This window comes from Archocentrus centrarchus, chromosome 22, assembly GCF_007364275.1.
Source record: "Archocentrus centrarchus isolate MPI-CPG fArcCen1 chromosome 22, fArcCen1, whole genome shotgun sequence".
Lineage (NCBI taxonomy): Eukaryota > Metazoa > Chordata > Actinopteri > Cichliformes > Cichlidae > Archocentrus > Archocentrus centrarchus.
Genome location: NC_044367.1, coordinates 742,344 through 812,678, shown reverse-complemented (window position 1 = coordinate 812,678; position 70,335 = coordinate 742,344). Strand labels below are relative to the sequence as shown.

General features: G+C 42.9%; 5 protein-coding genes across 6 annotated transcripts; 2 read left to right on the top strand and 3 right to left on the bottom strand.

Annotated features, from left to right (window-relative positions):
- Nucleotides 1–29: 29 nt before the first annotated feature.
- Nucleotides 30–4,676, top strand: LOC115772672 (CST complex subunit CTC1-like). The gene is made up of 5 exons (XM_030719059.1): nt 30–207; nt 1,773–1,862; nt 3,061–3,129; nt 3,216–3,375; nt 4,605–4,676. The coding sequence occupies exons 1-5, from the start codon at nt 146–148 to the stop codon at nt 4,674–4,676; spliced, it is 453 nt and encodes a 150-aa protein (XP_030574919.1). The 5' UTR covers nt 30–145.
- Nucleotides 4,677–11,655: 6,979 nt separating this feature from the next.
- Nucleotides 11,656–20,568, bottom strand: LOC115773099 (uncharacterized). 2 transcript variants are annotated; one of them, XM_030719608.1, is made up of 6 exons: nt 20,472–20,568; nt 20,125–20,272; nt 13,768–14,175; nt 13,172–13,324; nt 12,707–12,799; nt 11,656–12,404 (listed from the first exon to the last, which is right to left on the bottom strand). In XM_030719608.1, exons 3-6 carry the CDS (start codon nt 14,119–14,121, stop codon nt 12,081–12,083), a joined length of 924 nt encoding a protein of 307 aa, XP_030575468.1. In that variant the 5' UTR covers nt 14,122–14,175; nt 20,125–20,272; nt 20,472–20,568; the 3' UTR covers nt 11,656–12,080. The 2 variants fall into 2 exon arrangements, with proteins under 2 accessions (XP_030575468.1, XP_030575467.1); XM_030719607.1 differs by lacking the exon at nt 20,125–20,272 and having other exon boundaries at nt 20,472–20,558.
- A 2,820-nt stretch (nt 20,569–23,388) lies between these two features.
- LOC115773072 (uncharacterized) lies at nt 23,389–35,942 on the top strand. Its single transcript, XM_030719581.1, has 5 exons — nt 23,389–23,468; nt 32,903–33,031; nt 33,114–33,134; nt 33,289–33,389; nt 35,000–35,942. The coding sequence occupies exons 4-5, from the start codon at nt 33,289–33,291 to the stop codon at nt 35,583–35,585; spliced, it is 687 nt and encodes a 228-aa protein (XP_030575441.1). The 5' UTR covers nt 23,389–23,468; nt 32,903–33,031; nt 33,114–33,134; the 3' UTR covers nt 35,586–35,942.
- A 4,109-nt stretch (nt 35,943–40,051) lies between these two features.
- LOC115773077 (MAGUK p55 subfamily member 5-A-like) lies at nt 40,052–64,589 on the bottom strand. The gene is made up of 17 exons (XM_030719586.1): nt 64,392–64,589; nt 55,038–55,342; nt 52,872–53,043; nt 52,330–52,430; nt 49,464–49,571; nt 47,945–48,022; nt 47,186–47,326; nt 46,458–46,619; nt 46,176–46,253; nt 45,884–46,067; nt 44,336–44,404; nt 44,088–44,159; nt 43,749–43,916; nt 43,568–43,657; nt 43,034–43,146; nt 40,924–41,034; nt 40,052–40,817 (listed from the first exon to the last, which is right to left on the bottom strand). The coding sequence occupies exons 2-17, from the start codon at nt 55,206–55,208 to the stop codon at nt 40,641–40,643; spliced, it is 1,995 nt and encodes a 664-aa protein (XP_030575446.1). The 5' UTR covers nt 55,209–55,342; nt 64,392–64,589; the 3' UTR covers nt 40,052–40,640.
- A 616-nt stretch (nt 64,590–65,205) lies between these two features.
- LOC115772628 (mitochondrial import inner membrane translocase subunit Tim9) lies at nt 65,206–67,503 on the bottom strand. Its single transcript, XM_030718989.1, has 4 exons — nt 67,274–67,503; nt 67,006–67,054; nt 65,810–65,905; nt 65,206–65,646 (listed from the first exon to the last, which is right to left on the bottom strand). Exons 2-4 carry the CDS (start codon nt 67,042–67,044, stop codon nt 65,512–65,514), a joined length of 270 nt encoding a protein of 89 aa, XP_030574849.1. The 5' UTR covers nt 67,045–67,054; nt 67,274–67,503; the 3' UTR covers nt 65,206–65,511.
- Between the last annotated feature and the right edge of the window lie 2,832 nt (nt 67,504–70,335).

The following is a 70,335-nucleotide window of genomic DNA, read 5'->3' as shown; positions in this document are numbered from 1 at the left end:
AAAAACTCCCCCAGAGGCCAGACCGATGAGGAAGAAACCTCGGGAAAGGCAATTCAAAGAGAGATCCCCCTTTCCAGGGACGGCCGGTGGGATCACAGGAGCTACATGTCAGCCAACAGTTCAGTTTACATAGATATACATTTGTATGAATAAATACTACATTTTCTTTACAGCCACGCTGCTAAGAAGATCGTCTTCTTATAGGAGGTAAAACCCGTAAAGGCTGATAGCGTTTGACAGTGCCTGGACCAGTTTTCGGCACTACAGTTTCAGGTTGAGGCGCAGATGTTCTCTGTGTCTCACGTTGACGTTGCCTCTCCCTTTCTTTTTTCAGTTCTAACTCAAGCTCCTTTACTTGACCTTTCAGACGACCGATCTCTTGCTTTTGTTCTTCTTCAAGCAAAGAATGTCGCCATTCACAAGTGCAAGTTTTTGCTGCGGTTAGAGACACTATATACTTCCTGCGATCTGCAGCGATGTTCCTTTTCAGCTTTTCAACCTCCTTTAATAATCCCTCAATTCTTTGCTCGCGTTGTTTTAATTTTGATGCTAAATATTCTCCTCGAATTTCAAATGCCTCCTTTTCAGATTGGCTCAAGGGTACACCTTGTACATATTTCTTTTTCATGGCCATTAACCTGGCCCGGAACTGTCTGAAGGCCGGGTCTCTGTTGTGAGATCCGTGAGGGAAAGCCTTTTCAAAGTCTTCCATGCAGAGAGCCAGATCCTCTTGTACCGCTCTGACTCCACTTTGGACAGACGGAGTCTTTCTTTCAGCATTGTGTTGTTTCGCTGTTGGTGCTTGATTGTCTCATTTAGTGAAGTATGCTCATTATTTAAATCAAGCAATTCATAAACACGTATCTGGTAGTCATCGGATAGCACGTTATTTTTTCCTTCTCGGCTTCCAATTGAATATGAAGCTTTTCGTTTGTTGCTTTGCTCTTCTTGTTTTCCTGGACTTCGCTTTTTAACAAATACCTGAGCTCTGCTTCTCTCTCAGCGGCTTGGTTCCTAATTTGTTTAAGCTCGGAGACCCGAGCAGCTTCTTGGTTTTTAATGATGTCTTCCTTCTCTTGTAGTTTGTTTTTAAGACTTTCAATCATATCGTCTTTTTCGCTGATTATTTTAGCTGAATCCTGGCATTGTTTCGTCAGTTTTTGGACCTGCATTTGATATCTTTTTTCAACATCTTCAAGTTTTTTCTTGAGGTTGTTGATGGTCTCATAACAATTGTCTGTGACCTGTTTGATTTCACTCTGAGCAGCACGAGTCTCAGATCTCACTGTTTCCAGTTCCCGTTCGTGAGATTGTTGTAATTCGGCCTTTTCTTGAGCTGCTGCACTGCTGATTGCAGCTAATTGCTTCTCATATTCTTTTTGCTGTTTCTCGTAATTATCTTTTTCATTATTAAGCTCTTCTTTTCTTTTCTTTGCTTCCAGTTCTTTAGTTGTTTTTTCAGCTTTGGGTTTGGTTTTGGGTTTGGACGCCATTTCTGTGCTCTCTGGTTTCGAGAAATGTTCTCCAGTGTATGAAAATCCTGGGGCGTACTTCGAGGTTTTTAACATTCAAAGGCGGAAATGCTGCTTTGATCTCCAAAGCACACAAGTCTAGAATGCTGCTGACGTCAGACAGAACTTGTGGCACGTTGGTTGTCATGGTGACGTGTATAGGCGTACGGCTCGCGGGGGAGGAGAAGGTGAGAGGCACAGCTGTGTGGGTTCTATGATTTACCTGAACTCACCTGGATACATGGTTACGTGTGTGTGTAGGTGGTGCTGGTGTTCTCAGGTGTCTGCGCTCGATGGTTTCCTGTCCTCCAGCCTGGATCTTTCTACAGACTCATCGCCGCTAACACCCAGGTATGAACCCACCTGTGATGATGTAACTGAGGGGCGTGGTTAGAGGCTCACCTGTAGCTGTGGTGGTTCAGAGGTTGTGATTCAGAGTTGATTCAAATCTTTATTAACAGCTGGATGTGACAGAGCTGCAGCCTTTAGGGGGGTCTGCTGCTGCTAACATGAATCTGACCTGAGGTCTGTGACTGTGAAGGAGGTTCAACAAAGCCAGGCTTTCTTTGCATTAGCTGGATCAGTCATAGCAGAGTAAAAGTTAAAGCTGTCACCAAGTACACAAGCATCTTTGTACTTTCTTACTTCCACCTCAGTCTGTGTGCAGATCAAAGTGACTAACAGGTATTTGTGGTGTGTGTCTGTTTCCAGCAGAGTAAAGTAGACTCCAGTAGAATCGAGTAGAACAACATTTATACATTTTCACACCTACAGTTCATTTCCTCTGCTCTCAATAGGCTGATGAGTTTGTGACCTTGTAGCTTTTTACTGTAGTTTCTTTCAGACAGAGAAAAATCCAGGTGAGCACCAAATAAATGTGTCATTACAGATCAGGTGAGCATGTTCAGTCTGCCTATTGGTCAGGTCAGCAAGGAGGGGGGGCAGCAAAAGTAACTACAGGAAGAGGGTGCTGTGTTCAGGAATACTGGAGAACATGAAGGATTTACGCCCGTTTCACGGCTGGTTACTCGCCCGTACTGACCTTCACTCATCTCCATGGTTACAGGAAGCTCAGGTGTTGTAGCGTACACCTGGTAGTTGGGTCGGATCAAGGTGGGATCACCTTCATTCCATAAACAAACTGCTCTGGAGTTTATTTGGAACTGGACTAAGACCGCCTCCTCCAGAGGGTCTCGGTGCATTTGATTGGTCCACACCTGAGTGTGATTACCGTGTTCACACCTGCACAAACAAACCAAACCAAACCAGTTCAGACGGCTTAAACGCTGCAGGCTGCACACATCAAACACACTGAGAGCATCCTGGAAATAAATCGGTGAGAACTTCCAGCTGATTTTAAACTGAAACCCTGAACATAACCTGCTCTCAACCAGGTGAGGTGCTCAGCATCAGTTACCATGGTGATTTAGCAGGTGTAAAACCCTGACTTTAAGCTCCAGACGGCTCAGTGAGCCTTTAGAACTCCATGATTGGTTTGGGCTCAGTGTATCATACCTGTACAGATTACCTGTGTGTGTGTGTGTTTCAGGACAGGAAGTGTGTACTTCACGTACTTACCTGTCAGCTCCATAACTGTCGTCTCCCTGGGAGATACGAGGTGAGTTCACAGGTCAGCTCAAGTCTGATTCATGTGTTTGTGTTGTTGTTTGTTTATTTATTTGTTTGTTTTTTTGTTTGTACCAGCTCAGCCTGCCCTCCTCCTGCTCCCATCATGCACCTGGGCCAGTGGGCTCTCAGCAGCGAGCAGAGGTGCACTGTGGGACAGGTCAAAGGTCATGTGGTGTGTTGCTTGTTCCTGCAGCTTCAGTGGAGCTGTTCGCTGTGTGGCAGTGTGTACAGACAGGTACTGCATAAAATACACTGTACACACAGATACTCTCTAAAATACACACTGTACACATGTTCTTTACACTTGTTTCTATGAGTTCTGTATATTTTCTGTTTTTCTGTGCGCGAGCAGAGTTTAAATAAAGCTGTTTTAATTCTTGAATGTATGTAGCTGTAGTTCTTTATGCTCTTCCTCTCTCTCAGGTGTATTTACCTTTTAGTTTTAGTGTAAAGTGCTGTGAAAAAGTATTTGCCCCCTTCCAAACCTACCTGCGCTGTGTGAACAGGTAACTGCCTCCTAACCAGCATGAACGGCCTGTTTAAGGTCAAAGCCTCTCAGTCTGATTTAAGTCCACACTTTAACTTGGCCGCCTCAAAACCTTCATTTTGTTTATTTGAGCCAATCAGAGGTGGGCTTGCTGCTGTGTTTCTGATCACTGCTGCATAGCCTGAGTGCCCTTGAGCCGATGGCTGGACGTTCTCCTTCAGGATTTTCTGTTGGAGAGCAGAATTCATGGTTCCATCAGTGACAGCAAAGCAGGCCCAGACCATCACACTACCACCACCATGTTTTTATGGAACCCTCTGTTAGTTTCTGCAGACGTAACGGGACTCAGAGCTTCCAGAAGTTCAGTTTCTGTCTCGTCAGTCCACAGAATATTTCCCAGAAGTCTCGGGGATCATCCAGATGTTTGTTGGCAGATGTGAGACGAGCCTTTGTGTTCTTGTTGGTCAGCAGTAGTTTTCTCCTTGGAGCTCTCCCATGGAGGCCTTTTTTGCCCACTTCTTGGTATCCTTTAACCTGCTTCACTTTGTCAGACAGCATCTGCTTCAGCAGGTCTGCAGTGATCAGGTCTGGCTGTGGCAGTGAGACTGAACTCTGGTTAATCACAGTTCATTCATGATTTAACAGGGGGGCAGTTACTTTTTCACACAGGCTCAGGTAGGTTAGGAAAGCTGTTTTTTTTCTTAATAAATGAAATCATTTAAAAACTGCATTCTGTATTTACTCAGACATGAAGATGATGAGATGTGTAACAAATATGGAAAAAAGGGGTCAGGAAGGGGGTAAATCCTGTTTGACAGCACTGCATATATTTACCTGTAGGTTAGCGTGTGTGTGCGTGTGTGTGTGTGTGTGTGTGTGTGTAGGTGAGTATAGTTACCTGTTGGTAGGTGTAGGTTATCTCTGACGTGCTCTCTCAGGTGAGTGCATTTACCTGTTGGCCTCTCTCTCTCTGTCAGGCCTGCAGCAGCTCTCAGTGTCGTTCGCTCCCATCCTTTGCAGGTATTGGCTCTCAGACTGATCATGTGTAGCAGCATTCACCTGTTTTCACTGAGGGCTGCTCACATCCCAGGACCTCCTAACCTGGAACCTGCTGTCCAAGGGGACCCTGCACCCACAGGTGGTTAGGGTGGTGTTTCCTAGCCTGTACAGGTCTGTGTGTCTCTCCATGGATATACTTTCCAAGACCATCACTAACGTTCTCCACGGCTTCTCCAGACCCATCTGTCACATGTGCTCAGGGTGAACCTGCTCCTATCTGTGTAAACCACAGAGCACCAGTGGTGCCAGTTCTGGTATTCTATGGTAAATGCCAATCAGGCTCCACAGTGAGCACAGTGCCCACTAGAGGGCGTTGGGTCCTCAGGCTCCCCTCAGGAAGTCTGTGTCTGATTGTTGGTCAGAGACATTCACACCAGCTGTTGCTGGAGGCCATTTTGTAGCTCATCCTGTTCCTCCTGCTCAAAGGAGCAGATCCTGGTCCTGCTGATGGGTTAAGGACCTTCTACGGTGCTGTCCAGCTCTCCTAGAGTAACTGCCTGTCTCCTGGAATCTCCTCCATGCTCTGAGACACCCCCCCCCCCCCCCCCCCCCCCCCCCCGATACTCACCTGACCTCATCAGTATCACAGAGGTTTACTGACTGATGCTGATCACAGTGACTGAACAGGTGTGAACAGGTGTGTGTCTGTGACTGAGACTCAGCAGCAGGTTAGAACGAAGCAGAACAACATTATAGGCTAGTGACAATGCCCCCAAATTTTTTGACATACCCCTACCAGAGGTAGAACTAAACCCAACCACATTTTTCCTCATCTCTGAGGTCTCCACTATATGAAATGGATTCTTGGCCAAAAATATTTTACTGCCAAGATGGTTAAATTGATAGATATTGTTATATACCCCAAAACTAAAAAAGAGCCCAAATACAGTCTGTCCGTATGGGGGTTAACCCACAAAAACTGATGTATATTAATAACACAAGGCCTGAGAGCTTTCAAAATAGGCATGTATGTAGTCAGGATTTTGCTTTACCCACTAGAAAAAACTGGATGTGAATATCTTAAAGTATGGGGTAGACAGAGACCTTGGAACACATACCTAAAATAGGCGAACATGGAAAAAAAATATTTTTGCAAAATATTTTCATTTACTTTGCAATTGCTTTGCCGAGGATTGTCATAGAAACACATATGATGGCTTGTTGGAAAGGTGAGGTTGTGCTGAATCCATCAATACCAAATATGTAAATGTGACCTGCATAATCAGGGTGTTAAGTCACTTAATGTATGAAGTGCCCCAACTGAAAAGTATTGAGAAAATTGAGTCTGCAGTCCCAAGCTTTATTATGCTGCATGTATTGTCATATAACACAGTAGGCTTGTTGAATTAATGTGCTTGTTTTCTAAATCCAGCCATACCACATATGCATAGTCATTTAAAAATGTGTGATATGTCCCAATTAAAAGAGATGAGTGAGTAGGACAGGAAACAACAAGAGAGTATAACAGTTTGGCCTTGATGGGCCCTTTTAATTCAATTTTATTCAATTCAATTTTATTTATTTAGCGCCAAATCACAACAAACAGTCGCCTCAAGGCGCTTTGTATTGTGGGTAAAGACCCTACAATAATACAGAGAAAACCCAACAGTCAAAACGACCCCCTATGAGCAGCACTTGGTGACAGTGGGAAGGAAAAACTCCCTTTAACAGGAAGAAACCTCCAGCAGAACCAGGCTCAGGGAGGGGGGGTCATCTGCTGAGGGGGGGCTGAGGGGAAAGAGACAGAGATTAATATCAATTAATGATTAAATGCAGAGTGGAGTATAAACAAAGTAAATAAGGTGATTGAAAAGAAACAGTTCATTATGGGAACCCCCCCCCCCCCCCCCAGCAGTCTAGGCCTATAGCAGCATAACTAAGGGATGGTTCAGGGTCACCTGATCCAGCCCTAACTATAAGCTTTATCATAAAGGAAAGTTTTAAGCCTAATCTTAAAAATAGAGAGGGTGTCTGTCTGCTGAATCCAAGCTGGAAGCTGGTTCCACAGAAGAGGCGCCTGAAAGCTGAAGGCTCTGCCTCCCATTCTACTCTTAAGTATCCTAGGAACCACAAGTAAGCCAGCAGTCTGAGAGTGAAGTGCTCTGTTGGGGTGATATAGGACTATGAGGTCTTTGAGATAAGATGGGGCCTGATTATTCAAGACCTTGTAGGTGAGGAGAAGAATTTTAAATTCTATTCTAGATTTAACAGGGAGCCAATGAAGAGAAGCCAATATGGGAGAAATCTGCTCTCTCTTTCTAGTCCCTGTCAGTACTCTAGCTGCAGCATTTTGGATCAGCTGAAGGCTTTTCAGGGAGCTTTTAGGACAGCCTGATAATAATGAATTACAATAGTCCAGCCTAGAAGTAATAAATGCATGAATGAGCTTTTCAGCATCCGTCTGAGAAAGGATGTTTCTAATTTTAGAAATATTGCGCAAATGCAAAAAAGCGGTCCTACGTATTTGTTTAATATGTGCATTGAAGGACAAATCCTGGTCAAAAATGACTCCAAGATTCCTCACATAGAGGCCAAAGTAATGCCATCCAGAGTAAGTATCTGGTTTGACACCATGTTTCTAAGATTTGTGGGGCTGAGTACAAGAACTTCAGTTTTATCTGAATTTAGAAGCAGGAAATTAGAGGTCATCCAGGCCTTTCCTTTCTGAAAACAGTTAAACCCTTCTGCCTACATGGTGATGTGAGCCTCTGAAATTTACCCAGAATGCATTTTTGGAGTTTTCTCTAATGACATATTCATCCTCAGTCTCCTGTCAAAAGACTGCAGCAATCCAGGAAATCAGTCAGCACTATAAAACAATGTGGACATTACATTTTGTTACATTTTGTTTCCAGTATTTATCCAGTCCGAAGCTGTGTGAAATTAAATTATTAACATAACCTAAACTATCGTGACCAGACTTCCTGAGGGCGGATCAGAGCGTGGAAATTTACACACTCAGACTTCCAGCTCTTTTCTAGTCTTGCGGCAGTGACCTGCTTGTAGGGTTACTTCATAGCTTGTAAGGGTTTTCCCTTCTAGTGAGTGAGTTTTATCATTTCAATAAAAGCTTTTCTCTTAAATTATCCTCTGAACATCTGCAGTCAGTGTAGGCACATTTACACTGTTCATTTCTTCAGGATGACAATCATAAGTTCATGTATTGATAGTGTTTCTGACATTGGGTGAAAAAAGTGTTCAGGGTTTGAATATTTTGAAAATGTTTCATTGCATATATTGGTAATACAGCAAAATGTCTGACTTCTGGGTGAAGTGCAAACTCCTCTGGACATGAAGCAGACAGTAAAACATCCTTTCAATTCAAGGAAAACCTCAACCTGGACATAAACAGGATAAATAAAATTGTCTGATATGTTTGAGATACAATTTAAAGCTTGACAAACTTGATTAAGATGAGGTTCTCTCAGAACAAATATGGAACAGAAAACTTCCTGATCTTTACCCTGTGCTTGAACTAATCCTTGATGGTTCCTCCACAGAGTGGACCAGGAGAGCTCACAGGGTCCCAGTGGTCAGTCTGCCCAGCAGCATCAAACACACCTGGACTCCATATTTATGGTCTGCACATGTACAACAGCTACTTTTCCATCTATTCTGTTCACAGTCATCTCCATGCTGCTCTGACCAGTGGACTGTCAGTGGCTCCAACATGGACCTGATGTTTGGCTCCATGATTTCAGTCTGACTGGGCCATTCATAAAGTATATAAGATTTCATCGCATGTTTTTAAATCTCTGAATGGGTTGGCTCCATCATATCTGGCTGAACTAACACCTTATGACCCCTCAGGGTCACTGAGATCAGCTGACCTGCTCCTCCTCAGTGTTCCTAAAGCTACATTTAAGAACGGGGGGGGTCGAGCTTTCTTTTTACATTTTTTTGTGTTTTCTTATTTATTGCTGTGTGTGTGTTATAATTATTTATTGTGTTGTCCCGTTTTCATGTCCATGACTTTGGTCAACCTTGTTGTTTTAAATGTGCTTCATAAATAAATTTGGATTGGAAGTGACATCGCGGCTCAAATGATTCATTATTAAACCGTTTCTTTAACATTTTGAAATATTTTTATTTAAACTTTGTAAGATTTACAACACAAACAGTAAAACAGCAACAACATGAAGATAAAACAGATTCAATACAAACTAACATGTAAGAACTGATTTTAAATCTGTACATTTAAACACACATTTCTGAAACTTTATAACACAAATACTAAAACTAAACACAAATAACTGCATATTACTAATTTCTAGAAAAAATGTAACTATGCTAACATTTCCTTTCACAGCTTCCTCATCACATCTTTACAGGAGATTCCATCGGAATTCTGTGGAGCCGGATCTCAAGGTTTTTAAGTTTGTCCAGAAGAGGATCTTTGTGTGTCTGCAGATTCATTGTGATCCAATGATGGGAATGATTTCAGGCCTGCATGATCACGCTGATGTTTGCACAGAGCAGATAATGAAGAGAATGTTTTTGCACACTGGTAACAGTGAAACAGTTTCTTTGCAGCGTGGGATCGTTTGTGTCGGGAGTATGAAGTGAGATTCCTGAAGCTCTTGTCACACTGGTCACAGCTGTAGTTCCCTTCAGTGTGTTCAGTGTGTGTACTTTCATGACAGTTACGAACACCTGATTGTGAGAAGCTTTTGTCACAGTGTCTGCACTTGTATGGTTTCTCTCCTGTGTGGACTCGTTTATGCTCTTTAAGGTGACCTGCAGTGATGAAGGATGACCCACACTGGTCACAGAGGTGGTTTTTAACCCCACTGTGGAAGAGTTCATGTTGTTTTAATTTATTTGTTGTGGGGAAGCTTCTCCCACATTCTTTGCAGTCCTTCAGTTTGTGTCCAGTGTGTCTATGCTGGTGTATTTTTAGGCTCTTTTGCTGATTGAAAGTTTTCCCACAAAGGTCACAGAGAAACGCTTTCCCACCACCACAGCGACGACAGGGTTGAGAACTGGATCCATCTGTGTGGCTCTGCTTCTAAACAAAGACATAAAGACAGTGTAAGTCCGGGAATTCCTTCAACATTTTTATCCTGGACGTCTCCTGGAATAAAGAGCATCTCTGCCAACGTCCAATTACATTTTACTGTTTACATTACAACACTGGATACAAGAACTACAATACTACCACCATAATACTGTAATATTACTCATTTAATACTATGATAACTTTAATGTCATACTGAAGCACTACCACTGTGACACTGCAATAATACCACTGTAATACTGTAATTTCACTGTCCTACTAAACTGCTACCAACATAGTGCTACACTAATAATGTCACACTAAAATAATACTAATGTGTCCAATTCTAATATAATACTACAATTATATCACTGTAATATTGCAGTACCACCACGGTAAATGTGCACTTAGTTCAGTATAAGACTATAATTGCTTATATAGTACCAGAATACCACAGTAATATTAAAATACTGCTAATGAACTACTACATACCACCACCAGAGTACATTCATAGAGCACAACAATCTGTGGGACTCACTATAAGTGAGCAGTGAGTGATTTTGGACACAGCTGTGTCTGTTCATTTTTCATAGGGCTCATTTCATACAGACTTTCTCCTGCAGCCTTCAAACAAGTCACACTTTGACTCTGTGAGCTGGAGAACGGTGGAACAAAGAGAGGACATGAGAGGAAGATGAGACTCTTTCTAAGGTAAAGACTGCTCAGCAAGTGTCCTTTGATAAACTACTAATTTAAAGCTTACAGGTAACGTTATCATTCATTTTAGAGTTTTAGTCAGATATTGGATCTGTACATGATGTTTCATCTAGGGATGGCATGATACCACTTTTTTATGTCCGATACCGATATTTTACATTTGGATATCGGCCGATACCAATATAAATCCGATACTTAAAATTGATCCAGGCATTTAAAAACATTAAAAAAAAAAGGAAGTCAACAGTCTCTCACACAACAAAATCAAAGTCTTTTAGTTGACCCACATACAAGACTAAGGACAGAGCTTTTTAGGCAGTGGCACCAAAGCTCTGCACTGTAAACCCGGATAAGTTGAATCCACTTAAAAAAACCAAGGTAACTCGTTGCCTCAAATGTTTTAAGTAATGAGCATCAGTTGAATAAGTGCAGTGGGCTATGTCCAATGTACTTGAGGCCCTCTTGGAATGGAATGAGAGATTTAAGTTGAATGTACTAATAACAGAGTTTCAGTAACTAAAAACGCTTAGTTTAAGCAATCATTCACCACCCATTTATTTAAGTAAGCACTACTCCGTCATCGGTTGAACTAACTTGTATGTCCTAATTGACCAAACTTAACATTTATAGTTCTCACAAATCAAAATATGTCTTTAAATCAATAGAGCTGGGTAAATCAAATACATCCTCTTCTTCCACTTATCCTGTTTGGGGTCACAGGGGGCTGGAGCCCATCCCAGGTGGCATGGGGCGAGAGGCAGGGTACACCGTGTCGGAGGGCTAACACAGAGAGACAGACAGCCATTCACACCTATGGGCAATTTAGAGTGACCAATTAACCTAACCCCAGTAACTACAGACACACTGGCCAAGGTGGAATTGAACCCAGACCTTGTAGATGTCATTCTACCTGTAAGGCAGCAGTGCTAACCACCACACCACCCTGCTGCCCTAGATTAAACACAACATTACTTCTCAATTGAACATATCTTTTTTCACCAACAAAAGTAACAATATATTTCACAATGCTAAACTGTGTCTGTTTTAATTTGGTTTTGGTTCAAATTGAGATAAGTATCTCATGAGATATTTGTTGTAATTTGGCACTCTTCACTCTCCATATGTGAGTTGTTACAACCATCTAGGGGCCCAGAGCGCCCCCTTTTCACCCTCAGACCCAAGCAGCCACACGACAATCGTCTTGTTTCATTTATTCACAAAGACACAAAACACAGAGTCATTCACATCAGGGTGAGTCAACAAAACAGGAACTAAAATCTACCGGGATCCGGCATCTGACCTACACCAAAAAGAACAAAATAAATAACACAGTCTCATCTAGAATACTACAACACACACACCCTTGCAGATGTTACAGAGTGAACAGGTAAGAAATACAACTAGAGGCACACTCTCCCTTCCCCTCCCTATACCTTACCTCCACACTACCCCCCACGTTTTCTCTTATCATTTACGTTATTTTTTTAAGTGTGTGCGTCTCTCCTAACATTCTCTCTAGCCTTTTGTGCATTCCCTTCAATTAACGTTATTAACAAATGATGCAGATCCAAATTATTTTTGTGTTTCCTAGAACTGCCAATTGATACTTAATTTACTTCCACCTATTTAAAAAAAAAAAAAACCCCACATTTGACCATTTGGGAAGACCAGATTCTGAATCTTACATTGCAAGTTGATTCTTGAGTGTTTGAAGTTTAGGTTTAAGATCTGTCTTACCTATGTTCATAAGTACCTGCTGAACAAAATCAAAAGTGTTTTTCATGTACTTTGGGTAGGTGAGATGCAGTGCATAGGTAAGTCCAAAAACAATGTACATGGCCTGGGGCAGGTTCACAGCATTCATCACAATCTTTCCCTCCAAGATGATTCCCACCGGGAATGCATTATGGTGAAGGGACTGCATGTGTGGAGACATGTTTTCCTGTTCATGGCAGAGGATCCCCACTGGCACATCACTGTACAGACGTTCCTCATCATCAGTGTCCTGACAAAAAGAACACAGGATTATCACGTCAGTATGACAACAAAGTGCTACAAACAGGCTTTTTATGTGCACAGTTGATATGTCTACCCTGTTCAGTGTCCACCCACTGCACAGGGCAGTGAGTGATACAGAAAATCACTCAGGATAGTCAGTCACAATACTAACATGAAGAAAGTAACTATCATTATCAGCAAACCTTAAAATAATATATATAGTAGGGAGAGAGGAGGGGAGGTAGTACACAGGTGGAATCACAGAAAGATGGGATGAGAGAAGGTAAAAACTGAATCAAAGTTCCTCACAAAGCAGGCCTTGAAGAAGGCAGATGGATCATCGCCAAGAATGACAGGAAGCCCCCTGAGGACAAGGCATCTGACCGCCATCACATCCAAAGCCTGGTGGAATGAAGGAGGAGACATGAGATCACACATTTAGAATAGGGTCTATATGAACTGGAACCCACCTGTTAACACACACCCAGTGTTTGACATTATTCATATAGGCAATTATTTACAGCCCTTATTTACATATCAACTATCAAAAACTGGTAAATTAATGAAATGGGTGGTAAGTGATTACACTGAAAAATTACTTTAGACAATTCAACTCAATTACAGATATGCTTCTCAAAGATAAAGAAAGCATCTGCAAACAGCATAGATCACATTACTAGTAGTTGTTTTTTTTAACAATACACGTGATATTTCAAACTCAACTCAATCAAGTATCCAATTATTTAATAAATATAGATCTGAAAATAAACTAACCTTTGTTTGTCTCATCAGGTCAGCCAACACCTGCCCCGTAAGACCCCTCTTTGCCTTAAAGATTTCCATGAGCCTGGGACTGTGATGATCAAGGGCCTCATAGAACTCCTGTCTCAGGCTCTTACCAACCACTCTGCTAAACTCCAGACACACCTAAAATATGAAAAACAAAACATGTTCATGTTCAAATGAGCTGAATATGATGTAATCTTTAAATGCATCAACCCAGACTATACTACTACTCTGTAATACAATGTTGATGAGGACTATGGAGCTCTTCTGGTGAAATCAGATTACACAAAAAAAAAAGAAAAGAAACAAAAAAAGAAATCAATGAAAAACTTGTGGCCATAAATTATTGATGTTAGAATTTCTGTGCAAAGACTCAAAAGTTGCTTTAGCCAACAGACAAGTTTATGTAATTCTACTTCATTCCTGTACAATAAATGCAATCCCAACTTGTCCATATTTGTTGGCTAAAGCAATAATAAACAGTCTGCACAAAAGTGACGATTGCTGACTAAGATTTTTTTCAATCTAATGTCACCAGAAGTGTTCCGTAGATTACAGCATATGAGACAAATATATTGGCCTACCTGGTGTTCAGTAAAGAGAGCAGGCCAACGTTGACATATCTGGATAATGGCAGGCTCATCATTCACAACCTCATTCCTCCGTACAGCAAATGTCAGATCCATCTTCTGCTTGATCAGGACGCGATTTGGAGTTTTCTTCTTCATTTCATCCACCATGCGCTGTCGAGCATCCTCAAGGCTAGAGTCATCCTGTCCCTCTGGAAAATCTGGGAGGTAATTGACTTCTCCTCTCTTTGGCTTCTTGATCCTCTTGTTTGGTGGGTCTCCACAAGGAGAGTGCTTCCCATGTTTACCACCATTCACTGTGACATCAAGGTGACCCAGCTGACGCATTTTTGTTCTGTAGTTCCCCATCTTGAATTTCAAGCTGTTTTTCCAACCACTCCAGCCGGACACTGATCCTTGTTCCTTGAGATTGAATTGAATTGAATTGAATAAATTGAATTGAATTGACTGTGGGATTAGCATTTCCTCAAGACAAAGCAGTGGAATGATTTTAACAGTAGGTCGTTCAGGCAGTTCTGACATCTCTGTTAGATTGCAAAGTTCGTTGTCAAAGGTGGGATCTCTAAATTGTAAGGTGAAGGTACAGTGTATTTGAAGCACATCTCTAAGGGCGCCAATCAAAAGGTCAACTGTATCGGGCTTTGTTGTCAGTACCACCTTCCTAATGTCTGTTTCAGTGATGATAACTCTCAAATGCATTCTCTGTTGCAGCGCCATCTGAGAGGAAGAGAGAATGTTCAGCACAGAATGAAATGTTTGAGAGTCACCATTAGTTTCCCACCTACTTTGTAAGCTGAAAGGGGGAAAACATCATTAAGCTCTGAGAGTGAGACTACACAGTGGGTTGGGGTTAAATCAGTATAGCAAACTTCATATGACCTAAGGTGCTCATGGTACCATGCACTCATGACTCTGCACACAAACATGATTTCTGTATGAACTGCAACAATCTGTGTTATCTGCCTAAACTCAGGGAGACCTGAGCAGGATCCAGCAGAGACTACCATATCTGCTTTGTATGCAACCCCATCCAGACAGACGGATGATGCTACAAGAACTGCTGCTGGCTTGTGGATTTTCTGACTGAGTACTCTTTGGATGTCCTCAGTGAAAGATGATATCGAGACTGTAGTGACCTTCTGCATCTCTACTGATGGTTTGAAAAATGAACTTGAGTCCAAATGATAGCTAACTGCTTTCTGGTGCTTCATGGCAAGTGTAAGGGCTACGTTCCTGAAGTTCTGAGCATCACGGATAACCTTTTTGAAGAATTTGTGTTTGCCCTCAAAGCGCATAGTCCAGACATCACAAAGTGGACCAAATGCCTTGATAAGTTGAGGGTAATGTTCAATGTAGTGGTGCTTTGGTCGTAATCTGAACTCTGGGAATGCAGTCTGCAGTAGTTCTCTATGTTCTGCTAACTTGCACTCCAAGAAGTAGAGTGTCTCTTCAGTAAACCTGGGTGCAACTACTAACTCCACAATGTCTTTCACAAGCATGAGAACTTCCCATGCCTTTTCCCCTGGAGGGACATACTGACCAACAATAAATGGAAGAAGTCTAATTAGACACCAGTTCTCGTGTGCATTTCCCCCGATTGTGCCTTTTGTGTGGAAGCCTTTTGTAATAGGCTGTGGCTGGTCAGTTTTGTCAGTAAATGTGTATGCAAAGGTCCTAATAAGCTGATTGAGTGTTTCTAAATTAAAATATCCTTTGAAAATCAGATTTGAAAGGCACAGAGACAACTCAACTGGGACTATGCCCTCCAGAAGATCATGCAGGAGGTCAGGAGGGTAACCTTTGATTACATGGAAGTACTCCAGTTTTGCAGTCAAAGGGTACTCTTTTCTCACACCATATTTTCTACCAAGTTCTGGGTCTTCCCAAACAGCCTGCACTTGTATGTCATGCCTGTCTTTGTCTCTGACCTCAAAGGCACCAGAGCGCACCTCTTGTTCTTGAATGTCACTCCTGCTTGCCATGCAGACCCTGCAGAATTTATCAACAGAGAAGCTCTCACTGAATCCTGCCAGTGCATGAGCCCCTAGGTTGTCAGCAGCTACATACAAAACAGTTCCTTTCACACTTGCACCTAAGGCCTCTATGTAGACACCATCTTTTTCTAGTGACATTATATCATGAATAAGTGGGTCCAACACTTTAGCATAACCATATTCTTTTACAGTGGTTGTGTTGCATATAAGGGCAAGTTGGATACAGTTAAGTGATGCTCTATATTTTGCTGGCATATTGGCAATCACCCAATAGACAACACACATCTTGTGCTTCTTCTTTGATGTTCCTAATGGATTGGCCACTTCAAAGTCATCAATGTACAGCCCAATGGCAACTGTGAACTCATCACTATTAAGAGGGGCATTTTCTCTGAAGTATACACCATCTACATGAGTTTTGTATTCATTTGGAACATGTCTTTCTTCAGTCATTGCTTTATCTAACACATCTGTCCTGCTTAGCAACTTCTGTAGCATTTTCTGTATGGGAACATATACAACCAGTGACGTGCAGTCAGGGGAGGCAGGTGAGGCACGGCCTCACCTGTCATCGTGGAAATATAAAATTAAAAAATAAATTAAATGGTTATATTTATTCAGTGATTTGTATTTTAAAGTTCTTTTCCATTTAACTACACCATTTTTAGATTAGTTTTTTCAAAATCGCTGAATTTTCGCATTTGCCGGTCAAATACTAAGAGACGAACGGTGAGGCACCAGCCCGGCGAGCCGCACCACGGATTGCGCAATCCGTGGTGTGGCTCAGTATAGTCATTGCCAATGACTACTAACTGTGCTGGCATGCTATGCAGTGAGACCGGATTACTTTCCCTTTGCATGTGGCTATTAAAATGTTCTAACACTTTTACTGTATGAACTAAATTTCCATATTTTAGCTGGTGTATATAATGCACAGTTTTTTTTTTTTGCTTTTTTCATTAACAACTGTATGTGTGTGTAATGCATTCTTGTGTTGAGCGATCATGAAACTGCTGCGAAGAGACACTAGGTGAGGCACGCAGTTCTCGTGCCTCATGGTAGGGGGCGCTGGTGATCCCAGGGACTCTACGACTCCTCGGCGGCAAGCTACCATAAACAGTTAGCAAGGCCAGTTAGTTTTTCCTGTTGCTTGGCCTTATGTTCAACATGGAAGATTACATAACTCAACTGAAAGAATTTTCTAAACTGGACTTTCAATCGAAGCAGAAGATAATAATTAAAGGAAGACCAACACCGGAGCTAAAAGGTTTGCTTCAGACTATGTTAATGTTAAACAAAACAACTGTTGCCAATCAAATGGTGAATAAGCTATATGTTTGTAAATCTGATGTGATGACGTCAGTGCCTCACCAGTCACGACCCTCACCGCACGTCACTGTATACAACCGATTTCTTATCTTTTTCAACCACATACTCTATAGGCATTACCAGTGGGAATTCTTTGGACACTTATGATGCTCTCTTTTTTGTGCTTGCTAAGGAACCATCTTTGCCACAGCATTTTGTCAATATGTTGGTCTCTGAAAAAGCACTGCTCAACTGTTTCACAATGGACTCATCTATCTCAGAATTATAGTCCTTAAGAATCATCTTCACTTTATGATGCAGAAGTGGTGCAGATAGATATTGTATAGCACAAAGCTGTTTGATAACTTCCTGTACAGAGCGCTCAGGTATGTGGAGGATAGTCTGCATCTTTAAAAAAAGTGCAGCCAAGTTATGCTCTAACTGCTTTTCTAAACAATGACGATCTATGTCACAAGCTTCTTCACTGACATTGTCTAGATCCCCTGTCTGTTCAAATGGCATCTGCTCATCTCCAATATCACTGTCACTGTTTTCATTACATATGTCAACATTAACTATTTCTTTCTTGAACATTTTCCAGTTGCCTTCTCTATGTGCTTTACTTTTATGTGCATTAAAAGTTGAATACACACTGCTTTCAAATCTACAGCCTGCATATGGGCACTGCACCTTTTGGTTAACTCTCAAGTGCCTGCTTCTTAGGTGGGTGAAAAATTCAGTTTCAGAGCAGGGCTCTTTGAATTCACACAGCTGGCAGCACATTTTGACAGCTTCCTTTTCTGTTGTTTTATCCTCGTGAGTTTACGGAAACTGTTGTGGGATTTATTGGGAAAGTTGTTGAAGACACTTCACTTAGGAGGACCATCAGGACTTTTCCCAACCAGAAGCCGTGGGTGGATAAATCTGTCCGCGACGCCCTGAGGTCCCGCACCGTTGCCTACAACTCCGGCCTCGCCTCTGGGAACATGGAGGACTACAAGGTTGCATCATACAACGTCCGCAGAGCGGTGAAAGAGGCAAAACATCGCTACGGCCGCAGACTGGAACAGCAACTACAACAGTCTGACCCCAGGGGACTGTGGCAGGGACTACGCACCATCACGGACTACAAAGCACCACACACACACCCGGTGAGTGCCGACGCTTCTCTGGCTGATGAACTCAACATCTTCTTTGCGCGCTTTGAGTCGGGAAGCCGACAGCCCGCTGCGCTCCCGGCCGGAGGGGCGGAGACACTCACTGTGACGGAGCGCGACGTGAGGAGGGCGTTTAGACGTGTAAACACCAGGAAAGCGGCTGGACCAGACGGTATTAGCGGACGTGTCCTTAAGACCTGCGCTGACCAGCTGGCACCTGTGTTTACAGTGATATTCAACCTCTCACTGAAACTGTGTGTGATTCCCACCTGCTTTAAAAAGTCCATCATAGTCCCAAAGAAACCACACCCCAGCAGCCCCAATGACTTCAGGCCCATAGCACTCACCTCTGTGGTGATGAAGTGTTTTGAGAGACTCATCAAGACATTCATCACCTCCTCACTGCCCACCACCCTCGACCCACTACAGTTTGCATACCGGCCAGACAGATCCACAGATGACGCCATATCCTTCCTCCTCCACAAGACCCTTTCACACATAGACACTGGTAAGGGGAACTATGTGAGAGTGCTGTTTGTAGATTACAGCTCAGCATTCAACACCATAGTTCCCTCCAGCCTGGTCTCTAAGCTGCTGGACCTGGGCCTGGGCCCATCCCTGTGCAGGTGGGTTCACAGCTTCCTGACCAGCAGACCACAGGTGGTACGAGTGGGTCACCTCACCTCATCCTCCCTCACCCTCAACACTGGATAACCCCAAGGCTGTGTGCTCAGCCCTCTGCTGTACTCACTGTACACCCATGACTGCGAGGCCACGTCAGAGTCCAACGTCATCATCAAGTTTGCTGACGACACTGCTGTTGTGGGACTAATCTCTCACAATGAGGAGACAGCCTACAGGAGAGAGGTCTCCCGCCTGGAGAACTGGTGCCAGGAGAACCACCTCCTGCTCAACATCAGCAAAACAAAGGAACTGATCGTGGACTTCAGCAGGAAGCAGCAGAGGGACTACCATCCACTTGTCATCAGTGGTGCTGAGGTGGAAAGAGTGGACACCTTCAAATACCTGGGAGTGACCATCTCACAGGACCTGTCCTGGACTCATCACATAAACATCACTGTGAAGAAGGCCAGACAGCGTCTCTACCTCCTCAGGCGGCTGAGAGACTTCAAGCTCCCACTCAAGGTGCTCAGGAACTTTTACACCTGCACCATCGAGAGCATCATGCGTGGGAGCATCACCACCTGGATGGGAAACTGCACCAAGCAGGACTTCATGGCCCTAAAAAGGGTGGTTCGTTCAGCTGAACGGACCATCAGAACCACCCTCCCCAACCTGCAGGACATTTACACCAAGCAGTGCAGGCTGAGGGCCATGAAGGTCCTAAAACAGCCCAGCCACCCCGGACACTCTCTCTTCTCCCTGCTCCCATCAGGCCGGCGTTACCGCTGCCTGAGGACTAAGACTGAAAGGTTGAAGAAGAGTTTTTACCCACAAGCCATCCGTCTGCTCAACTCTGAGCCCTAACTGGACCATTATTGCACAGTGTAAATATCATAATTTAAAAAATGTGTATAGTGTATAGTATATAGAGTATAGTGTATAGTGTGAATTACTTTTTTTTTTTTAATTTTTATTCTTCTTATTTATATGTGTGTGTATATAAGGTTGCAGGTACAAAATACATTTCACTGTGCATTGTACTGTGTATAACTGTGCATGTGACAAATAAACACTATCTTATCTTATCTCTTATCTTATAGGGTGGACACGAGATATGTGTGCTTTAAGGCTGTTTAATTACTTAAATGTGCACAAACAGTCATGGTGCAAACAAGGAACTGGTACTGTTCGTGTGTAACTTCCGTGTTTTAACTGATAGTGTTTAAATAGCTGCGCCCTCTTCCCACTAATGAAGCCACAATATTTACACTTCCACTCCATCTTCAGTTAGCTAAAGATACAATACATATACTGAGGATACTGTATATGTATTGTAAGCTTCTGAAAGGGACAATTTGACAGGACTGTTCAAATGTTGCTCCAGGTATCTGGCTCCGCTCAATTTCCATTAGGGGTCTGGGAGCAAATAAAAAAGAAAAAGGAGAAAAGCTTACTGGTGGTAGCTAGTGCTATATAACATTAGCAGTGAATATGGCTAACGTTTGCTAAGAAAGTGTTAGGCAAAGTTAGCTAGTTAACTATCTTGCTGACTTAATAATTACGCTAGTTACTTAACCTATCAGTTGACATGCAACCAGCGTAGGTCTTAACTTACAGTTTTGTCACTGAATTCTGGTCATTCAACCACGGCTTCAAATGTGGGTCGGACAACTTGCGTGCTTCAGTGAATACTTCCTCTTCGCTCTCTCCCGTCTCTGCTCTGTCACACGGTTCAGAGATCATCAGTCCAGTCTGTTGAAACTGGTATAAATTAGATCTTTAGTGGGTGATATTAAATTGTTTGGATTTAAACACATAATCACAATAAGATAGATCATTATAAAAGTAGTCTACTCAGAATTATTGATGAATGTTGTGAAATGGCAGACGTTTAAGTAATATGGACTCGGTTCATTTAAGTAGACGCTATTGATTTGACTTAAAAACACAATTACAATGGGAAAGGACACGAAACAGTTCAACTTACTCAGCACTGACAAGTAATGTTCACATTCTGGGCAATTTTAAGTAATATGAACTCAATATTTTTAAGTGGAATCCAAATCTGGGTTTACAGTGTAGTAAGGCTGCCTATGAGGGATCCAGAAACAGTACAAACTCAGTCAGACTCAGTAGAGCTGAATCAAAGTGGATTACATCTGGAGGAGTGTTGGAGTGTCTGGTCTGCATGGCGGAGTCGAACCAAATTCAGATTATTGGACTTCTGAGAGGTAACCAGAAAACTGTAAGTCTGTCAGCAAATAGTTATGACGGCCTGAACCAAAACAATTGCAGTATTATGAATTTGGCTCGCCGTGGATGCTGTCTGTCTAAATCGCCTCTTGGAGATGTTTGTAAACAGATGCTCTTCCCCCCCGCCCCGTGTTGTGACCTGTATGAACTGGTATCCTGGCAACCAAGGCTGACTGTACCATTACCATGAACATTATGATGAACTGCTGGTCTGGAAGCTGTGTGTCCATCACAGCATCCTGCTCGTCTCCGCTGGCAGCCCCTCCCCTACCCACCCTAGTGCTCTCCAGGCTTTAAATGTGCTGCTGCTTTGCTGAGGTGTTTTTTGGAACCTCGTAAGGTGTTCATAATGAACACAGTACCAGATGATTTTTTTTAACCTACCTATCCCAGTGTATCTCTTTCTGTTTCTGTAGCGCCGGCAAAACCGCTGCACGACCTCAGACACCTGTCCCCCCTGTTTGTTTCTGTGTTTGTATTTCTCTTGGATGGGTGTTCTGGAACGCAAATTTCGTTATATGTTTACATATAATGACAATAAAGTCTTCTTCTCTTCTCTTCTACCACAGAATCAGGCACTTCTGATTTGAGGCTCTCTTTTTCAGAGGAGCCACAGTATCCAAAGTCGTACGCAGTGAGGATGTAAAACTACTGACGACATAATCTACCTCACTGGGAGCAGAGTTTAGGTAGCTGCTCTGCACTGTGTGTTGGCACATGGTATTGAAGAGAATAACAATGGAGGAATTAGATGCTCAGCAGAGGACAAAGATTCAGATGGAGGCTCTGCAGACACTGAAGGCTCAGATGACAGGACGCTGCAGCTGAAGACGGTAGAGCTGGCTTGGACACTGAACACACCCATGATCTCCGACGACTGGAACCATTCTTCAGGCCATGCAGCCGTATCAACAGATGACCGGGGCTGCTTACGAAGGCCCACTGGTGCTTCCTGAGGCTGAAGTCTTGGACAGTTCTTGGTCACCCCCACCAGTGGAATGGGTACGGGTGCATATTGTGTATCAAGTCCTCTCTCACGTCATCTGAGGGGTTACAGACTGCTGGGTCCCTGACAGCTGAAAGAAAAGCTGCCTTTGTGGGACCGGGAAAAACATGATCAGCAGTCTCTATATTCACCTGCTGGGAAACTTTGGGTGCTGACTCAGGCTCGGCAGGCTGTGGAACTCTACAGGCAGTTTCAGAAAGAAACCTTGCAATGTCCTCAACACAATCCAGCTTCGAAGTAGAACATGAAGTGGCTTTATTACTGGGTGACTGAGAAGCAGAACATGGAACATAGTTCATCGGCTGAAAAAACACCACATGGAAAACTATGATTTTTCACAGGTTCAAAAATACAACAAGAAGTCTCAGTAGTTTGTGAGCCAGAAAAAAGTCTTTTCTTTCTGCTTTCCCTGAGCAATAAAAGCACTAGGTAAAATGTCAGTTTAGCTCACACTTGTAAAATTGGGAAACAGGTGTTGAAAGACACTGACGGAGAGCAGTCCCAGACTGCAACGGAGAGCACTGACAGCAAAAGCCCTGCCTCCGCCAGGAAGAAGGGCAAAAAACACTGGAGCTGGAATCTCGTTGTGGTTCTCGAGCTTTGAATCCCTCCTTCACTGCGGTGAACCCCCCTCCTCGAAACCGCCCAGACCTATCCCCATAGGCTCAGATGGTGGCAGGGCAGCTGCCGTGGCAAGGCTGACACACAGTGTGGGGGATCATTGACAGGAGCATGACCAGGGAAAAACACAGACAATATATACACTGGGACTAAAAATGGAACAGGAAACAGGTAGGAAGCACAGCTGTAAGTAATAACAACAGAGGAGACCAGGAAGTAAAACTGAAGACAGAGCACAAGAGACAAAGACGGACAGAGTAAAACAGGAAACAGGTAGGTACGGGAACAGAGGCGCAGACATAAGACAAGGAGGCAGGTGCACCGAAGAACATAAACAAGGGGAACAAGAACACAGAGGGAGGAACTAAACTAAGCATCAAAACTGGGGCATGATTAAACACACTCAAATGGAAACAACGAACAATAAACCAAAAAAACAGGGATCACCAAATAAAGTGACAAAACCCTCAAATATACAAAACACTGGCCAAAACAGCCCAGGATCGTGACACAACTAATGAGACAAGGGAAAAACTGAATAGAAAGCACACAATAAAGGGACAGTCCAAACAGTCCAAAACTCATCTGAAAAATCCGCCTCATCCTCCTCCCACCTGTTCTGCTTCAGGTGGAGTCCCGCCTGCTTCCAGAAAGCAGCTCACCCGTGTGTCAGTGTTTAGTGTCCAGGTGTGGAGTGGAGATTCTTCTTCTTCTGCTGTTTTTGCAGAAACTGTAAGTTTGCTTTGTTTCCTTCAGTTTCTCTTTAAGAACTTTACTGTTTGTTCAGCTGATGTTTGATTTCTTCACACAACAAACTGTATGTGTTTTTATTTCCTCTCCATTAAAGTCAGACTGTAATGTTTTCCTGGCTAACATCAGCTGTGTGCAGCTTAGTTAAAGCAGTTACTTGGAATATCAAGCATACTCGGAGGTCAGAATTTTAAACTGGAATCCTTAACTTGGAAAGATGGAGCAGACCCACCAACTCTGAGCTAACAATCCAGGATGGAGGCAGTGACCGTAAACTGTAAACATCCTTCTTCTGCTCTGTTTGCAGAAACTAAGTTTGCTTTGTTTCCTCTTTTAACTGCTTGTCTTTAGGAACTTTAGGAATGAAATGGAAATTGAGACTTTTTTTTTTTTACTTTTTTAAACTTTACATAAAGTAAATCTGATGAAAACATTAATTTGGTAAATGTATATGGCCCTAACAAAGACAATCCATCTTTTTTTGAAAATTTGTTTCTGCTGGTAGCTGCAGTTCCAGGTAAAACAATAATGGCAGGTGATTTCAACTGCACTCTAGATCCAAAGCTTGATCGCTCATCAGGATCAGATATCTCCCATCCTCAAACTAGAAAGAAACTAGAACAGTATATAAAAGATCTAAATCTTTGTGACCCTTGGAGAATGCAGAATCCAGGTAAAAAAGAATAATCATGTTATTCCTCAACATATAATTCATGCTCCCAAATAGATTATTTCTTAATTTCTTATCCTCTATTACCAAATATAACTAACTGCAGGTATGATAGTATTGTTTTGTCGGATCATGCTCCAATTTCAGTTTATTGCATTGATTCTCATCTAAACAAAAGATGTTCTAGCTGGTGCCTGCACCCTAAGTGGTTACACAATCCAAACTTTATAACATTTATTGGGGAGCACATCGATGTCTATTTCTCTCTAAATACAAATCAAACATCAGCAGCCATCAGATGGGAGGCCTTTAAAGCATACATTAGAGGGCAAATGATTAGTTTCACTGGTTTTAAACATAATAAATTCAAACATAGAATGAATGTGTTGGAGTCCCAAATCAGAGATTTAGAAAGGATGAGTTTTCATCATCATTCTTTACCAACAAAACAGGAACGGGCTCTTAAGGCAGAATATGAGGAGTTGTCTCTATCAAAAGTTGAAGACAGTATAATTGTCATGATCCTGGGCCGGTGGCCCAGCGTTTTGAGTTATTTTGTGTAGCTTTCTTTTGTTGTACTTTGCAGGTTGTTTTCTTAGTGTTGCTTTTAGTTTCTCTGTTTGTTATTTGAGTGTGCGGTTTGGTTTCCTTTGTTGTTTTGTTTTTGTAAAGTTGCCTTAAGTGTTCTGTGTTTAGGTTAGTATCTGTTATGTTTAGTCAGTTCCTGTTTTACTTTGACAGTCTCATGTTCCTTGTGCTTTGTGTTTAGTTTTGCTTCCCCTTTGTCATTAGTCTCATTCATTTCACCTGTTGTTCCCAGTTGTTTCCCCTCTCCCCTCGTTTCCTTTGTGTATTTAAGTCTCAGTGTTGTTTAGTTCAGTGTTCAGGTCCTCGTCAGTTTTGCCTGTGTGTTTTGTCCTTCGAGTTTTTAGTTCCTGCTTTCGAGTTTCGAGTTTACTGTTTGGTGATTATTTGGGTTTTCAAATAAACTTCCCTCCAAACCTACTCTCGCCGTGTCCTGCACTGGGGTCCTCCCTGCCTTGCCCGCACACAGCTGTGACAATAATAAGACTGAACCAAACTTTTTATGACCAGGGTGAAAAACCCGGAAAATTACTTGCATGGCAAGTTAAGAAACTGGAATCAGACAGAGCTATAAATATAATTAGAAATGAGCAGGGAGATTTAACTACAGATCCAGAGGAAATTAATAACACTTTTGTTTCATATTATAAAACCCTGTATAAGGGAGATTGCCTACTGGATATGGTTAAACAAAAAAAGGTTTTCTGGACAAACTGGATATTCCTTGTATTTCAGAAAATACAAGAACTGGCCTTGATAAAAAAAAGTAGATCGAGATGATATTTGCAAAGCCATTACTAGTATGAATGGTGGTAAAGCACCAAGTCCTGATGGACTTCCAATAGATCTATACAAATTGTTTAAAGAAAAATTAATTGGTCCATTGTTAAATGTATTTGAGGAATCATTTCAAACAGGTAACCTTCCTAGCTCGCTGCAAAGAGCCCTGATCACTCTTATTTTAAAACCAGGTAAATCACCAACTGAAAGGGGCTCTTACAGACCCATAATCACTCCTGAATTCTGACACAGAAATTCTAGCTAAAGTGTTGGCTATGAGATTAGAGAGGGTTTTACCAGCCATTATACATTCAGACCAAAATGGATTTGTCCAAAGTCGCCAGGGCTTCCATAATATTAGAAGAGTTCGTAATGTAATCCACATGTGTGAAGGGTCCCCTGACACTGCAAGTTTATCACTGGACGCAGAGAAGGCACTTAAGCATTTTGGATTTGGCAACTATTTTTGTCAGTCGGTTGAAATTTTATTTATGGATTCTACTGCAATGGTATCTATGAATAGAATGGTATCACGGCCGTTTGAGCTCATACGAGGTACAAGGCAAGGTTCTCCACTTTCACCTTTGCTCTTTGTAATAACTATGGAACCTTTGGCAATTGCAATTAGAGCGCACCCCTCAATTTATGGTATCAGATTGGGAGACCTGGATCACCATATAGCAACGAACGCAGATGATACCATAATTTTTCTGTCTCATCTCTTAGAGTCAGTTCCGTCTCTTTTAAGCCTGATCGATCAGTTTAGTGCTTTCTCGGGTTTCAAAGTGAATAAAGACAAATCATCCATAATGTTTCTGAGTGAAGAAGACAGAAGTAAACCAAGTATCTCCCACCCATTTGTGAATGCTACAGAAGGATTCAAATATTTGGGTATAAGAATAGCCCCAAAAGTTGCCAATCTTGGTTCAGTAAATTATGATCCCCTGCTAGCAAAAGTGTCAGAGGAAATCACAAGGTGGACAACGCTGCCTCTGTCTATACTGGGCAGAATAAACATAATAAAGATGAATATATTACCCAAATTTCTATATCTCTTCCAATCAATTCCATTAGCTCCCCCATCTTCATTTTTTCCTAAAATCAGAAAGCTTCTTTCATAATTCATTTGGAATAAGAGAAAGCCAAGACTCAGACTCTCCCTTTTATATCTACCCTACGATAGAGGAGGGTTGCAACTTCCCAACTTGCAGTGGTATTACTGGGCTGCCCAGGTGAGAGCCACAATGTTCTGGTTTTCCAAAGAGAACTTGCCCTGGGTAGAGATTGAAAAATTATGCTCCAAAGGATTGCCCCTGGACAGCCTGTTATACTCTGCACCTCTGGAGAAGCTAAAGCAAACTACAGTTAACCCTTTTGTAAAGAATACTGTTATGCTGTGGCATGAGGTACATAAATGGTTGGGAGATACCCCAGTGCTGTCATCTTTCTCACCAATTTGGGGCAATGAACACTTCAGTGTGGCAAAAAAAGACCTGGGGTTTAAAGCATGGTTTGAGAGGGGCATAACAACACTGCAACATGTATACAAGGATCAGAATCTAATGTCATTTGAGGAGTTGAGGGCCAAGTTTAATGTGCCACAGATACTTGAGTATCTAAATACTTACAACTTAGAAGCTTTATTCTGGCACATCTAAAAAACTTGGTACAGCCTCCACTCACCATCTTAGAAAGATTAATGACAAAAAATAAACCCATCAGTAAAGGCCTGATCACTCAGTTATATAACATGTTGGTTGAGAACCACAATGACAATTCTGAAAGTAAAAGACAGGGTTGGATACGTGATCTACAGGAGGATATCTCACCTGAGGAATGGAGTAGAATATGTTTAAAGACATATACACAAACCATCAACACCCAACTGAGATTAATACAGTATAACTGGATAATAAGAACATATATCTCCCCTTTACAGCTGAATAAGTTTGACCCCAGGAATCTAGATCTTTGTTATAAATGTAACACCTATCAGGGTTCACTATATCATTGCTTGTGGGAATGTGAGAAGATACAAAGATTTTGGAGTTCCATGTTAAACCTTCTTTCTCAGACAGTATCAAACCCAATACCTTTATGCCCTAAGTTATGTATTTTTGGTAGTTACCCAGAAAATTGGTCTGGAACCAGCAGGGAAAGAAAAATGGTTGACCTCTGTTTACTACAGGCCAGGCGCTCTAAAATGTAAACTGCCCCTCTCTTAGCGACTGGTTAAAGAACTTAACTTCGAGTTTGGCTCTCGAAAAGCTGACCTATATAGTAAGGAGGAAAGCTTCTGAGTTTTATGGTATATGGAAGATGTTTTTGGAATTTGTGAAAAATTGTGATATTGAAGAGGCATTTGAAGAGTGAGATAATTATAATATCTACTTTGTGTGAGGAATGCACGTTATTTTACTGTAATTTCTCTTATGATTATTAGTGTCTGGTTTTTTTTTGTTTTGTTTTTTTTAATTTTATTTAAACACTGCCAGTTGTTCAGTATGGGAAGGTTTGGGAAGTGTTATTCATGGCATTTATAAATGAATAAAACTAATAAAGATATGTTTTATAAAAAAAAAAATTTGATGCATGATCTGAATTAAAGTGTAAATCAGACACATTTGGAATTTCAGACTCCTAATGTGTGTTAGTCTTTATGCAGCCCTGTTAAATAATGTGTTGTTGATCCTTTGCAAACATCAGGAGTGCTGCCAGCTGAAACTAGGTTTTCTAGTTTCGTGATGGTATTTGTTTAGACTCTTTTGCTCCAGTTGATCTTTCAGAGTTAACTTCAATAGTTACTTCCTCCAAACCAGCAACATGTTTGTTAGATCCCATTCCTACTAGCCTGTTCAAAGAAGTCTTTCCAATTATTGATGCTTCAATCTTAAAAATGATCAATCAGTCTTTATTAGTTGGCTATGTACCACAGACCTTCAAGGTGGCTGTAATTAAACCTCTACTTAAAAAGCCATCACTGACCCAGTTGTCTTAGCTAATTATAGGCCAATCTCCAACCTTCCTTTTCTCTCAAAGATTCTTGAAAGAGTAGTTGTAAAACAGCTAACTGATCATCTGCAGAGGAACGGTTTATTTGAAGAGTTTCAGTCAGGTTTCAGAATTCATCACAGTACAGAAACAGCATTAGTGAAGGTTACAAATGATCTTCTTACAGCCTCTGACAGTGGACTCATCTCTGTGCTTGTCCTGTTGGACCTCAGTGCAGCTTTTGATACTGTTGACCATAACATTTTATTACAGAGATTAGAGCTTGCTATAGGTATTAAAGGTACTGCACTGCAGTGGTTTGAATCATATTTATCTCATAGACTCCAATTTGTTCATGTAAATGGGGAGTCTTCTTCACACACTAAGGTTAATTATGGAGTTCCACAGGGTTCTGTGCTAGGACCAATTTTATTTACATTATACATGCTTCCCTTAGGCAGTATTATTAGAAAGCACTGCATCAATTTTCATTGTTATGCAGATGATACTCAGCTTTACCTATCAATGAAGCCAGATGACACACATCAATTAGTTAAACTGCAGGAATGTCTTAAAGATATTAAGGCCTGGATGACCTCTAATTTCCTGCTTCTAAATTCAGATAAAACTGAAATTCTTGTTCTCGGCCCCACAAATCTTAGAAACATGGTGTCTAACCAGATACTTACTCTGGATGGCATTACTTTGGCCTCCAGTAACACTGTGAGAAATCTTGGGGTCATTTTTGACCAGGATATGTCCTTCAATGCACATATTAAACAAATATGCAGGACCGCTTTTTTCCATTTGCGCAATATTTCTAAAATTAGAAACATCCTTTCTCAGAGTGATGCTGAAAAGCTCATTCATGCATTTATTACTTCTAGGCTGGATTATTGTAATTCATTATTATCAGGCTGTCCTAAAAGCTTCCTGAAAAGCCTTCAGCTGATCCAAAATGCTGCAGCTAGAGTACTGACAGGGACTAGAAAGAGAGAGCAGATTTCTCCCATATTGGCTTCTCTTCATTGGCTCCCTGTTAAATCTAGAATAGAATTTAAAATCCTTCTCCTCACCTACAAGGTCTTGAATAATCAGGCACCATCTTATCTCAAAGACCTCATAGTCCCATATCACCCCAACAGAGCACTTCTCTCTCAGACTGCTGGCTTACTTGTGGTTCCTAGGATACTTAAGAGTAGAATGGGAGGCAGAGCCTTCAGCTTTCAGGCGCCTCTTCTGTGGAACCAGCTTCCAGCTTGGATTCGGGAGACAGACACCCTCTCTATTTTTAAGATTAGGCTTAAAACTTTCCTTTATGATAAAGCTTATAGTTAGGGCTGGATCAGGTGACACTGAACCATCCCTTAGTTATGCTGCTATAGGCCTAGTCTGCTGGGGGGTTCACATAATGCACTGTTTCTTCTCATTCACCTTATTTACTTTGTTTATACTCCACTCTGCATTTAATCATTAATTGATATTAATCTCTGGCTCTCTTCCACAGCATGTCTTTCACTCCCCTCAGCCCAACCGGTCGCGGCAGATGACCCCCCCTCCCTGAGCCTGGTTCTGCTGGAGGTTTCTTCCTGTTTAAAAGGGAGTTTTTCCTTTCCACTGTCGCCAAGTGCTGCTCATAGGGGGTCGTTTTGACTGTTGGGTTTTCTCTGTATTATTGTAGGGTCTTTACCCACAATACAAAGCGCCTTGAGGCGACAGTTTGTTGTGATTTGGCGCTATATAAATAAAATTGAATTGAATTGAATTGAATTGAATTGAATGATGGTTCACACATCCACAGATGTCATGGTTAGCTGCCGTGAGGCATGTGTGAAAGGGGACCCAAATGCTGGACTCAGGCAGACAGATGCGAGTAACGAAAATCGAGCCTTTATTATGGCTGATAACTTAGATACAGAAACAAGGAGAATAACAAAACTACGAAAACCTAAACTGGGGAATATGGCCGGGGAACACTAGGAGCACAGGGAACACCAGAACGAGACCCAGCCACGACATCAACAAGACTCTGACAAGAGACAAAGGGAAGACTAAGACAATAAATACACACAGGCATAATCAGGGAACAGGCAACAGGTGGCGAGCACAGGTGACTTAATCACAGAAAAAAGACAAGGAAGTACAAGTAAACAGAGCATAAGAGCCAATGACTGACAAAGTAAAAGAGGAAACAACTGAACATGGAAACAAGAACGCAGACAACACTGGGACACAGGCAGAAAAATGAACATAACACAAACACAAAGAGCAACAGAAACTGAAAACATGATTAAATATACTTAACTGGGAAAAAAGGACAAAACTAAACAAAACAAAATAACCAACTCCAACCTGACTCGGGAGGGCGGACGGGGCCCGGAAGGAGTGACCGGAACAGAAACAAAAACAAAAACACAGGGAACCAGGGCAGAACCAAAAAGTGACAGCAGAAGGCTGGAAAAAACAATGCTGAGCAAAAAAACTGGGGATAAGGCAGAACAAGAGCCAAAACTGTTCAGGAGGTCTGTCAGGGAAACCACAAAGGAGGCAACACGGTTCAGTCCAAGGCCAAGAGGCATTAAGCCAATAGAGGTGGCGAGGCAACTCAGGAGACAGGCCACAAGGTTGCAAGGTCAGCAGTGTAGACGGAGATGCTGTGGAGACCGGTTACGATGGTTGTGGCAGGGCGCCTTGGGTTTCTTGGCAGGAGGCCAACAAAAGCGATGAAATGCTTCTGGTGGTGGGCGAAGGCGGAGGAGGCTTCCAGGAAGCCAACACCAACTGGGAAGAATTCCACAAGCACAGACGGAATCTAAGACCGAGCAGGACTCATCGGCTCGGAAGACTCAAGACACTTGGAAGACTCATGCTCAGGTAGAGTGGGATGCTCAGAAGGTCCCAGATTCTCTGGTTCTGGCAGAGCGGGATCCATTTCAAGCCTTTGTGCCAGCGATAGCTTGGGTTGACTGCAGAGGCCTAGCGTCAGCAGGCATAGGTAAAGCAGTCTATGGCTGGAGCGGTACAGCAAGCTCCGGATGCAGCCTGTTTGCTGCTCGTAAGGCTCTGGCAGAGGTGCAGGTTCTGGTGGTGGAAGTGCTGCTGCAGGTGATGCTGAAGGATCAGAAGACTGATGAGGAGCTGCAAATGCTGAAGCGAGGAAGATGACTGAAGCAGAGGTTGCGGAGGTTGTGGAGACTCTGAAGACTGACGTGGAGCTGGAGCTGCAAGCTCTGATCACTGAACACAGGATGCTGGATACTCTGAAGAATGAAGCGGTGACGCTGCAGGCTGGGATGACTGAAGAGACGCTGGAGGCTGGAATGACTGAAGAGACGCTGGAGGCTGGAATGACTGAAGAGACGCTGGAGGCTGGGATGACTGTGATACTTCAGAAGATTCTGATGACTGGGGCTGCTGTGTGGGACCCCATGCAGCATCTAGAGGCTGAAGTGATGGTTGGGCCTTGACCACCCACACCCATGGAACAGGTACGGAATGCGAGAGCTGACTGAACCCTTGCCACCGCCATCTGAGGAACAGTTTACTTTGTACAATATTGTGCAAAAGTCTTGAGCCACCCCTCATTTCTTTATAATTTTATGTCTAAATGGGAAATACCTGCAAGCTTACAATACAGGATACACAGAAATACAGCATATAAGCCAAAATCAGAGTTTGTACAGTCCTAACAAGCTTGAAAGTCTCTGAGGCAGCTTTCTATCATTTCTTTAAGCAGTCTTTGGAAATAGTTTTCCAGGCTTCTTGAAGGACATTCAAAGCTCTTCTTTGGATGTTTCTGTCTTTGGTTCTCTGTCAGGATGATCCCACACTGCTTCAGTGATGCTGAGGTCTGTGCTCTGGAGAGGCCAGTCCATGACTGATGGTGTTCCACTGTGTGTTTTCCTATCCAACTATGCTTTTACTGTACTGGAAGTGTGTTTGGGATCATTGTCATGCTGAAAAATGAAGCTGCTGCCAATCAGAAGCTTTGCAGATGGTATTACATAGTGGATCAAACTCTGATGGTACTTTTCTAGTAATTTTTTCAAAATTCCATCAGTTTTAACGAGATCTCCAACACCACTGACTGAGATGCAGCCCAAACCATGACAGAGCCTCCACTGTGCTTCACAGATGGCCGCAGACCCTCACTGTTGGACCTCCATACATAATCATGATTTTAAATCAGTCAATAAATTTGAAACTAAACTTTAAACTGTTTGATTGTGGCTGAAAGTTGAAAGCTTTAAAAAGCTGCCACACTAACAGGGTTTATCATATTTGCTGACTGTGACCACATGTTCAGAGGACTGTGAGAGTTCAGACGTGTGATGACACTTCAATAAGCTTTCTGCTCTTCTTCCTCATGCTGCATTTCCTCATTTTTAAGGTTCTGGTGGTGAGCTGTTAGGGCTGCTCGTCCTGCCCCTCTGCTTCTATAAAACCTCCTGAATTACTGCAGACGGAGCGACTCCCTTTGAGCTAACTGAAGATCAGAGACCTTCATCCACCTGAGCAGGTAAATGAACAGCAGCACTTGGTTTGCAGCTTAGTCTGAATTCTGTTTCTTGTATTTCACTGGTTTCTTTTCTCTGTTGCAGTTTTGGAAGAAAGCAGTGAAGGTGAGAGAGTTTGAGAGTGTTTCTGATTGAACTCCTTAAATGAATCTGTTTATTGGACTTCACCAGTGAGATCAACTATGATAACTATGATGGATGGATGGATGGATTTAATATGCATATATGTCTAAAATGTGTGTTGTTTTAAACTGTGCAGATGAAAGTGCTGTCCTGTATGATGTTCGCCTTCCTGCTGTCAGCTGGAGCCAGTCTGACTCAGGGCCAGCTGAATCGTATTGTAGAAAAAATCAGGAACGAGTGAGTAAACACATCTGTCAGTAGACTGATAGCCCACAGAGTTTTAATTCATTTAAAACTCTGACTCTTAGTCTTGTCCACCCTAATTGGGAAATTCAAAAACCTGTTTCTGTCTGATTTCTCAGACTTTTTATCTGATTTAGTGCTCAGTTCAGATAAAATAATTATTGTGGGTGATTTTAACATCCATGTAGATGCTGAAAATGATCTGAACACTGCATTTAATCTGTTATTAGATTCAATTGGCTTCTCTCAAAATGTAAAGGAGCCCACTCACCACTTTAATCATACTCTGGATCTTGTCCTAACATATGGCATAGAAACTGAAGACCTAACAGTATTCCCTGAAAGCCCCCTCCTGTCTGATCATTTCTTAGTAACATTTACATTTACTTTAATGGATTACACAGCAGTGGGGAATAAGTTTTATTACAGTAGAAGTCTTTCTGAAAGTGCTGTAACTAAGTTTAAGGATCTAATTCCTTCATTGTTATGCTCTTCAGTGCCAACACAGTGCAGAGCAGCTCCCTAAACTCTGCTCCCAGTGAGGTCGATTATCTCGTCAATAGTTTTACATCCTCACTGCGTATAACTTTGGATACTGTGGCTCCTCTGAAAAGGAAAGCTTCAAATCAGAAGTGCCTGACTCCGTGGTATAATTCACAAACGCACAGCTTAAAGCAGATAACCCGAAAGCTGGAGAGGGAATGGCGTCTCACTAAATTAGAAGATGCTCATTTAGCCTGGAAAAAGAGTTTGTTGCTCTATAAAAAAGCCCTCCGTAAAGCTAGGACATCTTACTACTCATCATTAATTGAAGAAAATAAGAACAACCCCAGGTTTGTTTTCAGCACTGTAGCCAGGCTGACAAAGAGTCAGAGCTCTGTAGAGCCGAGTATTCCTTTCAGGTTAACTAGTAGTGACTTCATGGATTTCTTTACAAATAAAATTTTAGACATTAGAGAAAAAATTATTCATAACCATCTCAAAGATTATTCTTCATGTTCGGCTGCTTTCAGCACTGCTGGTATTTGTTTAGACTCTTTTGCTCCAGTTGATCTTTCAGAGTTAACTTCAATAGTTACTTCCTCCAAACCAGCAACATGTTTATTAGATCCCATTCCTACTAGACTGTTCAAAGAAGTCTTTCCAATTATTGATGCTTCAATCTTAAAAATGATCAATCAGTCTTTATTAGTTGGCTGTGTACCACAGACCTTCAAGGTGGCTGTAATTAAACCTCTGCTTAAAAAGCCATCACTGACCCAGCTGTCTTAGCTAATTATAGGCCAATCTCCAACCTTCCTTTTCTCTCAAAGATTCTTGAAAGAGTAGTTGTAAAACAGCTAACTGATCATCTGCAGAGGAACGGTTTATTTGAAGAGTTTCAGTCAGGTTTCAGAATACATCACAGTACAGAAACAGCATTAGTGAAGGTTACAAATGATCTTCTTACAGCCTCTGACAGTGGACTCATCTCTGTTCTTGTCCTGTTGGACCTCAGTGCAGCTTTGATACTGTTGACCATAACATTTTATTACAGAGATTAGAGCTTGCTATAGGTATTAAAGGTACTGCACTAAAGGTTTTGTGCTTTTTTTCTTTAACAGATACCGGATTGATGGACAGTTCTGTCTGGCTGCAGTCTTCCCACCAGGACTGGACCCAAACACTGATGTTTTTAAGAACGACCGCTTTCAGGCTGTTTCTCCCGTCATTGGAGAAAGTAGCTCAGACAATAACCTTCGTGGCGTGTATGCCAGCCAAAGGCTGATTGTAGCCAGACCAACATTACCAGTAAACGGACGAAGTGGAGAGCATGCAGAACGTCGTGTTCTGCAAGCCCTGAGAAATCAGCTGAAATCCCAGAACATCCAGGGAAGTGACCTCCTCATCTACTCTTTTGCCTCTGCATGTGATACATGCACAAGTGACAACCATCCATCCAGCATCACTGGAGACCTTAGACATATTGTTCAAACCTATCCCAATACTGTATTTGTGTTTAAAAAAGTCTTTCAGCCCAGAAATAGCCCCCCACTTCCAGAAAATACTTTGAGAGATTCCCTTCGTTCTCTTGGCCGTGCCATTGGTGGTCTGGGCAAAATATTTCGCTGTGACCCTAAGTGCTACAGCTGTGCTGTGCAGAATGAAGTTTCACAGTACTGTATTGACAACAACGCTCAGCCTCAGTGAGGAGGCTGCAGCAAAGTCTCCTCATAAACACACTCTGGTGTCACCTGGTTTCAGGAACCTTTCCTCAGCACCACAGATGACATCACACTGTGTTTATGAAGCGTGTTTTCAGATAGCTGCACTTCATGGACCCTGAACAGGTTCCTTGCCACTTTTTCCTCCACATCATTTACTATTTGAAGATGTACAAAAGTCTCTGTATGAATCATGTGACTGTAACTGAAGCTCTGCTGGACCCACAGTGTGTCAGACAGGCTCGTGTGTCCAAACAGCCTGATTGTAAGGTAGATTCGGTTTCTGGTCTCTGAGCAGGAGTTCAGGATGATTCTGTTGTTTAAACTCAAGTCTGTTGTTCCTTTGTGCTCTGTCTCCTTTAAATAAAGCTTAGCTCAGCATCCAGCCTGCTGCACGTGTCTGTTTTTCATACTGAAGGGAGAGTTTTACCAAACAACTTAATTTATAAAGCACTTTAAAAGAGCCAAAGCAGACACAAAGTTCTGTACACCAAATAAATACAAATATTAAAACAAAGAACCAGCAATTATTTAAAAATCTATTTTAAAAAATATAATACATTAAAACAGGTAAGATCAGTGTCTCATGCTAGGTTGGAGGTCAAAGAAAATGAATGTGTTTTAAGATGAGTTTTTAAAATGGACAGTGTAGGTGACTAACGTGCAAAGGCAATTCATTCCACAACTGAGGGGCAGTAATGGAAAATGCTCTGTCCCTCTGAGGGTCCACTTAGATCTCTGTACATGTAAGAGCATCTGGTCAGATGACCTAAGATCTCAGACAGGAGTGTAGGGACAGAGCAGATCAGAGCAAGGTGGAGCAAGGCCATTTAAGGATTTAAAAACATATACAAGAAGCTTAAACTGGATTCTAAAGTTCACAGGCAGCCAGTGAGTGAAGCCAGGACAGGTGTAAAATGCTGTTTTTACATGTTCCAGTCAAAGGACATGCAGCGGCATTTTGAACCAACTGGAGACGTGAAAGAGAAGACTGGCTAACTCCAACATAGAGTGTGTTGCAGTAATCCAGCAGAGACGTAATAAAGGCGTTTACTGTCTCTAGATGCTGCCTAGAAAGGACAGGTTTTACCTTCATCAGTCACCTTACAGTAAGTGAAAGAAGCTAGACTTCACTACTGCACCAATTTGACTGTCCAATTTAAAGTCACTGTCCAATATAAAGCCCCACTGTGGCCACCTCTGTTCAGTGCCATGCAGTAGAAAGTCACACTTCCTGAAATATAAAATAGAACTTCTAAAAATATACAGAAAATAAAACAGAATGTATAAAAAGATATACATTATAAAAAAAATAGAATAAGTATATACATATAATAATGAAGATGTTAGTATTGCACTAGGTAGAGGAGGTTTTAAAACAGGCGGACAATATAGGAGTGATAGCTATTGTTCAGTATGAATAATATTGCACAGAGATGTGGGTATTGCAAGGTTAGAGTGGGTGAGGGTGTCAGGTATAGTCCCATATCACCCCAACAGAGCACTTCACTCTCAGACTGCTGGCTTACTGGGGCTTAATGGGAGGCAGAGCCTTCAGCTTTCAGGCCCCTCTTCTGTGGAACCAGCTCCCAGCTTGGATTCAGGAGGCAGCTCTTCACTCCCGGGACTACATCTCCGGACAGTGCTTGGGAAAAATCATTTCAGTTTGTTGCTCCATCTTTATGGAATACATTACAAACTGATCTGAATCTGAAGGAGCTGGTCTCATTAATTAAACGCTTTTAAGACCATTCTAAAAGACTTTGTGGTACAGATGTCTGGTTGTAAGTGTCTTAACTGATAGGATATTCTCGTTAAATACAGATGTATTTTAATTTTCAATACTAACAATTTTAATTCAACTGTAATGTCTGTTTTTATGTTTGTTTTTATGTAACTGTATATTGCTCCCAGTCTTGGCAGGACTGCCTTGTAAAAGAGATTTTAAATCTCAGTGAGACTTTCCTGGTAAAATAAAGGTTAAGTAAAATAAATAAAATTACACAGATCAGAGGAGGTTTTAAAACAGGCGGACTGTGAATCATTCATGAAGGACTCGGTAGTTTTAAATAACAGGTGTGGGTTATGACAATTGAATGCAATGATATGCAACAACTCGTTCAGTTTCCTCTTTACAAAACCTGATATTATATTTGGTCATAATGTGTGTGCCTCAAACAATGCAAACATGCTTCAGATCATTGAGTTTTGTGCACGTGTGCATGCGTGTGTGTAATTAAAAGCATTGCACTTCTCCAGGAGAGGGCGCTGCAATTGAAGCTTTGAGTAATTAACCTGTTTTTGAAACAATTGGTTCAGAGTTTCACAAAAGCTTCATTTGCTCATCACTACATTCAGCATGAGTGTGCTTTGGAACAAGCACGTGATGATTACAGTATGACTTAAGTCGTTATCTAGAGATTTATAATTGATTGAGCTACACAAGAATGTTACTGTGTAACAGGAACAGGAAGTGATACAATAGTGCAGTGAGAGCCAAGACAGATGAATGTCTGGGGTGATCTGTGACAGAAGGAGAGCAGCCAGAGTGAAAGGGAAGGTTTACAGGATGGTAGTGAGACCTGCTGTGAGATGTTGGCTCTGACACAAAGACAGGAGGCTGAGCTGAAGATGCTCAGATCTTCACTGGGAGTGAGCAGGATGGACAGGATTAGAAATGAGTCCATCAGAGGGACAGCTCAGAGTCAGAGATGCTGCAGAGGAGGGAGGGTGGATATACTGAAGATGGAGCTGCCAGGCGAGGAAGACCTCAGAGGAGGTTTGTGGGATATGGTGAGATGGAGGCAGATGATCCACTGTGGCACCCCCTACAGGGAGCAGCTGAGAGAGGAGGAAAGCAGACATTCCAGGATTTATGTACTTCTATTGATGGTTTTTGTTTATTCTGCTGTTTAAAACAATCTTATTTATGAATGATCTTTAAATCTTTAGTTTAACAGTGTGTGTAGCATTTACAGCCTGAGGCAGTGTCCACTGACTTCATTATGTGTAGATGGGGTGGGACAGACACACATTTATCACCTTTCTTTGTGTGTGCTTTTATTCTGTAAGGAAAACTAAACTTCACAGGGGTCACAGGAAGCTGATCAAAGAGGATCAGAACTTTTTTCTGTGCTGTGCTCACACATCAATGTTGCGGGAAACAACGCCATTCTGTGGAACATCCACGCTACTACACTTCACCTCAGAGAGCATCCCTGTGTGCGCGGCTCTAAACAATTCAATGACACTTTATTTATTCCACAATTATATGTATTAGTTTCGTTAATTAATTCAGCTCTCACTTCTATTTTTCCAGTATCATACCTATTCATTTTATTTTGTTGTATTTTTTTCCTATATTATATATTTTTTCATATATATATATATATATATATATATATATATATATATATATATATATATATATATATATTATTAACAGAAATCTTTGACCGGTATAAATTTATTATAATTCCAATATTGTACCGTTTTTTTTCCTGTTTGTTCCACTCATTTGTGTTTATTTGATCATTTTTTTTCCCGTTAATTTATTCTATTTTTTGTTAGTCTTTTTTTATCAAATCTTTGTCACCATTTTATTCATTTTCATTTAGTCCACTGCTGTATTTATTGATTCTGCTTGCTGAGTGTCCCCAGCATCCACAATCTCCTCTGATTTTTGTGGAAAATGATGGAAAACCAAAGTAAAATATAGCAAGCCTTTCACACCTGGGTGAACCTGGTTTCAGTTGATTCTCTGTTGGTTTATGTGAGACTGTCCTTCCAAACATGAAGCTCACAGAGTTAATAATGGAAACAGCAGATCAGCAGGAGCTGAAATTATTGGGATCAAAAGCAGACTTAGATGAAGAGTCCATGAAATGCTTCATGATCACCTTTCTGATAGAAGGGTTCAGGTACAGGTGTTCCTCAGGGATCCATTCTCAGACCACTTTTATTCACACCACACACAAACATCTCTGACACAAAACCTGAAATGTGCATTTTTAAGGGAGACTATTTTGGCTCTTTGCTGCAGAGGATTTGCTTCACAAACCTTGTTAAACATGTGCATCACCATTAAAGACACAGTAGATTTTAAATAGAAAGTAATCCCCTTTGATTGTGGTGACGACTCACATTGAGTTGCCAACAAAACGTGAAGCTACAATCTGATTGGATCAGGTGTCATTTACCTGCTGCCACCTTCACACACACTTTTCTTCATTTATGAACCTGCAGAGTCCATTTTTGTACCCGGGTCTCTAAAAAAAGGAGGAACTGATCTCAGTGAGATGACCTGTTCAGATAAAGGACTTCATAATAATAAAGGTTCTACAATTGGTGCTGTGTGTGTGTGTGTGTGTGTGTGTGTGTGTGTCTTTAAACAAGAACAAACATGTTGATTTTCTATTGATTTCTATTTTATTCATTTCTTCGTGAGTTCATACAAAAGTTTTTTTTTCTCTCAGGAGGAAGTGACAAACAGGAAGTGGGATCAATTACATTCAACACAGCTAGCCCCACCCCCTCCTCCTGGACCAATGGCAGGGGAGGAGGGTGAGAAAGCTGCGATCCTATTGGTGCATTCAGGTCTTCATAAATCTATTTTTAATATTACAAATATATAAAAGCTCTACAGTAATGATGAGTCTCTACTTCAGCTCAGAGTAACACTTCACACACACCTGCAGGCCGCAGGGTCAAAGGCCAGAATCCGCTGACTGGAAAAAAACAGTGCAGTAAAAATCAGTCAGACAGGAAGTCGGTGCTCTCAGCCCACCAATCAGCAGACGGCCCAGCCAAGGGGGCAGAGTCAGCAGCTAAAGGGTTTGATTTTCACATTTCCTCCTGAGCAGCCTCACCTGGACAGGTGAGTGTGTTTTTCCAACAAGTAAAACAAACAAAAAAAATCCAATCAAATGATCAAAATGACAAGAAGGCGGTGCCGATGGCGGTCACGGCGAGGTCCAACAGAAACAAAAGAGGGGGGGAGGGTATACACACAGTCTGCCGGTCTGTGTGTGTGTGCGCGCGCTCAGCGCAGCCAGGAGCAGGGCACCCACTGCGGCTCTGTGTCCAACTTGTTGATGAGTCTCAGCAGCTCGTTGAAAGCTTTGTCCTGATCCGTATTCACGATGATGGCGTCGAACAGGTGACCGCAGCTCTGCTCCATCTCACGCGCCTTCTCGATGATGTCACGCAGCTCCTCAGGCTGCACGCACACACACACACACACACACACACACACACACACACATTAGTACTGAGACACACAGAGACATAAACACAGCTGATGGTCAAAAGTAAACAGATGGCACCTTGGGGTTCTTGTTGTCTTTAGCCAATAAGGCTCGAAGTCGTTCCTGGGAGGGCGGAGCTATGAAGATGATGTAAGGCTTCAAGTCTGAACTCCTCAGCACCTTCAGAGCCTGGGAACACACACACACGGCCAGCTGATTGGTTATTGTGTCACACATAAAAACTACACATCCAGCCAACAGTGGAAAAAGCACCTGAGCACAGGTAACACCTCCACAGCGTTCCACAGGTGTACCTCGTTACCTCCAGAGAGCTCCCACTAGTTTCTGACAGCTCAAAGCACCAGGGTTATAATAGCTTTGGATTTTACATTATAGTTTAGTTTTAGTTCGTTTTCAGAGAGGTTTTGCTCGTTATTAGTTTTTGTTTTTCTGTCAGGAGCAAGAGTGACTATTGTGTAGTTAAAAACTTGGCAAAAGATACTGTTTAAAAAAATTGTATTCCATAACCAACTGTTCACAAGAGAGCAGCATTACATGCTTAATGTGTGTAATATTAAGGACACACATGAACATCAACAGGGAGAAACATAAAGAAAAATAAACTCCAAACCCAAAAAACTCCCAACAAACATCAGCATCGGTGCAGCAGATTAATAACACCACACTACATGTGGTGTGTAACATCAGAACAGTGAATGTTTGACAAAAACAAACTGAACTCTTTGAAGGAGCCAAAGCTCAAATCCAGCTGCATCCTGATGTTTTCACCCCCTGATGCTGGTTCTCTGTCGGAGCTGCTCAGAGAGTTAACTCTGTTAGATGCTCGATAATTAAACTTTCAGCACTGAGTCTTTGTGGGTCGATGTACACAACCTACGCTAGTGGCCTACGTTGTGTCCGCATTGACGTTTGTGTAGCTGGATTATGTGTGTTAAACTACTAGAGCGGAAAAAAATGATTTCATATCAATCCACAAGGCTTTTAAATAAAATAATGAAAACAAACTCATTTTATCTGTAATTTCAGTTCATTTTAGTTAGTTTTGTAAGCCCATAATATAGTTTATTTTTCCCCCTTTACTTATCCTTTTTATTTATTTCCATTTACAAAAATATTTTTTTAATTTCAGTTTTCGTTATTTCGTTCGTTTTTGTTAACCTTGCGAAGCACCAATCAAACTACAGCTGAAAGCGTCTCCAGGACCACCGGCTCCTCCTCACTTCTCGTCTCTGAAGCTTCAGAGGACGCTGACGTCTCTGCAGGCCGGACGCGTTCCTTTAAAGCTGGAATTTATTCCTCTATTCAGCATCTGGCCCCATTAGTACCTGCAGCTGTGAGCCGCACCATCACATTCACACTTCAGTATTTGGTTATCATTAGTCTCTTCTTCACTTCAGAGTTTTGTATTTATAACAACTCTAAACCTGAACAGACAAAGAGCAGGAGAGAGAGGAGTCGGAGTGAGAGCAGGCGCAGCAGCATCAGCAGAAAGCGAGGTGGAGGCCGCAGGAGACGCAGCTGCAGCAGCGGTTGTAAGAGCTCAAACAAACCAGCATCATCCCTGAAGACAGATCTCCTTTCTGCTCTAAAATTATTTATTTTCCAACTTGATTTAAATTCTGCTTAAAATGAAACATGAAAAATGTTCTGCTCTATTTTTTCTGAATAAACTCAGCTTCAACATCAAACCTGCAGCATGTTCTATTACCCAGAACATCAGCACAGTAAACTGATGGAAATCTGCCTCAGAGCGACTCCCTCAGCCATCCGTCCGAGACTGAAACTCAGTTTCTACACATGAACTCTGGAAACTGTCGGGACTTCAGATCGGAGTATTTGCCTCAGCAGGAATCAGTCAGATGAGGAAATACTTGGTGTGGTTGGGAGGAGAGACGAGGAGGCGGCACACAGGGCGACCGCAGCAGCTCAGCTGAGTTTGTGTCAGAGCTGCAGGTTAAAGACGTGCCAGAAAAGGCCTCTGATGAACTCAGCTCTGACCGCTTGATTCTGTACCATCTAACTTCTGTTTAACTTACAGTTACTACATGTGAAGTGTACGAGAACCAACATCTGTTTTCATTTCCATGAAGATGAGATGAGACCCCCCCCCCCCCCCCGATCATTTAATACAGCGCTGACACGTGTGTGTGTGTGCACTCATACACACCTGTGTGTGCAGACACAGCACGCAGATTTTTCCAGTGTTGATGACCTGCCTCACCGAGTCCGTACTCGTCCCGTACAGGTTCTTCTCAAACTCTCCGGCCTCGATCACCTTCCCTGAAACGAGACAAAGACGTCCGTCACTCTGAACGCCGCACGATGACGACAACATTCGCACCGACAGGAAGTTAAAAAGACGCGCAACACCCTGAAGCAGCTCTGGCTTTCCACAGGCTGCAGTTTTAAAGGTCACAATGACTCCCTGCTCCATCTTGTGGTACAAACTGGTATTACATTAGAGTACAGCCAGACTATTTTTCAGCCTCAGCTGATCTCGCTTCAACATCAGCATTTTGAACAATGTCATCGTGGTGATCTTCACACTCTGATGATGCTTTAGGACTATTTTAACAGGAAAATGCACCTTCAGGAACCCTTTTAACGAGCTGCAGGAGGCCATACAGAGATCATACAGAGATAGCAGAAAAACTTGGACAATCAGAGGAAAACTGATGTTCTAAAGGTCACCAGGTCTCACCAGTTGCCAGTTCAGCCTCGAAAGTCTGACGAGAAACAAAGTGATAGTCTCGACCACTCTGCTCGCCCTCCCGACGGCTCCGCGTGGTGTCTACAGACACGCACAAACACACTTGTTAGTTCATGCACACATACACACGGAGTAACGAGAACTGTGTGAGCGCTCGGTTTTAGATCCTTACGAGGTACGGCTCCAGCGAAGCGCTCCGGTTCGCTGTTGAACAGCCTCTGCCTGAGCTGCTCCTGCCCACAGCCACTCGGACCAATAAGAGCAATTGGCCGCTTCCTATTGGCCGGCTGGTGGTACAGAGCCATCTCCTCATAGGTGAGAATTTCCTCGTTATCGAGATCTGGAGCACAGGAGAAGAAAAGACATCTGAAGATTTAATCAGTTTCAAAAAAGAAGCTGAGGTCCTCATTCAGAGCTGTGAGTTAGAAAATAAAGCGTATGCAGACTAATGAGCACTCGGGCTCCTCCCAGCCTTTGCAACATTTGGTGACGGACAGACAGGCAGACGCACCGTCATTCCTGTGAGAGTTGTATGGCAGCTTCTTCCTCTTCCTCTTCTTGTTCTTTCCACACCACAGCTTCCCTGCAAACAAAGAGACTTCAAACACTGGAGAGCTGAACGTATCTACAGAGTGACGTGAACTCTGCTCTGCAGATAAACAATGCATCCTAAGTTCATCCCACAAACAGGACAGACTCTAATAAACTCGAACCTCAGACAGGTTTTTTTACAGTAATGTAGGTGGAGGAGGGACTGACCAGACTTCTCGGGCTCGTCTTCTTCTATGGTTTGTTTCATGGCTTCTCTCTGCTGCTGAAAACTCTTCCCTGAGGAAAATATCAGAGAAATCATTTTATTTCTAAGCTCATCTAAAAACCAAAGTGCTGCACAGCTGAAAGAATAAAACAACAACATGAAAACTCCTCAGTTACTACTCTTCCACTGCCGAGGTGCCGGTGCTCGTGCCAGTGCTGGTGTCGGTTTCAATGAACCAGCAAAATGCTTAAGAACGGGCCTGCGTTTCCACCGCACTTTGTGTCCTTTTATCTGTGATATGAACTGATACAAAGCAGCAAGTTCAGCCTCAGAGCCCAACATAATTCACAGCCGTGAAAATTGCTTCGCTTTTCTCATGTAATACACATGTAATATGGTAGAAAACTTGATGTTGAGATGGCAGAGTCACGCCCTTCTGCCGCTTTCATCACACGTTCTTGTTTTGAGACCAGCTAGCTTGCGGGGCCCGAGTTGAACCCGATTTTTGGCCGAGCACCGAGTGCGTTTGCAGTGGAAAAAACGCTGAACGGTTCAAATACTGGCACCGGCACCCGGTCGGTGGAGAAAGGCCAGTCTGGTTTAAAAGTCAGAAGAAAAACACACTGGACAGGTCCTGATGCTGAATCTAGGAGCTGGAAAGACCTGATCTCAGGACAACAGCAGCATCTGGTCAGCAGACCTCAGATCTGTTAAGAGATCAGGGAGGTGAGGAGCCACCAACCTGTGTAATGACTTCAAATGTATTTTAAACCTGACTGGGAGCCAGAAGGAAACCAGCACGAGCAGCACATCACCTCTGTGCAACGGACTGAAGCCTGTGGTGTGTTCACATCAAACATGAGGCAAACAGAGGGGAGCCCAAGTTCATGTGAGGTAAATATTTCTCCCTTTGGAGGTTTTCTGGGCACGCCCAACTGGTTGGAGACCCCAGAGAGATAGTACATCTCATCTGGCCTGGGATCCCCCAGGATCCCTCAGGGGGAACCGGAAAAAGGACGCCTGGAATACCTGCTTGGACTGCTGCCACTGCGACACCAATTTGGATAAGCAGTTGAAAACAGATGGAACTTCAATGAAAAACGTGCTTAAAGCTGCGTCATGAAAACACATCAGCTGGGATTCTGCTGATACCACAGACAGACAATCAGAAATGAGGGAGGAACTCACTGGAGCCAGAGCTTTAGATAGAGACGGCGAGAGAAATGGCAGGACTTCACGGTAAGTTCTGACAATATGTCCCTGTAACTTCATTACATCAGCTGGACTCGTCTTCATCACACGAGGTGAAACTTTGCTTCACGTTTGGTGTGGAGAGAAGTTTCATACAGCTCCACCTTAACAAGTAGCATTTATTCATTTAGCAAAAACTGTCAGATCACTGCCAGGTCTGTCACAGAGGTCAAAGGTTCCCACCAATCTGACCTGTTTTTATCTAAATCAAACACCACACACACACACACACACACGCAGCATTCTTCACATGCTCTAGACTCTGGAGATAAAATCATCTGATTGTCAGACGGCTGTACCTGGCACCAGCCCGGCGAGCGGCTGGTTATCCTCGTCTCCGTCCCTGTACGCCTGCCACCAGTTGGGGTCAGACTGGCTGATAATGTGCAGAATATCTCCCTTCTGGAAGGATAAGCCGAGCTCTCTGCACGGCACGTAGGGGTCGTCCGAGGGATCGTAGTCGAAATGAGCCTTCACGTGGATCTGAAGTGCGAAAGACGACAAGCACAGAGACTCATTTTCTACCCTCACTCCTGATTACTTCAACCTGAATGAACTATTAAGACATTCTCCTCATATCGTGGCACTCACCACAGTCTCTTTGATGGGAGGAGGTTTGCTCTGATTGCTGGGAATCAACACAAAGGTCAGGAGACCGTGCATGTCAGCCTGTTAGACACAAAAACACAAAATTAGAAGCGAGTACTGATCGATTTCACTGTGCTGCGCCTTTTCATTTCATATATGGCTTCCACGCAGCCGTCTGCGTTTGCTGCTTCAATCGTGAAAGCTGCCATAAAACCACTGAGTACACAAAGGACAGCTGATGGTTTACTTCTGTGAATACACGAAGAGACTGAGCAAAACACTCACAAGGATGTCAAACACTTGGTTGACGTCTTTCCCTCTGATCTCGATGCCGTTAATTTCCAGGATTTCGTCTCCTTCCGATAAAAGTCCGCTTCGTTCAGCTGCTCCGCCGCGAACGATACGACTGATCACAACGCTGTCCATTTCATTACGAACAGTCGCCCCCTACGGAAGAAGCAGCACATGGAGCATTTTTACTGTTTGCTGTACACGAGCCCTGACAGTTTACCCAGAATGCACTCTTCTGTTAACAGGTTGCTGCCATCAAGTTCAAAATGAGCTCATATTTTTCTTAAAATGGTGCATTTTCTCAGGTTAAAGATTTCTGTGTTCTATTGTAAATAACATATGGGATTATGAGAGTTACAAATCACTGCATTCTGTTTTTATTCACACTTCTCTGGAGTGTGGCAGGGATGCAAAAGCCAGGTTTTATCTTCAGACTGTGACTCCTGGAGTGGCTGTAAAATTGTTTCAGATGTAGATTTTAACTGAACTTAAATGCATTTTCCAGCCCTAAAATTTCATGTGGACATCTCCTGTACTTATGAGAGCTCAAAAATGCTGGAAGAATAATTAAAAAAGGGCCACTCTGGGCACACACCTCTGCATAATTCCTAATAACAAGGAGCTTTAAGGGTAATTGGATTCTCCAGCTACCAGACAGGAAAGAGTGAGAGCCACGGAGGCAGTGGGATAACTGTGGCAGTGTGTGTGTTAGTCCGACGTACCAGCGGTACGTCTCGGGCCTTCTCTATGCGAACTATCTTCACGGTCTCTCCTCCCCACTGGGTCAGCGTCTCCCCTTCAGCGGGCAGCGTCTCGGGCTGCATTTCTCTCTCCGCTATGCTGTCGTGGGCCAGAAGCAACGACTGCAAGCAAGCACACACACACACACACACACACACACACACACACACACACACACACACACACACACACACACACACACACACAGGGATAAAACAGGAACAATCAGTCACACACACACCGCAGATTTCTTTGTCCTCGGGCTGCTGTGTGAATACTTTAATCAGTCATGTGACTCGTATCTGGGAACGAAGGCTGCCAGTGACCACAGTGTAAATCATTACATTTGCATTCCTGTGACAGCATCTGTCACAGCACAACTGCACTCTCAGACACAGACTGGATATAAAAGATGGAAGTGGCCACTGTGATGTCACCAGTTGGTTTCTGGACTACCAGTTAAGCCGTGGTATGTGGAGAAGCTCATGCATGGGTGCTACTGCAGTTATGTAATAAACTCTGGGAAACAGCCTCCTCCCCTTTTTTCTGTCACACAGAGACGCTGCTGTGAGGCGTCCTCGGGTTTGCATAGTGAGATCGGCTCTGGCAGCAGTGACGATCATTATTGGAAAAGTGACCCGTGATGGGATGACGTCACTTTAACAGCTTGATGAAGCAGCAGAGCTACGTCTGCTGAATTTGATGTTATGACCTCTGAACTGATGTGTGTGTGTGTTTACCTGCACATGTGTGTCTGACAGCAGGCTGTAGAGCTCCAGTCCTTCTTTATTGTGATGTGCCTGTAGGAGATTCCTGACCTGAAACAAAAGCAGCAGCATCAGCTTTGCCTGACTCACTGTTCATAATAATCCTTTTTTAGTGCTGAGCCTTGGTGCAGCCCCTCCCCTCTATCTGAAACAGACATCTTAGCTCCTCCCCCTTTAATATGTTTTTCTGACTGACTACAGACATATGACTGAAATTATTCTATAAGGCTTTAAGTGGTGCACATAGACTGCTTCTGTTTACCTGTGGGGCTGTAAGGAGTTAAAGAAACCATGAGCAGCTACAGACTGACCAAATAATATGAAACAGTATGCTTCTGGAGAGGGACACTGCTACTGAGTCCCTCAAATGAACCTTTCCTGGTGCTTCGAGCACTAACAGGGAGATTCCTATTTAGCTCTATTATATTAAAAAGAAGGCAGATCCCCAAACCAGAGGAGCTTCACCTGGTCTAAGCTAGAAGAAAAGTTCTGGGCTGCACTGAAACCATCCTCCTGCCCGGCTGAAGCAGTTTCTTTTTTCTCGATTCCCGTTTCTGCTTCATTACCGACAACAAAGCAGCACGTTTGTGTGAGGACAGCATGAACTCCAGCTCTTCTTTTCCTTTTTTATTTTGGAAGCCAAATGCAGGGCAGGGGGCGGAGATGCCAACATGGAGCAGAAATAATGTGCTGCTTTTAATGAGTTGCCTCTGAAACGAAGCCTGAGGAGCTCTGAGTGCGAGCCAAAAAAACTGCACAGCATTATGGACGTTAGCCTCGCTTTAACGCACGCTCACGACACAGAGTCATCTGCAGGAAATCCAAACTTTCAGTGTCTGATTTAGAGCTCAGACTGTGTGTGTGTGTGTGTGTGTGTGTGTGTGTGTGTGTGTAATCAGCATGTTTCAGCTCTAATTGATGCTGAACAGAGAGGCTCTGTGTCAAACATCATAATTACACTCACTGACCTGTCGTTTTGTGTCTGTTTAAATGTGTGTTGTTGGACTTCTGATGACCACAATCTAACAAACACATTTCGCTCAGTTTTTACTGTCTGAAAATGTTTCATTTTAGTTTTTATTAGTTTCAGTGTCTGAGTTTTAATCATTAATAGCAGGAATTTATCAGGTTCCTTTCTTTCACCTCCCACGTCGTGTTTGTTCTGTATTCATGTGAGAAAACCTAGAATCACACTGTGCATCTGTGCGACTCCAAATAAACAAAAATAAACAAATTATGATGAACGATGTTGATGAAAATAGATTTTGGTGTTACAAATGTCCACAAATTTGGCTGGAAAACAAAACCAGCCAGTGACTCAGTTTATTTTACTGCAAGGAGAAAGATAAGAAACAAAAATGGACCTGATTATTATAAACTCTTTTTTTTTTTTATTTAGTTTTTGTTGTCATTTAGAAAAAAAAAACATACATAACAACCAAAATAAAAGGCAGTAATCATTACTGAAACTGAAATGAAATAAAGCTGTTACCTCCATGGCGAGTGGAAGTGCCTGCTGCGTGTGGGGGTATGGTGGAGATGGTCGGTGCATGCTGCCGGCCACAGCATTGTGGATCTTCAGCGCTGACTGGAAGTCCGACTACAGAGAGAAAAACAAAGCTCACCAATTCCGAGTGAGGGCACCGGAGGAGAAATACTCCTCTATGCTGACTAAATCCCACTTATTCATTCACTGTTGAGTTTCAAACTGGTTTTAAATGCTCATAAAAACAAAGTTTAATATCACAAAAGCATTAAGCATTTGATTCTAATTTTTTCCTTTTTATTCCAATGAAATAAAAATGCGGAGATGAGTAAGGTCCAGTAAACTGAACCTGGAGTCCAGAGCTCAGACTCAGTGTAAACAGGGTTGAGCTGATGGATGAAGACCTCAGTAATCAAAAGCTCTCAACAGTCGAGATCATTTTTAGCTCATTCTTCCATTAATTAGATTAAACACTGCATTTAATCTGTCGCACTATAATTTTGTAACCAACACTTTTTAATGTGTATTTACAGAGATGCTCGTTTATCTCTTCCTGTCAGCAGGTGTTTGTGTGTGAGGATGACATGAAGAGTGAAAGACAGGTGAGTCATTTTACAGGTAGGTAAAAACAAACTGAGCAAGACAGAAAAGCTACAAGCCTGAAGAAAAAGAAGTAAAAAGAGAATGACAGATGCTGAATCAGTCCTGGTGTGGTCTATGGTAACTTTTCTTCATGCTGGCGGTCACTTAAGGGATAATAAGAAAGATTTAGACATAAAAACCTGTGAAGCAGAGACAAAGTGATTAGAGAGGCAGAGAAATGGAGAAAGGAAAGTAAGTGATAAGTGAAGCCTTAGAAGGCTGATATGATGTTAGAGGAGGAAATGTGCCCCTGCTGTTTCTACCTGACCATTAAACACTGCTGGTTAGTTACACAGTGATGCTGTGACAAACAAATGTCTCACTCCATTCAGCCACCATCACTGGGTGAAAATGAGAGTCAAATGCCAGACTTATGTCTTTAAGAGTTTCCTCAAATTATCAGTTCAGTTTGCTTCTGTAATATTCTGAGGTCAAAGTTTGGGATCATAAATGAGTTGCATCACTAATTTTCTCTGTGAGGGGTAAGAGATAATTAACAGTCTGGCAGAGGAGGAGCAGAGAGAGTGTGAGGTGGGACGAGACTGTATTTTAAAATCTGTTCTGGAGGACTCTGGAAGCTCTGCTAAAATTCCAATGATCTGCTATTCGTTTAAGAGCTCTGAATAAGCTGATGTGTTTATAGAAGTCCTGCAGAAACAGTGATGCAGTAATCCAGTCTGGCAGAAAGTGAACTTCAGCAGCAGTCCTGCATGTTACAGCCGGTGTGAAGCTGTGTGAAAACCACTCGGGCTGGAAATCAGACCAGTGCCTCCCTGATGTGGGCGTATCGCTTCAGGCACCAGTGAGACTGTGAAATACGACTCAGGGGGGTCGACTTTGTAACTCCCAAGCCATCGCAGGAATGCGCTCATTCGTGTGTTTGATTGGCTGATGCAGAATACAGCCACATGACTCCACAGAGCTTTGTGACAAAGCTTAAACTTCAACTTCTGAGCAGATTTTAAAAAACTCCACTTCTCCCGTGTTTCATGCCAGACTGCAGTTTGTTTCTGTGGTCTAACAGTAATACCTGCAGACCTGCATAGAGATGCTGCACATTCACACACAGTGTTGGTTTCATAACATAAGCTGCGCAGTGACCATTTAAAACAGCAGGAACATGAACTGACATCAGCTGTACACAATCACCTGAAAGGCAGCTCTGAGCAGCTGTTTGAGAGCGCGTTAAAGAGATTTTTATTCTACAACTTCAGTATGTCTAATGAAGGCATGCAAAATTTAACATTCATACACTGAATATATTCAGAGTTAGCGGACCTCAAAGTCCATAAGGGTGACTCCAAATTTGTCTCTTTTTAATTATTTTTCAGAATTTTTATCCCTCATAAATTCAAGACATACAAATGAAACACATTTAAGCTCTGACAGAAACCAACTAAGTTTTATACAGACCCACTCCAGGTGTCACAATCTAAAGACTAAATCTGCTTTGTTTCTGCTGAGTGATCCCTTTGAAATGCTTCAGGATGTTCTGCCCGCACTGACCGACTGACCCTGCGGGACGCAGTCACGGTCCACAGCCACAGTGTCAAATAAAATGACGAGAATGCACCTTTTCATGCTCCTGTCCTCATTCACTGAAACCTGCAGTTTACTGAATTTTACTTTTTTTTTTTTTTAAATGCTTGGTTTGTTTACTGCCACATACAGTACCAGTCAAAGGTTTGGACACACTTACCAAGTATGTCCAAACTTTTGAGTGGTACTGTACATGCATTAAAAACCAATTAGAAGAAACTCATCAACATCCAGTGAAGTAAAATGTGCGTGATGTCTGGACTCTGATGAGACTGAATGAACAGACAACTCCAGCTGTCAAAGAATTCAGAAAAATACACACACATGGAGTTCAATGCAAAATGAGCACAACTCCACCTTCACCTGAGAGCAGCTGTAAGATGGATGGACAGGACGAGTCTTCCTGATCACACCATGTGTGACATCCCACTTTCTGTGTTTGATAGTCATTCAGCAGTGCAACCTTCACACAGACTGTTAACACATCAGAGACCTAAAACTCTTCCCCAGGAACAAAAAGTAAGGAAGCTTCAGTTGCAGCCCTGAAACCTCAGGAGGCCCCTGTGGTCATAAAGCTGCAGCTCAGACAGCAGTGATGACTCTTCTACCTCAGAGGCCACAAAGTCTTACAAAAGAAGCCACAATTACACACCAACCTGAGGCTGTCTTTGTCTAATTCTCTTTATATTACCTTGTTTAACAGAGCGAGGACCAACTCGATGTCATTCTGACTCTGCTGGTCCGACAGGCAGCCCCGGACCTGCTTCAGCGACAGCAGGAGTTCCTCCAACTCTGCAAGAGCAAAGCACACATGTTCACATCTGAGAAACCACCACTGCTGAGTTTCACCAACAGAAGTGCCCGATCCGTGGAGGAAGGACTCTGATTTCAGATGAACAGAGGATGATGGAAGGAGGCAGCGAGCACAGTCATGTTTCTCATTTCCTACCAAAGTGCAGTGTGTGCTCCTGTGTGTGTCAACACTACCGCACAACAAACAAAGTCTTAATTAAGTCGCCCTCAAGAGGCTCTCATGTGCTTCACTCCCTCCCTGAGGAATTCCCTCCCTGACTGGCGATGTCTTCCTGACATTCCTTTTCACTTTACTCTCCTGTTTTCCTCCTCTCCATCCTCCTTTTTCAAGCCTATCAACAGTTCCTTAGCTTCCATCTCTTTACCCTTTTGTCCCTCACTCTGCACAGTAATAACTGCTCTGTGTGTGTGTGTTTTTACCCAGCAGTGGGTGTGTGTGCTGACTGCCAAGCGCCGGCAGCTGCGGTGTGTCCTGCAGGAATGTGGGGTTGTCGATCCCACTGTAGGGATTCTGGGAGAGGGTCCTGAGTCTGAGCGAGGCGTTCAGATCCAGCTGCCGACCCTCCTCTTCTCTACGACGCCGAAGGTCCTCCTGACACACAAACGCAGACAGGAGATGAGAGATTAGGACCTTCATAATCCATCCACTCATGCATCTCCATGAACAGACCCCATAAACAGCTCATCATTCCGCAGACCTGTGCATGCTGAGCTCTGATATATATACAAAGTTGGTTCCTCCCATCCGGCACCATCAGAATCAGCTGGACAATAATTTTAGCACATTTAATGAAAGCATGCAGGATGTTTTCCTTTACACAATATTTTACAGGTCCTTCACATACACAGAGGGGAGGTCCAAATTTAGTGCATTTTATTAATCATCTTTCCAGCATGTTTGAGCCCTCATACCCTCACAGGTCCATGAGATATCCATATTAAATGTGACAACACAAATCAACTTTACACCCACTCTAAGAGGCACGATCTAAAGACGAAGTCTAATTTTTGTTTTGGCCCCAACCTGTTCTGTGCTGTCCCACATGCTGATGTGAGCCTTCAAAGTTTGTGACGTTTTCTCCCATGAATGAAACTTCCAGAGCACCAATGCTGGTTTCTGTTCCTCTGGACCTATGAAGGTCCGAGCACTCAAAAATGATGGAAAAAATTTAAAAGCAGCAGATTTGTCCCTGTTCGAGGTCCCGTAAGCCTGAAAATATTCTTAGTATGAAGGTAAACTTATGCTTGGCTTCATTAAATACACTAAAGTCACTACAGAAAGAATGAGCTGGTTCTTGGTTCTTTTAAGAGGACTGCATGCAAGCGTTAATACAGTAAGAGGTTCGTTTGTTATTTTTCACCATTTTATTTAATGTAGACGTTTTGCTTTCAGTTCACTTCCAGCTGCCAGAATGTTTGTTTCAGTTTAGTTTTCACTGGTTAAAAATGTTGTTTTTTCAGTTCTAATATTTGCTAAACGTTCAGAATATATAATCCAACACAAAAACAACACAATGCAGTCATGCAGACATCCGTTACAAAGTTAACCCTTTATCTGCTGGGGGCGTCTTTTTGACCACATCCTGCAATAGCAGCAGTGACGGCAGTGATTTCTTGGAATAGTTCAGTTTTTAATTTTCATCTAATTTTTCTAATTATAAGTAAGATTTGAGAGAATCATTAGGAGCTTTATTAGTCCTCCAAATGATTTAGATTATTTCATTTCAGATCATAAGCTTAAAATGATCTGATAAAGGACACAACAAACAACATACTGTAGAAGAACATTGTGGCTGATGTTACTTACAGTAAATTAAAGAACGTATATAAACAGAGTGGCTGCAACAAAATAGGAAACTAAAAGTACAGCAGTGACTGTTTATCACATGTCTGCACTCCACCAGCCTCTCACTATCCACGTCCACACTGCTGCTCCTCAGTCTGCAGCTTCACCTCCTCAAGCCTGAAGCCCGCCTGAGTCAGCTGCTCTGGATTTCTCTTTATTTTATTACACTCTGGACTCTCTGCTCAGTTCTGCTCTGCACAGCGCGCAATCCACCCGGGTCTCCACACACTCCATCACACGACCTGCTCAACATCCCATCTGTGACCTGTTAAGCTCTGCAGTAATTACTCATCTTTATCCAACTACAGTCCCCCTGTATTTTCATCTATCAGCTCCATCTGGCTCAGCCTTCATATCGAAATGTGCATAAACAGCAGATGTTGCTAGGCAACCCAGGATGATGAGAGCAGCATTTTACATTAATTTCAAAACGTCATCAAAACGACCTCCGACAGTGCCGAAGAATAAATCATTTTTATTTGATTTTTGGGACGGGCCCCTTGGTCACCATGTGCGTTGATTTTCAGTGACGGTCAGAAAACTTCACACCTCAGGTCTCAGCATCTGTAGGATCTGATGTTTGATGATTAAGATGTTTACATACCAATAAAGACCTCATTTTATATTATATTTTTATTTTAATGAATGTATGTCTGCTGGGCCAAATTTATCAGCAGAAGCAGCCCCAGGAGGCACACAGTATCACACTAATGCAGTTTGTCTTTGTTGTGTGTTACTACCTGATGCTGTCGTATCCTCTCCAGCTGTGCTGAGCGCCGCACAGGCAGCGTTCGGCTCCCCAGCTCTCCTGGACAGTCGACGGCCATTTCCCGGTGCTGCTGTCCTCCCCTCAGCTCTTCATCTCCTCCTCCCTCTCCAGCAACATGGCCGTTCAGATGGGAGGTTGTCATCCCTCGCACGCGCACACGCACACGCCCTGTGCTGTGTTTGATTCGATTGCTCAGACGTGCAGATTCTACAGTGTTTATGTTGTGGGAAGTTTAGGAGGGTAACTCAGTGAAGTGGGCAGCCATGACACCGTCACCTGCGCAGGAAGCAAACACATAACATCACCTGTCTCATTCTGCATCACACCTTTATTCCAGCAGTGGTTCACATAAGAAGACTGTGGACCTGCACGCTGCAGCTATCTGCAGAAAGACAGCGAGGGCGCCTGCCGTCAGCCTGCAGCAACATTTAGAGGAAATCAGACACATTTAAGACGATGTCAAACTAACCTGGTAAAGTAGCTTTGTCGTCACAACGGAGCTGATGAAGCACAGCAGTATCATTTAAACGAGGAAGTATTCACAGTGATGTGACACCTGTTTCACCTCAACAGTGGTTTAATCTCAGTAACTATGAGGTGAACTGAAGTGTGATCACTGCTGCTAGTTACAAAGATATGAGGCAGGCAAACTAATGCTTTACTCAAAGAAAAATGCACAAATCCCGAGCCTGGAAAACAAACAGCGATACAACAGCATTTTCTACTGTTTATTTGCAGCTTATCGCAGGGGAAGACCTTCCTCCTCTGCTCCTCTAGGGGGACACCCAGCAGTTCCAGAGCCAGTCGCAAATTATAACCCTTCCAGAGTGTTCTGGGTCTGAAACCACGACCTCCCTCCAGGCTGGACACAACCTCAGCTCTGAACCACCTCAGCTGGCTCCTTTTAGTGTTTCTCCTCTAAGCTCCTCATCCTATTTCTAAGGCTCGTATCCGTCTTCTTTTGGGCACGACCCTCACCCACAGCTGAGGGTACAAACTGTAAAGAGTGGAAGTTCTGTCCATAACAGTTATGAGTAGAACTGATGATAAAGGGCAGCCGGGTGGAGTCCAACACTCACCAGGAGCAAGTGTCAAAGCTGAGGTCTGACTAAAGGGTGGATTCACACGATCCCGAGGAGCCTGAGCAGGAGATGAAGCACGGTCATTAGTTCAAAGGCAACAACATCATGACCACCGCCCACTCGCCACACAAAACCATGACAACAACAGCTTTGTCTCCACCAGGGTGGTCCCGGTGCTCTGCCATGGGTTAAGAAACGGGGAGGTACAGAAGAGGGCGAGCGAGGTAACAAAGAAATCAAAAAGAGAGCGAGAGAAGGTAAAAATAAACAAGGGGAGATGGATGGACGCCTTATCTTAGTAACACAATAACAACATGTTTGATATGTTATCTGTGATATGCAGGAGTGTATACACACACATCCCATGATGCAGCAGTGAGGAATGCCAGGCAGCCTGGGAACAAAATTCCTGGGATGGGGGAAGGGAGTGTGTCCCAAAAACACAAACAGTGCTTTAAAGCTGGAATTTAAATCCTCCGTTTGTTTCTGTTTTATACATTTTAAATATGAATCCACACTTTCTGAGTTTTAGATTTCATTCGTCTGTGCACAGAAACACGGATCTGATAAGGAAACAGATGCTTTGTATTAACTACCAGCTAATGTCCATCTGCAGGTACACACTGATAAACACATTATTAAACACACTCAAACACAAAAACATGCCCAAGAAACAAAATACAGATGGAGGTGAAATGTGCAAACAAAGCCTAAAAATCCTCTAGTCTCAGTCCTGTTGTATCCTATTCCTGAGAAGCATTAACAAAAATGTGCATCATTTGTATCATTATTGTTATTATTACTACTACTATTGTATAAGCAGAGGTTCATATCAGTTTACAGTGGCACAGTTTTCTATCAGCAGAATAAATGGAATGTTTTAATGTCATAAAACCAAAAATAAGGAATCAATGTGTCCTTAGTTTAAAATTAAATTTGACTGTGGACTCAGCCTTTAACACGCTGCAGCTTCTGCTTTCAGCACATTTGATTGCAGCTGTTTTAAGTCAGCATCTGTCTTGTTAGCATTAATAAAGTTCTGAAACACTCCACTTCAATCTTCCAAACTTGGTGTCCCAAATGATTCTGTCTCCAGGTAGAAACACCTGTGAGGATTACAGATTATTCATTTACTGGGATGAGCTGAATTTCAGTCATAGTGCCATAAAAATGAGTCAGAAAACCTCAGGTCTCAGCATTTGTAGGAACTTGGAAGGGTTAAGACATTTACATACCAATAAAGACCCCATTTTATATTAATGAATTACTATATTAAACAGTTCAGGCCTCTGAGGATCTGCAGGAACCCTGATCGCTGTAGCTTTGGTGCACAGGTTTGTTCAGAGGTGTGTTTTTATTGTTGTACTGTGTTTGGCTCCCCCCGCAGTGGCTGACAGGTGTTTTTGCACCTGTCAGTCAGATTTATAAGCTTTAACGGTGAAATCATCAAGCTCTTTTTAAAGCAGTGAATTTCAGTGCTTTAACACACATTTTCCACATTTACAGAAAACAACAGAGAAACAAATCAGAGGGCTTCTGCACTGTGTGCCAACACTGAGTGAATAAACTCTTTAAAATCTGAGTCATTCTGAATCAGTGAAAAAGCCCCCCCCCCCCCCCCCCCAAATCAGCTGACTTTTCTTTGCTACAATACTTTAAAACAGAAGGCCTCACATGTCCTGAGCAGCCACCAATCCCACATAGTGATTTGAAAATTTTTCCAAGAATGCACTTTGAGGTTTCCTCCAGTGAATTATCAGAAACAGATCAACCATCCCGGGATGCTGGTTCCTGCTCCTCTGCATCACAGACAAACTGCTGCAGTTCATTCAGAACTGATCATCACACTGATGCTCACAGAAAACAGATTTAGTCTGGACTGTGACTCCGAGTGGCTGTAAAACTAATCTGAATGCAGTTGCTGTGCTTATGAAGGCTCAAAAATACTGGAAAAATAAAAAGGCCCAAATGTCTGTGTAGATTCTCAGTCATCCAGGTCATAGTAGTCTTTGGAGCTTGAAAAAGGCGACTGGACTTTTGTTTCTTGAAGACGTTTCACCTCTCTCTGGGTCTCTCCACCATTTGGTTGAGAACTGAAGAAGCCTTTCGGATGAGAGGTGAAACGTCTTCAAGAAACAAAAAGAAGTCCAGTCGCCTTTTTCAAGCTCCAGAGACTAAAAAGGCCCAAAGTTTAACCCACCCCAGAAAACATTCATAGCATGAAGATGAACTTTTGCATAGCTTCATTAAACACACTAAAGGTAATGCATAAAGAAAAGCAGCTGATTCTGCGGGGGTGAGGTGGGAGGAACAGACAGCAGTGATCCAGGCCCTCCTGCTGAGTGTTTTGGTTGCGGGGGGTGAGGCGGAGTTTGGTGTTGAAACCCAGTTTGGCTGGAAAAGCCTGTATGGAGGCTGCTGAGGGCCTGCAGCTGTTTCCCGCTGGATCGCTGCCCTCAGATCAGCAGCTTGAGGAAATCAGCCTCTACCTGCTAAGAAAGGACATGTTCTAACCCAACACGGAGACCCACCCCATCACATGCCACCATCCGCCACTGCAGTGTGGATGAATGAGCCTTACTGAGGCAATAAAAGTCTTCAACAAAAGGCTGATTCAGTTTTTACTCCTTCGAACTACAGCAGGGAGATTATTCAGAATTTAGCTTCCAGTGGTTATCAAAACAACATCAACAGGGAGAAATAGCCCTTTGCACTCATTTTATTGGTCTTCTAGTCCTAAGAGTTTGAGCTAAAGGCCACTGGACTTCTGTTCTAGATCGTGAAGCTGTATCGCCTCTCCTCCAAGGCACTGAGGACTACCATCACCTGGATGACTGAGCACCTACACAGACTCTCCTCTCTTATACAAATCCTGAACTCAGCCATCTTTCTGGGATAATTCTTACACCATTAAAACAACACATTTCAAGTAAATAGGAAAAAAAACTGTCCCGTGTGCGTACATGAACATAAAACACCTCAACATTTTTGTCCAGAAACAAACTATTAGATTAAAATGTCAGGACTATTTCACAAACTGCTGTGAGACTGAGTTTCTCTAACAGATCACCCTTCACCTCTTTTTTTTGCTCAAACCTCAAATGCCCGGCAAGAGGATGCTTTAAAAGGTCAAGAAAATCCACGCTGTTTGCCTTTAAATTACTGAATAATCATAGTAAATAACAGCTTAAAATCCATCAGTAATCATACTGATTATGGTTTCACCATAAACTCATCTTTCATTAACTTCCAGCCTACTCAGCGTAAACAGCACCTGCCTTGGTGGCTGACAGGTAACAACCTGGTTTAAAAAAAAATTATCTGGAAAACATTCCATTCGAAATATGGCCCAATAAATGTCATCTGTGCTGATAAGTTACCATAATGATGATTAAATATGTAATTTAAATGAGTAAAAAAAGAGTGTGAGAGCCTAGTATGGGCAATAGTCTATAATAACCATGTTTACAGAAACGAATCAGGGTATTAGATTTAAAACTCAAATAGGCTCAAATTGTTTCCAGTACTATGGGCTTTGGGTATAAATCGCATGTCAGGGACATTTTTATATCACATCTACATGTTTTATACATTTAGGTGCAAAATGTGCTGCAATAACACATGAAATTAGTATTTTCTATCAGGCAGGACACTGGGATGCTTTATGGGCCCTACATTTGCAAGGAAGATGAGATCAGGCTGCAAATTCTCTCATAACTTCATGACTTTAATGTGAAAGAATTACCCATTATGTTACACACAGAGACTAAAGCCAGATCTCTCTCTCTCACACACACACACACACACACACACACACACACACACACACACAGAGGTGGCTGTACCACCCTGTACCAGACAGGAAAACGGGGAGAGGAGGGAGGATACAGACACAGCTCTGAACATTTCTCTAAGGAAACTGGAGAGACTGAAATAATTTTCTGTACGCGTCCAGAAAACATGTTTAAACTTCTCAAAATTAGAACGTTTCATCCGAGTAAATGAGGCACTGCTGGATTTACCTAAACATGTTAAATATGACCGATTCCACTCCCTCCACTCAGAAACACCACAGTCTGCAGTCCTGCTGCTCTAACTTCACTCAGTACGTCCCACACAGACCAAAACTTCTTTTAATCCTCTGACAAAATCTGAGGTAGTTTCCTAGAGGGAAACCTCCTTGGTCTTATTTTGAAAGTTCAGCTGCTGCCCGGCCCTTCCTCTGCCGCGTTTCTCCCTCCCGGCTGGCTCACTGCTCAGTCTGCTGCTGCTTCCCCAGGAAGGAGCTCATCCTGCGGATGAACTCCTCCGCCTCTGCGTTGGGCTGCAGCTGGTGATGGTCATCCTGGTTCAGCTCTAGAGATCCTCCACTAGAGCCTGAAGCTACAGCAGGTAGAGAACTAGTTCATGAGACATTACACTGAGCAGAACCAGGAGTACCAACTACAGAACAACATGGAGATGGAGTTCATCTGAAGGAGGACAGTCTCAGAGCAGATCAGCATGGGAACAGGCATTTAGACTAATTTAAAAATAAAAGACCCCATTAAAGTGCCTTAAATTAAGTTTGGGTGGGTCTTTATGTTTTTAGAAGCCCACTGCATCTGAGCACGAGACGAGAAAGATGCTGAACGAGGACTGCACAAAAGCAACCCGGCCCAGTTTGTGAGGAAGCAAATATGAGACAGGAAGGGCTGGAGCTTGCTGTTAAGAGCAACTGAACTTTCAAAATAAGAGCAAGGAGACCATCTAGTAAATTAAATGGTGCTGGTCTGCACATAGATAAACTATCAAATCAGCATATATACCTGGGAGTAACACACCTGGGGGACCATCAGTTACCCCCATTTTGACGTTACTCCAGCAATAAAAGCTGCAGGGTTTGGGTTAAATAAATGCACAGATGACTGTTTGGACTCACTACCTAAATTATAAGCAGCAGCCACTCTTCCTTTCATATGTAGTCACAGTCCCCCAAAGGCCTCCAACATACACTGATGAATGCATTAATATTTTTACGGTATTTTAAATTCCAGTGCTGGAGTCTAGCAGCTCTCTAACCTCAGGTCCCACTGACTGAGGACTGAAACGGACCGACCACAGCCAATATTGTATCAGACAGTACTGACCAGTCAGCCCCGCTATGGGCTTCACCCTGATTTGGCAACTACTCCAGCCCCCCCCCCAAATCAGGTCAGAGAGCCAGAGAGCGAGCGAGCATTCCTGAGAACAGAGGACGTCTGTCTTTCTTTGGCCTGACGCCCTCGGCCCAGTCCTCAACTCGCCGCTTCACCAGCTCTCTGCATGGACGGTAAAGTGAGCTTTAGCAGCGTGACCTCTTCATACTGCCTCCCTCTGACCTCTGAAATTCAACTGATGTGCACCAACATCCAACCTGCTTAACGCCTGGATCGCTCTCTTCCTCTGCTGCAAAAGCAAAACTACATCAGCTGACGGGTAAACAAAACACAGACAGACAATTTCAGTCCACAGCGTGCACACACACACACGCACGCACACACACACACACACACACACACGCACGCACGCACACACACACACACACACGCACGCACGCACGCACACACACACACACACGCACGCACGCACGCACACACACACACACACACGCACACACGCACGCACACACACACACCCACACACACACGCACGCACGCACGCACACACACGCACGCACACACGCACGCACGCACGCACACACACGCACGCACGCACACACGCACGCACGCACGCACGCACGCACGCACGCACGTAACGCTAATGTTGGCAGGGAGAAGAAACAAAGATGAGTTTGGTGAGAAGTGGTTCAGAATTAAAAAATAAACCTATGGCTCAAACTTAGAAAGAAAATATACGAAAGAGCTTCTGAGTTTAAAGTCATGAAAAAAAATCTCAAATTTACTACAAAAACAAGAAAAGAATTTACAACAAAAAACAACTTTATGAACGCCTCCTGGAGGTCTGAACATGTGAAAGTAAAGCACAGTGGTTCCTTTACTGAAATAAAATGAAGTAAATAGGACAAACACTATTTTTCCAAGTTTTTCCTCTTCAGAAACTTTTGGCTGTAAGTTCTGAGAAAAAGCTCCGGATCTCCTCAGCCCTCATTTATTCTATTAATTTAGCTTTGGATTCAGTGGCCTGATCTGCTGGCAGTAATGAGCTGCTGGGTTTGTAAAATATTCGGTACTGAGGTAACAGAGGCTGGAAAGAGGAGAGCAGCCAGGGAGACGAGAGCGAAGAAAACCACAGAAACGCAGCAGAAATTACAGTAAAACACCATCTGAGGGAGGAGCAGGATGACAGAGACCTGCAGTCAGACTGCAGGACCACCCCTCCGTAGGGAGCATAGCATTTGGAAACCTGAATCTGAAGTGCTGGATGTGATGGACGGCTGCCCTGAAGCAGGCTGACGGCAAACTCTTACAGCAGAGAGGCCATTTTCCACAAACATTCAGCTGAACTGTGCCAGTGTGGAGGAAAACTGCAGATGCAGCAAAGCATTATCATCAGACCCACTCAGCTGCTGACCACGGTGACTTCACTGAGCCAAAACACACCGTGTGACGCTATTAAGGTCCTGATGTTAAGCAGACTTTATGTCATCAGCTCAAATATTTACCGCCTAGGAGATGGACTGTCCCAGAGAGCAGTCAACAGCTCAGACTGAGAGGTGACAAATTAAAGGAAAGCATAGCTTTAAGTGTCTCACTGAGTTGATCATTAACTTGCCACCACAGGGATGAACACACTCACCCTCATTTGGTGCTGTGATAATGATGGTGGTGGAGAGCACTGTTGATGCACAGTTACAGGTATCAAAAAAAATCCACATAAACGCTACATCAGCTTTAAAACCAGCTGACATCCCGCTAACTGTCTGATACGCACCACTGCACAGCCAGCTCAGCTCCCGACTGCTGCCTCTCAGTATAAAATAATGAAAATCACACAAAGTCAAACTTCAGAGACATCAGTCTGCCCAGTTAGGAAGAAGAAACCACTCTGCCAGCAAAGTCTCAGGAATGTGGAGGAGACGTCACATGAGGAGAGCAGGACAGGAACCCAGCAGCAGGACCAGCATCTGCTCCAAAGTGTGCAAAGGGACCGGAGGAGCACTGCCAGAGCCCTGCAAAATGAACTGCACGTACATGTTTCTGACCAGTCAGAAACTGACTACATAATAAAATAAATTAATTTTAAAATGTGCAAGCTTGGCTCTGATGCAACCGCCTGTCCCTCCCACAGATATCTGACTGGAAGGTAAGGCAACAGGTAAACAAGTTCTCTCTGCTGAAGCACCACTACTCGTTCCACTTCCATGGCCACAATCACGCAGACAGTTACTTGCATATAATAATAAACTGTAATACAGCGGCTCAACCTGAAGGCCAACAGGCTACTGGGAGTGACAGTAACATCTTTGACCAAAAATGAACTCCAACATTCATGAGAAAGAACCCTCAAAATATTTAAGAGAAAACCCCACAAAGGAGACAAAAGAACCGAAAATTTACAGGAAATAATTAGATAATTAATTTCATGGAAAAAAAAATTATCAGAAAACAAAAAATTATATTATGAGAAAACCCCACAAATTTAGCCGGGCTGATCTCTACACAGAGCAGTTGAGGGTTTCAGGCCGGCCGGGCTGTGGGTTAGTCCTGTGTGAAGGTTTAAATTCGCGCTGCTCGGCGTCCCGCGGCAGGCCTCTGTAACCTGTCACACCGATAACAGTCAGAGCCACGTTTCCTCTCACAGTCCTCAGGGAGCGGCGCGGGGGGGGGGTCAACTTTATTTATAGGTATGAGGAAACAACAGCTCACAATGTAAATAAAGTTTCCTGTAGTTTAATAAAGTTTTAAAGCAGTTGAATTTTAAAGTACTTATTAAAATGAGGGTTTGAACGGAGCTGAGTGCTCTGGGATGGAGCACCTGTAACAGGTGAGCTGCAGGTAGTCTGATCTCAGTCCGGACTGTCTCACTGACAGCTATCTAACTTTAGCTCTCACTGCGAGTTTTCTGCTTCTGCCTCCCAAGCCGCGGACCTCGGAGCTGACCGTCTCCGTGTGCGGCGAAAACACGGAGCCCCGGGCCGGTCCAGCCTCCTGAGAGCCGCCCCGCTCACGAAAACACACTTTATGCCTGGCTAATGTTAGCAGCTAACTGCTAGCGGCACCTGTTGATAACAAAGCCCCGGAGGGCGGACGGAAACGCCTCACCTGCTTCAGCCCGACCTCCGCTTTCGGCTCGATCCAGCGGGAAGCTGCTGTGTCACCGCGGCACTCCGCTGCCTGTCCACCGCTCGGTTCCGGTACTTTAATCGGTGTTTCTCCGGATCTGAGGCAGACTTGTTGCTTGCTGCTCGGACATACGAAGTCCTCTCTCTCCTCTTCCTCACTGTCAGTCCCAGATCCAGACGGGGGCGGGGCCAAAACCCCACCAACCACATAACACGCTGACGCTGATTGGACGCAGACACGAAAGGAATCTGGTCTCAGCCAATTAGACACGTCGCTGCGTCGCCCGCAGCACAGCGAGGTTAGCGTTACAAAGTGCAGCAGGTACAAGTTTCAGCTCCAGTGCGTTTCGAGAGAGGAGCCAGGAGCGCCTTTACTGCAGAATCACGCCCATGATGGATCATCATTATCTCACTTTATTTACGGGCACAACACGTATGACTGTGCTGCACAGGGAAAAGTAGGTTTTCCTCATGTTTGTACTGAACTGGTTTCTTCAGTTTCATCACGTCGCTCAGTCAGCTGTGGTGTACTTAACTTCTGCCTACTGTGCTTATCTTTGTGCATCATGAGTGACTCTTTACTGAGAATATGGTAGGATAAGCTGTAGGTAGGTGCAAGGCAGAAACCATTCAACACAAAAAGCAGATTAATCAGTAACTTTCAAGCCTGAAGCGCTGCAAGCCTTTTAAATGTTTATCAGAAACACAGAGAAGGAAGAATATCCACCTGTGAACCAGCAGCGCGAGTGTACAGCAGTACGGAGTAAAAGTACTTCCTAACAGCAGGATGAAAACTTCCACACATTCCTGATGTCAGATTTTTTTATTTCCAGACACAAGAAAGGTCAGCTAGAAATATGCACATTAAAGGATCATTCCGCTGTTTAACAAAGAATCTGCTGTTGTAAACTACGTTTCCCATGATGCTTCGACACAGACACCTGACTGCTTCCTTTACCCTGCAGACAGAGGGTGAGGCTCCATGGTGAACGGGCGGAGCTTCAGATCAGACAACAAAATGTCATCTGCAGTTTCAGAGTCCGTTTTCACAGAGTCAGAGGATCTGCTGGACCGGAACCGTCTCAGGGTCTCGGCCCGGCTCAGCGCGGCTGTCCCAGCAGCCCAGCTTTAGCTGCCAGAGCCTCGTTCTGCTGGATGTGATACTCCTGGAAACGCATGGAGATCCTCTGAGTCATCTTCAGATACTTCTGCAGGCACGACTCGGAGCAGCTCGACTGAAACAAAGGAGAAACAGCTGTGAGGATGTGACCCGTTTCACTTTAACTGCTCATTTCCATCATCAAATCATCTTTGTCTCTGAAATGAGGAAAAACTCAAAGTTTGGTCCATAAAAACTCAGCCGTTTACAGCGGCAGAAACAGGAAGTGATATTTTTACCTCCTCGGGCTTCACGTCTCTTGTGGTGAAGTCTCGGACACAGTCCATGAAGCAGTTCTCTGTCACCTTGTTGTACGTCCCCAGAAACTCCTTAAACTGAACACAGGAAATAGACACGGCTCAGAACGGCTTCAACACTGAACTCAACAAAAATCTGAGAATCAAACTCAAACTGTCCGAGTTTCCCGTCTGCAGCAGAGGCAGAGCGGAAGAGCTGTGGAGGGATTTCCTCGTACGGGTTTCAGGACGCGCTCACCTGAGAGCTCAGTCCTCTCTCATTTTTAGAAATAAAAAAGATTTTATAAAACTGCTCTAAAGGTGGCCGTGAGAGCTCAGAAGTAGAAGTGTTAGTAGAATTTATGATATGAATTCATATGTGATGGAGATCTGCTCCTGTTGTTGGCTCGACTGAATAAAAGATCAAACTGAAAATAAACTGGTGAATTTACAAGGAAAAAATAACTGTGCAAAGTGAAGCAGCTGTTTCCTTTCAAGTAATTTATTAATTCATAATCACAGAACAGTATTTTGGGCATAAATTAACCCTTTCATATAATGTTTCAAAATCTTTTTTTTAACTATTTTGTTGGAATTTTGTTTCTTTCCCAGGTGCCGGCATTTTCCATGGATTCACTGTTTTACTAACTTTGTTTCATTCACTTCTTACCCATCATTTTCAGACAGAATTATTTTGTTTTACTTTATTTATAAATTACACAAATTCAATATTTTTATAAGCTGAATTTTTAAGACATCACTTAAGCTTCTTTAAACTTGCTTTTTAAAATCATAAGTGCTTGCAGCTGTTTTATCCTCATTAATTTTAATGTTTTAACTAAAATCATACATTTTCACTCTTATTTATTGCTTTATTTAAGTTTCAGCTCTTTTTAATGACTTTTTCTACATTAGCATTATTTATTTCCTTTTCCGCTCCTGTGCTGGTCCCGAGCAGCTGCTACAGTTTTCTGCCAGTTTTTAAATTTATTGAACTGTTCTTATTCGTTTCTATTGTCATCTACTGTTTGTCGCTGTCCCGCGGTTTGCCCCTCGCAGGCCTCCGTGCTGCCCGGCTGTGTGTAACTCAGTGCAGGGTTTCTATGGCCGCTGGGCGGGACAGTAACCGGGACTTTCGGCCTCTCGGTTCAGAGCCACTTTTCTGCAAGTCGACGTGAAAACGCGCTAGCATCGCTTACCTGTTTGATCTGGTCGGACTCGGACACCTGGGCAGCCATGACTCGGACTCTGTGGGGGGGAAACAAGGCAACAATCAGCGCGGCTGCTCTCACACCAGACTCCGCCCAGAAAGCCTCCGATTTTAGCGCTCCGCCTCTTTTAAAGCTCCTCCGGCGCTCACATGTTATTCTGTAACCACGACCTTACAGGTGTTCCGCTTTGGTTGGCCGGTGTGACCCCGCTTCAGAACACACGGTTACCTGTGGTTTATTTATATAATGAGCTCACCTGCCAGATAAAACGGACCCCGTTGGAACTGTTGCTGCCAATAGCTAGTCCGGTCAGCTCCGCGTTCCCGCTCTCCGATGAGGTTCCCTCGGTTCTTCTGTGGATATTGTGCTTTAGCCTCCTCGGTCAGATGCGGGACAGATAACCTCCACAGCCGCGGGGACACCGCTTTTATCCTTCCTGAACTCCTCGCTGCAGATGAGGAGCTTCCGAGCGACGGACTGATGGACGCATGCGCAGGGAGATTCCCTCCGACATTTTGCGACTTTAATTACATTTAAATAACAAACATGTTGAACACAAGGCACTCGTTAAGCTGTACATTCAATTATTAAACAATAATTATCATTTTATTAAATTCAAAACACAAAGAAAGACTTAAATTTGAGAGAAAAATGAGCCGAAAGTTCCGCTTTGAAGAGCAACAAGCGCAGTAACAAAAGGTTCCTACTGTTTGGTTCCTACCTGCCGCTGAGCACTCAGTATGGAAGTCTGAAAGACTCAGTATAAATTATCCATAAACACGTGATGTTGGAAAAAATGTAAATGAAGCAACGGGTTGTAAAATAATTAGCTAAAACATGCTAATGGCACTTTTCCACATTACACATTTCATGTTTCAGCTCAAGAAAATAAAGAAATGTAAAAAACCTTTATTATAAAAAGATTTCCAAAAGAATTTAAAAAAGTAGGTTAGACCTTTTGCACCATTGTGCTGTTATTGATGTTAGTATTCGGAGTTATCAGCATTTGTATTTTTAGTCCTGTTGACCATCAGAAATTATGCTGGTTTAAGGAAATTCCTGCACTGGCGAACCTTTCACAATCAGAAATACTTTATTGATCCCAGAGGGAAATTTCAGTGACAGCTGCAACCATTTATCATATAGAAACAATAAACACTCTAATAATTTAAATAAATTAAAACCAAAACACACTAAAATAAAAATTAAAACCAAAAAGATACATTTGAAGTACATACATGTAAATTTTTATGAGTACAATTAAGGCAGTGGCTGTGATAATAAATATAAATCTAGAAAATAAATCTGGCATATACTGTATAAATGTACACATAATAAACTGCACTGATGGACTGTAGAGTCACTTATTAAGGGAGGACTTATAGAGTTTGATGGCCACATGTAGGAATGTGGTGCATTTTGGTTGGATGAGTCTTGCACTGAATGTGCTCCTGGGTCTCATTGCTATGTTGAGTGGGTGGGAGCCATTGCCAATAATGGTCTGCAGCCTAGACAGCATCCTCCTCTCTGAAGCTGCCATCAGCGAGTCACTGGCTTTGTGGATCAATTTATTAAGTCTGTTGGCATCTGCCGCCCTCAGCCTGCTGCCCCAGCATGCAACGGCAGAGGATAGCACTCGCCATCACAGACTCATAGAAGATCCTGAGTATAGACCGGCAGATGTTGAAGGACCTCAGGCATCTCAAAAAATAGAGACAACTTTGGCCCTTCCTGTATAGGGTATCAGTGTTCTTAGCCCAGTTCAGTTTATTCTTTATTTTTGTCATTAAAATTTTTTTTTATTACATTTCCATTTTCAAACATACAACAGCAAACCCAAACATAAACATATTTTTAAAGAGAAAAAAAAGAAACTTTCCAAAAGAAAATCATATAGTGAGTTCTCTACCTTATGATTTAATAAATGACATGAATCAACACCATAATTGATTCATTTTCTCCTGGATGTTATTTACCTTATCAATTAACAGTTCAAATGAGGCAGTGTCTGTCATGAGCTTCATCCATTCTTTGGTCTGAGGCTTGTGGGGACTTTTCCAGTTCCTCAGAATCAGTCTTGCAGCTACGATACATCCAGCCGCCACAAATCCAAGAATTTCTCTAGATCCTTCCTCAGGTATGAGAGATTTATCTCCCAACAGACACAACTGGGTGATTTAGGTATGGATAATCCAGTCCATTTTTCCAAATTTACAGTGATCTCCATCCAAAAAGGAAACACCAGGGGGCATTCCCAAAAAACATGAAGAAAAGTAGTAGACCTGCCCTAAACAGCTTTGATGGGGTATAATAATACCGGTGTTCAACCTTATAATGTAGAAACTTACTTATAGTGTCTCTAACTGACCAGCTTATGTTTGAAATAATATTACTCCATACATTCTTACTAAGTGTACTATTTAGATCTCTCTGCCATATCAGCCTCAAACTTTCACAGAGTCCAGCTTGTTTGCTTAAAAGTTTTTTCATAAAACCCTGATGCCGATTGTGAGCTGCTAGGGAGGCACAACCAGTCCCTGATCATATTCTCTTTCTGTACCAGTCTTAGACCAATAGTAGCTGTAAATACTTCCAATATTCCCCTTTATCTGTCATATTGACAGCTTCTTTTAACAGATTATATGGCATGAATGTACCTTCCCTAAATATACTCTCTAACCTCTGTACTCCTTTCTCTAGCCACTTAGCCCACAGGCAGGGAGATTCTCCTCTAAGTACTACCGGGTTATTCCACACTGAGGAATAGTCTTGTTTATAAGGACAGATTCCAAGAATCTTATGTGCTCGGGTCCATGCCCACTGTGAATGCTACAGTTCTGGGTTTTGTTGTATTGTACCGCTAGCTTTTTGTGAAAGGAGCTGAATAACATCAAAAGGAGCTGGCATACCCCTTTCAATCCTAACCCAACCAAGATCCAAGTTTGGTGTTTTCCAGTGTCTACTCATTTTATTTATTTCAAATGCAAAATTATATAGTTCTACGTCTGGAAGTACCATCCCCCCAACATCTCTCAAGGCACATAGCTTTATTGCTCGGCTTCTTATCGTGCCACAAAAAAACGCTTTAATTAGCCTATTATGTTGTTCCTACTATTGGTTATCGGTATCATCCTAGATATATAATTAAATTGTGGAGCCACAAGCATCTTAACTGTATTACTTTTTCCCCACAATGTGAGATTTAGTATTCTCCACTTCTCCAAATTTATTTTTAATTTTTGTAACAATGTGTCAGTATTTATAGATATAATATCAGCTAAATCTGAGCATAATCTAATCCCCAAATATCTCATCCCA

Coding starts and splice junctions, on each gene's coding strand:
- LOC115772672 (XM_030719059.1), top strand. CDS start 146: ATGAATAAATACTACATTTTCTTTACAGCCACGCTGCTAAGAAGATCG. Junction 1,863..3,060: donor TCATCGCCGCTAACACCCAG/GTATGAACCCAC, acceptor TGTGTGTTTCAG/GACAGGAAGTGTGTACTTCA. Junction 3,376..4,604: donor GTGGCAGTGTGTACAGACAG/GTACTGCATAAA, acceptor TCTCTCTGTCAG/GCCTGCAGCAGCTCTCAGTG.
- LOC115773099 (XM_030719608.1), bottom strand. CDS start 14,121: ATGGGGAACTACAGAACAAAAATGCGTCAGCTGGGTCACCTTGATGTC. Junction 13,325..13,767: donor CTCTCTTTACTGAACACCAG/GTAGGCCAATAT, acceptor TTCATATTTTAG/GTGTGTCTGGAGTTTAGCAG. Junction 12,800..13,171: donor ACCTGATGAGACAAACAAAG/GTTAGTTTATTT, acceptor TCATTCCACCAG/GCTTTGGATGTGATGGCGGT.
- LOC115773072 (XM_030719581.1), top strand. CDS start 33,289: ATGAAAGTGCTGTCCTGTATGATGTTCGCCTTCCTGCTGTCAGCTGGA. Junction 33,390..34,999: donor GTAGAAAAAATCAGGAACGA/GTGAGTAAACAC, acceptor TTTCTTTAACAG/ATACCGGATTGATGGACAGT.
- LOC115773077 (XM_030719586.1), bottom strand. CDS start 55,208: ATGACAACCTCCCATCTGAACGGCCATGTTGCTGGAGAGGGAGGAGGA. Junction 53,044..55,037: donor AGAGGATACGACAGCATCAG/GTAGTAACACAC, acceptor TTTGTGTGTCAG/GAGGACCTTCGGCGTCGTAG. Junction 43,917..44,087: donor CAACTCTCACAGGAATGACG/GTGCGTCTGCCT, acceptor CCTGTGCTCCAG/ATCTCGATAACGAGGAAATT.
- LOC115772628 (XM_030718989.1), bottom strand. CDS start 67,044: ATGGCTGCCCAGGTGTCCGAGTCCGACCAGATCAAACAG. Junction 65,906..67,005: donor AGTCCGACCAGATCAAACAG/GTAAGCGATGCT, acceptor TCCTGTGTTCAG/TTTAAGGAGTTTCTGGGGAC. Junction 65,647..65,809: donor GAGACGTGAAGCCCGAGGAG/GTAAAAATATCA, acceptor CCTTTGTTTCAG/TCGAGCTGCTCCGAGTCGTG.